This window comes from Rhinatrema bivittatum, chromosome 4, assembly GCF_901001135.1.
Source record: "Rhinatrema bivittatum chromosome 4, aRhiBiv1.1, whole genome shotgun sequence".
NCBI classification, from domain to species: domain Eukaryota; kingdom Metazoa; phylum Chordata; class Amphibia; order Gymnophiona; family Rhinatrematidae; genus Rhinatrema; species Rhinatrema bivittatum.
The window spans coordinates 243,201,965-243,274,053 of record NC_042618.1 but is presented as its reverse complement, the minus strand read 5'-3'; the positions used below and the strand labels follow the sequence as shown (position 1 = coordinate 243,274,053).

At 44.7% G+C, this 72,089-nt stretch overlaps 1 long non-coding RNA gene across 1 annotated transcript; it reads left to right on the top strand.

Annotated features, from left to right (window-relative positions):
- Positions 1-29,945: 29,945 nt before the first annotated feature.
- On the top strand, positions 29,946-62,980 carry LOC115090624. The gene is made up of 2 exons (XR_003856432.1): positions 29,946-29,998; positions 62,451-62,980. It is a non-coding gene; the product is annotated as an uncharacterized LOC115090624 (long non-coding RNA).
- The last annotated feature ends 9,109 nt before the right edge of the window (positions 62,981-72,089 follow it).

The window sequence follows — 72,089 nt, the reverse complement described above, 5'->3', positions numbered from 1 at the left end:
AGACAGACATAGATAGTTCTTTTATTAGACAGGTTAGTAGAACCACCAGAGGTGGCAGTAGTGAGCTGATATGCCTGGCAGGGCTGAAGTCCCTCAGATACTGGAACTGCGATCCTAGGGTTGCTGAGCTGTAAAGAGACTGTAGATAGTGAATAGACAGGGTCTGCTGTTATACATAGCCAGTACTTAGATGATAACTCACATAAGGTCTTGAGAAGCTCAGTAGCTGGAAAGGGTTAGGCCCTCGAGGAGCGAGTATCTGGTTCCAGGGAAAGCGCTGAGAGAGCGATGGTAACTCACAATTGTCTGTATCTGTAATAGCTTCCAGGCAGTAGAGAATCTTCAGAGTGTTCAAAAACATGGGCCCTCGAGGAGCGAGTATCGGTTCCTATCTTCAGTCTGAAATAGAGAAAAGAGAGCGAGGCCCCCGAGGAGCGGGTACCTCTGGTAAGTCCGAGGAGGCAGAGTAGCTTGGACGAATTTGTATCCTTGTCCGAGTCCGAATTGTAGTCCTTGCTAACTCAATCTGTTAGCGAAAGTAAAGACCTTTTATGTTGGAAGTGGATGACGTCAATACAGGGGGACGCCCCTGAGGTTCGCGCCCTTGCTGGTACATACTTCAGAGCATTCGCCCTACGTCATCAAGAACATGGCGGATCCGCAGCGTCAAGCTGGCCCAGAGACACCGGGGAGAAGCAGTAAGGAGACACCATGGCAGTAAGTCATCCATCACGCCCAGAGGGAGTTGCCACAGAGGTAGAGAGGATGGAGCGAGGGCGAAGAGCAGGCACAAACGCAAAACATGCGCCGTGCCTATTTTCAAAGGCCCGGCCACAAGCGTAAAGCCCCAGAACGCGTGTAAGTCCCGGAGCTTCGGGAATGGGGTGGGGAGGAGTCAAGGTAGTCCGAGGGGCAGGGCGTGACTAGAGGCTCCTGGCACAGCGGCCATTTGCCGTTGTGCCAGGGGATTGTGTGCTGGCAGGGCGCCGGGCGCGCAACCTGCGCCTGCCCCAAGGCAAGCGCAAAACGTAAGATAAAGTTTTGGAGGAGGGCTAGGTTAGGGCTAGGGGAAGGGAGGTTAGTGTAGGGGGTTGGGAAGTTCCCTCTCAGTCTGGGGAACTGAGGAAGACTGCGGGCATCAGCACACACAGAATGCACAAGTGTGCATCCCCTTGAGCGCGCTGACCCCCAATTTTATAACATATGCGCACCTGCACGCGCATGTTATAAAGTCTGGCGTCCATGTATGCGCGCGTGCTTCTTTGAAAATCTACCCCATATTGTTTTTGTCTGTTATTTATTTGATGGGATTATCTTTCTCTCTTATCAGGGTATAGCGGAGGATCTAATCATGTTCTGATTGTGCTAAAATACAGAACATCCTAGGGAATTCACAACCTCTCAGCATGGTATGTCATTTACAGTATATCATTCAGGCTGATACAGTACAGTGCGCCCGGGTTTGGCTGCACGTTTTCGATGCGCTAGCTTTACCCCTTATACAGTAAGGGGTAATAGCTCGTCGAAAACGTGCGGCCAACCCCCCTGAAACTAATAGCGCCCGCAACATGCAAATGCATGTTGATGGCCCTATTAGTTATTCCCGCGCGATCCAGAAAGCAAAATGTGCAGCAAAGCCAAAGGCTGGCGTTTTCTGCTGGTGCCGGGGAAGTGTACAGAAAAGCAAAAAAAAACTGCTTTTCTGTACATCCTCTGACTTAATATCATAGTGATATTAAGTCGGAGGCCCCAAAAATTTAAAAAAAAATTTAAAAAAAAAAAATTTAAATCGGCCCGTGGGTTGGAAGACGGACGCTCAATTATGTCGGCGTCCGTTTTCCGAACCCATGGCTGTCAGCGGGTTTGAGAACCGACACCGGCAAAATTGAGCATTGGCTGTCAAACCCGCTGACAGCCGCCTCTCCTGTCAAAAGGAGGCGCTAGGGACACGCTAGTGTCCCTAGCGCCTCTTTTTACCTTGGGCCCTAATTTGCATAGGCCACCCTCTTGAATTGCGCGCCCAGGAGAGTGGCCTGTGCACACGCCGGGAGAGCGGGCGCTCGCTGGCTCTCCCGTGCGTTTTTCTGTATCGGCCTGATTTTGTGTTCTTGTTCCAAAATTTATGTTGGAAAAACAAAAACAACTTTTCAAACACTTTTCTCTGAACATTGTAGTTGTCTTAAGCATAATTGTTCAGAACCACCAATAGAGTTGCACCGCATTGATTTTAAACACTCTGTTAAATGATTGTGTTTTGGGGCAATTGATCATGTCAAAACTAATTTCTGAGACAGGAATCGAGAAAGATGGTTGAAATGCCTAGAAGCAAAAATTGATTTTTGATTCCAGTCTTTGGAACCATGGGTTTAAATCTAACAATTGAGTGGGGTATTTTTATTATGAAGGAATACACATTAAGAGGGTTACACGCGTACCTGCTCCTGCACGTGCCGAGCCTATTTTGCATAGTACGGCGACGCGCGCAAGCCCCGGGATGTGCATATGTCCCCGGGCTCGAAAAAAGGGGCGGGGAGTGGGCGGGGTGGGGGCGGGACCGAGGCCTCCTGTACAGTGGCCATGCCAGGGGATCGCACGCCGGCACGCGCAACCTACGCCTGTCCAGAGGCAGGCACAACTTATGGAACAAAGGTTAGTGCTGGGGGTTTAGGTAGTGCTGGGGGGCGGGTTAGGTAGGGGAAGGAAGGGGAAGATGGGGGATTTCGGAGCGGCCTCAGAGGGAATGGGGAAAGTCATCAGGGCTCCCCTAAGGCTCGGCGTGCACAAGTGTGCACCCCCTTGCGCTCGCCGACCACAGATTTTATAACATGCGCGTGCGGGTGTACATTTTTGCGCGCTGGGTTGCGCACACAAATGTACACCCGCATGTACCTCTTAAAATCCAGCCCATTGTATTTACTTATTAGCTCTTCTTTTTTATGGTGAGTCTATCAGTTTAAACCCACAAAGGTTGTTTTGATTGGTTTATGGGGGGTTTTTTATTAATACACAGTGGGAGAAGCTCTTGGATTGTTTTTTTGTAATAATTTTTTAAGTGGCTGAGCCAGTTTGGTATAACTTTTAAGCACTGCACTTTGCCATATTTTCTTTTTCTCTTTAAATACATGGTAGGTATTCTGTCACAGTAAGAAGATGTACAGCTGACTTAACAGAAATCTGTAAGTTTTCATTTTTATTTCAAAAACAAAAATTTTCAGAAGGTTTTTTAGACTGATGATAATTACCAGTTTAAAACTTTGTGGTGGAATCCACTGCTGTCATCTGGTTTTCAGAAATCTTATTCTCCTTTTACAGCACTAGCTTTCTCCTATATCTAGTGATTTATTAAACCAGTGGGGATTTGTTCTTTGCTTTGATTTTCAGTTTCACTTCATTGACTCTTTTTTTTTTATGTGGACTTTGAGCGCTAATAATAATTTAAAAACTTGGTGTCTTGGAATGAGAATTTTGCACATGAATGTAATTTTGCATGAAGTGCTCATCCATTATCGCAATTGATCTGAAAATAAAATCTTTACTGTTGTGATAATTCATTCCCAATATGACCTTTGAGCTTGTCGTTTGAGTTTAACCATCAAAGTACATCTTTAAAAGTCTGAGATACTGTAGATATAAAGCGATGAAAAACTGAGTTGCATGCTTCCGCCTTAAATCATTGAATAGAAAAAAAACCAACCCAATTCTGGGGCTCAAAATTCATTTGCTTCATGAATTGCATAGGGCTCAGAACACTAAAAAATGGGCTCTATAGCCGTCTGTGGGCAGGCTCTGGGTGGCTGTAGAAAGTTTACAGATAAAGTTTACAGTTTCATGTATAGAAATGGCACTGCCTTTGGGTACTTGCCAATGGCCTACAGATTGTTTGCCCTTTTTAAACAGCACATCTCTTGATCAAGGATGTAATAATGTCCTGCAAATGTTTTGAAGAAAAAAATATTGCAGACAATTTTATGTAAGTAAAAGCTTGTTCAAGAAGGACTGCGGGGCTTTTCCCTAATTCTTATATTTAACCAGTATATTTAGCAATGTTTATGCACAAAGGGGTAGATTTTATAATTTTGCGCGTACTTTTGTTCGCGCACCAGGCGCGAACAAAAGTACGCTGTATTTTATAAGATACGTGCGTAGCCGCGCGTATCTTATAAAATCCGCTCGCGCCGAGCCTAGCGCGCGCTGCTTGTTCTCTCCGAGGCCGCTCCGATTTCGGAGCGGCCTCAGAGGGAACTTTCCTTCGCCCTCCCCCCACCTTCCCCTCCCTTCTCCTACCTAACCCACTCCCCTCCCCCGGCCCTATCTAAACCCCCCCTTACCTTTGTTGCACGATTTACGCCTGCTAAAAGCAGACGTAAATCTGCACGTGCCAGTGGGCTGCTGGCGCGCCATCACCCAATCCGGGGGCTGGTCCAGAGGCTTCGACCACGCCCCCGGGCCGGCGCCACGCCCCCGGGCCCGCTCCCGCAATGCCGCACCACGCCCCCGAAACGCCGCGTCATTTAGGACATGCCCCTTTTACAAAGCCCCGGGACTTACGCACGTCCAGGGGCTCTGCGCACGCCGGGGGCCTATGCAAAATAGGCGCGCTGGCGCGCAGGGCATTTAAAATCCTGCCCAAATGTTACATGCACGAAATTCTTTGCAACATTTTATTCCTCTTCAAAATATTGCAGGATATTAAAACCTTGGGCAGGAGGTAGCCCAGTACAAAACTATGCAAGCAAACTGACGTGCAGTTTTCTGATCTTATCCCAGTCCTTATGATTGTTTTGCTAGTATACTGGAATTGTTTCACACTAAACGCCCATAACATAAGTTAGTTATGTATGGTGATTTATATGAAAGAAATCTGAAATTAATCCACTAGCTGATTAAATGGCCCCCATATAGAATCTTATGTGGACTGAATATTTATTTTGAATGCCTGATATGGGCAGCAAAATAGACCTTTTAGATGGTACCTGAAGCTCAAGTGGGCTGAATGTGGCCCATAAGCAAAATGTGACAAAAAAGGGTGCTACCCAGGCATTGTGGGGAGAGGGGAGAAGTGTGGGTCTTATTTGACTGTAGATTCAGGTTTCCAACTTATGTCTTCATTAATAAAGCTACGACCCTTGTTATCCAAAATGCAAGTGTTATATCATTCTTTCTTTCTCGTGTATCTGGCTGAATGCAATGAGGATAAGCGTCGGAGTGCCCCTGCTGCCCATGTTGATCTTGTCTGTAGTTTGGATCCGTGCAATGTTAAGGATGGATAAGAAAAATCCAGTGTATATTTTTGGGTCCAAACAGAATGGAATGCAATTTGCCTTTTTGCTCATGTCACCTTATCTACTCAGTAAAAGATGCATTACACTTGCAGCTTAAAGTGTAGAGAGAAAAATATCACAATAGCATGTCTGTGGGGATAGACTGACTGATATCATTGGTTTATTACAGATCATCTCACATATTGTCAAAATGATAGTACTTTGTGAGTTTTTGGATAATAATATATTATATATCAAATACCTACAAATTGGAAAGCGTGTTGCTTTTATAGCATACAAATGTGGCTCCTGTCTTGCTCTGCATTGAAGAAACAACAGTCCGTGTCAATAGCAGTTCTCTACTAAATTCGTTGAAAGGCTTTCCAAAACATTTGGAGAGAGAGAAAGAGTTTACGTGAAACTACCACAAGGCAGGAAATATGTTACTTTATTAAGACAGTTGATATATTCTAGACCAATTTTATTTGGGATGTTAAAACCCCAAAATAAACTTTGCTGCCCAGTAATTGAAAAAAAGCAAATAACAGATGGACAGGTACTGACTGGCGAGTACGAATGAATTGAGCCTGGGCCCAGTGCTGCTGGGAGAAATGCACAATTTAACAAATTGTTCTATTTTTAGCATCATAACCGCCTTTCGTATGCTTTCAATCAGGAGAACAACCTCTTACACATGAGGCAGCCAGTTAGTTGTGGTCTTTTCATTTGCTTTCTCCGGTTTTGGTTTCCAAATTAAAATCAAATATGAAATGATAATCTAAAAAGAAAAAAATAAACTGAGAAGGAAAAGCAAAATAAGCACATGAAACTGCTAGCAGGAGTGAGGGGTGTGGGGGTAGAGGGAGGTTCCATAAAGCTTTATGAATGTGAATGGTGAACTGAACTTATCAGAATGTGTTTATTTTGGTAACTGTATCAATCGTACAATAATTATTATAAATTAATAGTGTTTTGAGGGGGGGAGGTATGTGGAAGGTAATGCTTTTGCTTCATTTTAAGTCATTAAAACCAAAGTTTGGGGGATTTTTTTTTAGAAGTGTGATATCTTTTGAATAGCATTAACCAACTATTTTTTTGTTATTATTATGGTCAGCACTGTTAATCTGAAGCTGTGCATTCCACTAGTGATAGATAAGTGCACAGGGTAGCAGTAAAAGGAACCCTGCTATCTCCTATAAAGTTTTTGCTACTTCCTGAAATATAAGCTGATAAAATATTTTCTATAAATAGATTTTGAGCTACTAATTCCTTTCCAAATCTCTATATCTGATTATACAAGTCTCCTAAAAGTAGAGTTCTATTTTAAAGCAAAAAAAAAAAAAGAAAAAAATAGAAACTCTTTCTGGCCGGACTGGTGGTGCAGTGACCATGCCATGTGCTGCCATGCACGGGGACCTGGGTGTGATTCCTGGGTCAGGGTCTAGCTGCCCAGGTTGACTGAGGCGGAGAATGCTATGGAGACAGTGTTCACAGCTCCCGTCGGTGAGGGAGTCATGGCAAAACCTAGCGGTCAGATTTAGGGTCCATGATTACAGGGTTACAGAAGAAGCCCTGGTGCATGGTCCCCCGGCTGAGGACTGTTACCGTAATGACCCTTAGCAAAGTTGGAATGGGGATATAAACATAGGAAAGAAAATACCCAGGTAGTTGTGAATGAAGGCACAAGCCCCGGGTTTGAACTGAGCAAGAAGCCCCCAAGGGAGCAGGAGGAAACTGCAGGGCCCTAAAAAAAACAAAAACCCACAACTTTTCTACTTCACAGCTGTTAGCTCCAGGCAGAGGAGGTGTGCAGGATACAACAGAAAAGCTGCATAATACTTATGCTTTCCATGATTTGAGTTTGAAAAACTAAAAGTGATGATAAAACTGAAAATGGTGACATCTGCAGAGTGTAGCCATGCTGTAGAATTTCTCGGTGCATTGGATGTATTTAGACAGCGCCATACTCAGAAAAACGTTGCAAACTTGAATGCCTGTGACAGAAAGCTTATGCCTCCTCGCTTACTTTCTTAGCACTATTTTTCAGTAGAGCAGCAAATTTGACTTTCTCCTTCTTCATTTTCAGATGAGGGCATGCACCAACTTTGCCCCCTTCTCCTGCTAATGGCCATAAGAATACATGGCTAAGTTTTAGGAGCTTATTTATTACTAGCAAATTATTTTTCATTTACTCTGAATTTCTCTCACCAGAAAGGCCACACTGGAGTTAGTTTATCATCTGGAGTTGTTTGAAGCTTTTTTTTTTTCCTGTGCACCTGTGATGAATACAGTAGGAACAACTTCTGCAGTATGAAGTTATCTGCAGGGCAACAGAATCCTGCTGCGGTGAAGACGCACCTGTTGTGATTTTTTTCTTTGGACTAAATTATAGTTTTTTTGTTTTTTTTTTTACACCAACATAGGAGTCTCTTTTCTTTCTAACTCCTCTCGGTCTTTAACTGTTTGTATTTTTTAAAAGCAATTCAGCCTTATGAGAGCATGTGTGTCTGGGAGGGAATCACTCTGTGTGACATGTCATGTGTCATATATTTTTGGGCAATGGTTATGTAAATTTAAAAATGACAAATTAAGCATACTGTCCAGCCTTTCTCAACTAGGGTTGCTGGGGTTTCCATGAGAGATCACGATTGAAAAAAAAGAAACTTTTTTTTTTTTAAATTTTATTTTTATTGAATTTCCATTAACTTATAGGGTCATTTATCAAAATGCTATAAGGCGTTTTCGCATGTGAAAAGTGCTGTTAATGTATGGTGCGATGCAAATCTGAAAAAGAGGAGGAGTTAGGGGTGGGCTTACTGTTTTGTGAAGCCCTATTGCATGGCTTTAATGCTGATTTTAGCAATGTCTTTTTCAGTAGTGTTAAGCTGTGTGATAGTTTTATTGCTGGAGGCACCTGGAGCATCAGCCAAGCTAGCCAGGCCCTGGATGGGGGGGGGGGGGGGGGGAGGAGGGAGGGAGAGAGAGAGAGAGAGAGAGATTAGCCATAATGCCCCAACACTAGATAGGTATTTATATCTCTATGGGAGACTCACCTAGTAACTCAAGGTGAGGTTTAGGTATTAGTGTAAGGGTTAGGGGCCACTTTGACATTCAAAGTGAGACGTACAAACAGAACAGTGCTATCTTGTGAAGATTTGATGACCTTCGGAGTGAGGAAACTCACCCAAAGATGAGATTTGTGCAATGTTCTCTCAACCTAGCTTGATGGACTCTCTACCTGGGTAACATCAAGCTAGGCAGGGATCAGGGGTTTGAGCCCTGCCTTATATACAGGGCCTGTGTGATGTCATCGGAGCACACCTCCTGGAGGCTTCCCGTGTTGGGCCCTTTAAATATGCTGATGATGGCCGCGTGTGCGCCTAGGGGTGGGGCTGAGTCGGCTGAAGACACAGAGCCCTGACGGGAACTCCGCTGTGAGGCCTGCAATTACGAGAGAGGCCGCGGTGAGAGACGGGGATGCCGGGAGTTCGCGGCAGCAGCCAAGCCCGTGCTGGTGGAGGGTAAAGCCAGGTGAGCATGCCCGGTCGTGGCACCCACGCAGCTGGGACGCACAACAACTTCTTGACACATAGTTAAGAACGCCTTCCTTCTTTGCTGGGTAGATCTAGTAATGTCCGCGTAAATACATAGCTTATGACCATAATATTGATTTTCTCTATTTCGTAGAAATAATCTCAAAATAAGATCTTAATCAGAAGGTAAAAAAAAAAGCTCACAAATAAAGTACCATGATATGCAACCTGGTCATCACCAGAAGTTTCCAAAAAAGTAGAAAGATCAGGAGTAGCAGTAGCCTAGGCTTGGTTGCCCAAAGCCATATCATCTTTTTTCTCAACTGAGGTGTAGTAGATCTTGGAGATAGGTGGCAAGGCTTCCAATGAAGGTTTTAAAACATCTTGCAGATATTTTTTAAACTGAACCCATGGGGATATAAATTAACATGGGGAAAATTCAAAACTCTCAGATTCAAATATCTAAGAGCATGTTCCAAGTTCTCCAACTTTTTAGCTTTTACAATCTCTCCTTGTAATAAGTCTCTTTGAACAGAATGCAGCTGTATTAATTTTTGATCCAATTCTGCTATCTTAGAAGAATGAGAGGAAACTAAAGGGTCTAAAGTATGAATTCGATGGTGTCTATCAGATGATTTTTCTGAAGACACTAAAGCATTTCATATAGAGTCAAGTGTGATCACTGGAGGCTTAACCAGTTCTGATTTATAGATGATGCTTACCAAGCTTTCCTGGCTGGGAGCTGTCATTTCTTCATGGAACGCAGCCGGTTTCTCATTTCCCAAAGGAGTGAAAGCCAGAGTTTGATGACCATGATAACCTGCTTCTACTGCCGAGCTCTGTTGACTAGATGGCAGTGGCAGAGTACCTGCATCTCCAAATTTCTCTGTATTCACATCACAAGCAATGGGGGCTGCCCTAGCAGTCACTGACTGATCTCATGCCAACTCCGGCTGTTGCGACGGTGTCCCAGATTCCAGAGTCAGGACATGAGAGGGAGGGGAGGGAGTTACCAGAGCCTCCAGAGTTTTTTTCCGGTACCTGCAGCAGATCCAACTCCCGGAATATGCCTTCCCTTGGGGTAAAGAAGCCTTCGATTCGCTGCTGCACGGTCCATGTAAGGAGGAGGCCGAGGAGCTCTCCCTTATCCTCCCTTTCCACTTGGTATGCGGCATTTTGAAGAACAGAAGCAATACATTTTAGTCAGCGAACGGAACTTGACACAATGCGTCCTTCCCCCTAAGACGCCATCTTGGTCTCATCTATACATTGTTTTTTGAACTTCGTGTGCCATCCTGTCATTCACAGGAAAGCAGTGAACACGGTTTTTTTTAAAGTTGTCAAGTTTATATCTGTGAGCAAGCTTTTTCTTATTTAACAAGCATCAAGAGGAAGGAGAGAAATCATCTCATTTCAGTTGAAGATGAAAACTATGTATGAATGAATTAAATTTCATTCTTTTATTTTTAGTTTCAAAAAATAACACTTTTATGCCCATTCAGGCCTGTAAAAGAGATCAAGAGTTTAAAAAATTTATAGAGGAAGAAACTAAACAAAAAGAGTAGGCTAATAAGTTGGCTAAAATAAACAGATCCACAGAAAAATATTCTCTACTCAAAAGAGCATTGACAATTATTATTGGACTGTTATATCTACAACTTACTAATCATGCTAACGTTATATGAGCTATAGATATAAAACTTTTTATGCAGGGATTCCCTGCAACCTGAAAATTATTTCAAGGGTTCCTCCATGGTAAGAAGGTTGAGAAAAGCTGAGTCACTGTATCAGTTAAGCATTGTATGTTAGCAGTTTCTACCTTTCCTAGACACATTGTGCATTCTCATTAACCATGTGCACACTCAGGCCGATGCAGGTAGCTGAACGTTAAAATACTGTGCTCTTGATTTTAGTGCACGGTTTTAATGTTCAGGATAAAATATTATTTAACTCCAAATGCAGTAAGCTAATACTATGCAAATGCATTGGGAGTTAAAAAAATTGCACCTAAACTTTAAAATATGTGCCCCCACCCCAATAAATACATACTTAAAGTGACTTCACAGTCAATCTGAACCTTGTGGCATATGCAGCACCATCCGAGATCAGCACCCCTGCTGGACCAATTGCAGGGCATTCTGTCATTGGCCTGTGCTGAAGGAGACATCTGAGTACGTGGTGTGCCAGCCTTGCAGCCATGCAGTTGTTGCCAGGACAGTAGTGACACAGGACCCCCTTCTGGAGCCCCCTGACTCCTCCCTGCCTACCCAATAGACTGGGTAAGTAGCAGTGGCCTCCCTGCTGGATACATGGGCATCTAGTTACTGGCACTACCCATTCGCTCTGAGGGAGTGCTGTCCAAAAATCTACTTTTTGGGATCTGCTAGATACTTGTGATCCCAACTGGCCACTGTCAATTATGGGAGAACTCTTCCCAAGGGAGGAGGGCAGCCCGGTTGTTCTGGTTATCATTTATGTAGGCCCTCAGGAAGCTTTTCAGGGTCTGATTAGTCCACTCTGACTGGCCGTTGGCTTGGGGATGGTAGGCAGTGATGTAGTCCAACATGATATTAAATTTCTGGCAAAAGGGGCACCAGGATTTGGCTGTAAAACTGGGCACCCTGATCTGAAAAATTATGCTTGGGCAAGCCGTGCAGTCGAAAAATATGATGCGTAAACAGCCGGACCAGTTCAGGTGCTGATGGAAGGCTAGGAAGGGGAACAAAGTGGGACACCTTTGAGAATCAGTCGACAACAACCCAGATAGTGCTACAGCCATTAGAGAGGGGAAGGTCCACCATGAAATCAATGGACACATGGGTTCAAGGTTCCGTGAGGCCGGCAATGGCTGTAACAGTCCCCGGGGTCGTCCCACCAATGATTTTTGCTGGGTGCAGGTAGGACAAGAATCCACATATGCCCTGATGTCTCTCTACATCGGAAACCACCAGTAATATTGCTGAAGCAGCACGAGAGTCTGAGCCCATCCAGGGTGACCTGCGACATGGGAATTGTAGAACCACTTCAAAACTATCTCAGAGTTGATGTAGAACGACTGTCTTCTCTGGAGGGATGGTCACTGAGGAGACCAAGAAGATATGGGCCGGACTGATAATGTTCCTGGGAGATCAGGTGTGTCCACTGCCTCAAAAGATCGGGAGAGGCCAGCTGCCTGAGAGTTCTTAGATGCAGGTCGGTACCTCACTTCAAAATCAAAGCGCACAAAGAGCAGGGACCATAGGGCTTGGCGTGCATTCAGTCATTGTGCCTGTTGAAAATGTTCCAATTTTTTGTGGTCGGTGTATATCATAATACAGTGTTGCACACCTTCCAACCCTTATCACCACTCCTCAAGTGCCAGTTCGATGGCCAATAACTCCCTGTCTCCGATTCCATAATTCTGCTCTGTGGAGGAGAACTTTTGTGAAAAGAAGGAATAAGGGTGAAGAACCCCCATACTGGAGTGCTGGCTCAGCATGGCCCCTATACCTAAGGAGGAGGCGTCGACTTCCAAGGTAAAGGGACGTGTGGAGTACAGATGATGGAGGCATAGTTCCGGGAGGAAAGATTTCTTAAGCTCTAGAAAGGCAGTTCCCATCTCTGGAGGCCAAACCTTGGTTATTGGTCCCTTTCTGGGTGAGCGATGTGAGTGGGGCCACAATCCAGGAATAGTTGGGAATTAAATGCCGGTAGTAGTTTGCAAAGCCCAAAATCCTCTGCAGGGCACGGAGGCCAGACGGTTGCACCCAGTCCTGGATATACTTGACCTTATCTGGATCCATATGGAAGCCCCTGCTGGAAACAACATAGCCTAAAATGGGTAGGCTTTCCCTCTTGAAGAGGTACTTCTCCAGCTTCGCATATAATTTATTTGTCCATAGCCTGTGGAGGATGTGGCGAACGTCCTGATGGTGGGCTGTGAGGTTCTGTGAGAAGATGAGAATACCATCGAGGTACACGAAAACACATGTATACAGAAGGTCTCTAAAGATCTCATTCATCATTTTTTGGAATTCCGTGGGGGCATTACGCAGACCAAAGGGCATCACCAGGTATTCATAGTGGCCGTCCTGGTACTGAATGCTGATTTCCACTTGTCGCCATGCTTGATCCAAATTAGATTATAGGCCCCACGGAGGTAAAGTTTTGTAAACACCCTTGCCCCCTGGAGGTGGTTGAAGAGCTCAGAAATGAGTGGCAGTGGGTAACGGTCTTTCTTTGTTATGGCATTTGGCCCCCAGTAATCTATACAGAGGCATAAAGATCAGTCTTTTTTTGATATAAAGAAAAGCCCCGCCCCGGCGGAGGCCATGGAGGGCCTAATGAAACCCCAGTCAAGGTTCTCCTTGATGTACTCAGTCATGGCTGCGGTTTCCAGGATCGACAAGGGGTGTACCCTTCCTTGTGGTGGTTCAGTGCCAGGTAGAAGATTGATGGCACAATCAAATGTGTGGTGGGCAGGTAGCGTCTCTGCCTTCCCCTTGGAAAACACATCAGCATATTCAGCAAACTGAGGGTACAGTCCTAATATAGTCATTGCCAGGGGCAGTGTCGGTGGAGGCTGAAGTGGCCCCAGTTGAACTGAGGAGAATGAAGCTGCAGCCAGGGCAGCCCCAACATAATGGGATGTACTGCCTTGTTAAAGATGTGGAATACGATACTCTCCATGTGCAAGATGCCCATGCAAAGGCACAGGGGGGCCATGGTTGTGGTAATCCAACCAGGAAGTGGCTCTCTGTATATGGAAGAAATAACTAGTGGTTTCTTTCAGGGAACCACTGGAAGCCATAGATGATCCACATTATAAAGTTCCCACCGGTGCCTGAGTCAACCAGTGCTAAGGTGGGGAACTCATAACCATCTACTGAAATAGACATTTGCTAGTTTCCCGGCTTCTGGGGGCAGAATGCTAGCTGATGCCCAACTCTGGCACAGTAGTAACAGAGCCCCTGGTTGTGGCCGTGGAGCCTCTCTTCCAGAGTGAGGTGTCCCTGTCCTAGTTGCATAAGTTCCTCAACCCATGCAGCGGTGGGAGCCATTGCCGGTCCTGCTGAGAGGGCGCACGAAAAGGACGGGTCCAGCATCACTTGCCTACAAGGAGGGCTTAGCTCCCAGGCCCGTTGTTGGAGGCAGCAGTCGATTCTCCCGGCCAAGTCGATGTCTAGGGTCTCAGGGAGCTCCCAAGCAGCTAGCTCGTCCTTTACCCGGGCCGACAGCCCTTCCAGAAAGATACTCTGAAGGTTGTCCTCCCTCCAATTCAGCTTGGTGGTCATGGTCTGGAATTCAAAGGTATAGTCCATTAAGGGCAGATTGCCCTGCGGAAATATAGAAGATCATCTGAACCCACAGTGGCCAGCTGGCCGGGTTAATCAAAAACAAGCTTAAAGGCCATAACGAATTGTTGCAAGTCCTGCAGTATCATATCCCCATGCTCCCACAAGGGAGAGGGAGAGGCCCAGGCCAAGGCCTTCCCATCCAGGAGGAAGAGAATGAAGGTGGTCTTGACAGTAATGCTGGAAAATTGTGCTGGCTGAAGTGAAAAATGCATAAAGCACTGATTCAGAAATCCACAGCACTGTTTCAGATCTCCCGCATACCGAGGAGGAACCGGGAGATGGACTTGGGGGTGCCATCGCTGGAACCAATGGGAACTGCAGGAGGCAGAAGAACTGTGGAGACTGCAGTGGCATCAAGGTGGGTGATGAGCCACTCTATGGAGCCCGCCAAGAGCTCAAGGAACTATTGCTGCTGCTGGATTTTCTGTGCCACCAGGTCGATGGCCTCGGCAATCTGTTGCGGAAGTGGACCCTTGGACTGAGATGAGGTTGGCGCTCACAGGGAGGAGCCCTGCAGGTCCTCACCATTGGCAGGTAGAGCTAGCTAGAACAGAGGCCCAACAGGAACTTAAGAACATAAGAACATGCCATACTGGGTCAGACCAAGGGTCCATCAAGCCCAGCATCCTGTTTCCAACAGTGGCCAATCCAGGCCATAAGAACCTGGCAAGAACCCAAAAACTAAGTCTATTCCACGCTACTGTTGCTAGTAATAGCAGTGGCTATTTTCTAAGTCAACTTAATTAATAGAAGGTAATGGACTTCTCCTCCAAGAACTTATCCAATCCTTTATTAAACACAGCTACACTAACTACACTAACCACATCCTAACCAGTACCAGCCTTCATTCCCCTTAGGTTGAGCCCTCTGGTGCCGGGGCTGGCTGGACTTAGGCGCAGGCCTCTGTGAAGAGATGAATCCGTTGCAGGAGAGATAGTTAGCCAGTGGGAAGAGAACAAAATCAGTTTAAGCAGAGGTCAGGGCAGGCAGCAGACAGAAGAGATGAGAGCAGGCCGAGGTCAGGGGCAGGCGGAAGTACAACGTGGTCGAGAAGAGGACCTGAAGTCAAGCCAGGAATCCAAATGAAGATGAAGCTGGGGAGCCAGGCGGAGGTCAAGCCAAAGAATCAATCTGGGGAGAAGGCGGCAAGGTAGAAGAGCAGGAAGACACCGAAGACAGACAAGGGACCACAAGACGAGAACACAGAACTCTGAAGAAGCAGGAACATGAAGACAAGGCACTGGAACAGGATCAGGAACCAGGAACGACTTGGCAAACAGCTACTCTGAGAAGTTCAACTTTTTGCTGAGGCATCTGAGGCAGGGCAGTGCAGGCCTTATATAGGAAGAAGCCTGTGATGTCATCCTGGAGCACTGCGGAGGATTTCCCGCTGCAGGCCCTTTAAAAGTGCCCGAGACGCATGCGTGCCTAGGAATGCCCCACTCAGCTGAGCGGTGTTCCTAGCATGGCGTGTTGGGCCTGCGCAGCAGCCAGTTGCATCTTTGACTGGGGCTCTGCCACGTTGTCAGCCCCCCTGCGATCTGGGGCTGGAGGTGTTAGCGGCTGGTCGCGGGATGGACTCACGCCCGGCCAAACACAATAAAATCAATACTGCAAATATAACACCAGGCCCTAAAACACCAATACGCCTCCTATTAGGAAAATAAAACAAGCCAGGTTTCTATAGATCCATACACAGAAACTACAAGCTAGTTGAATACCTCACTTTAGTCATACTTGCAGAACACAGAACTTCACCAAATCCAAAGACACCATAAACTATAAATAGAAACATGTAGGAAAAAACTGAACTGGAAACCACAAGAAGCCAAACTCTTTAGGCAGTGCAACAATGGAAAACCAGAAACATCACCATTTGTGATTAAACAAAGTCAAGAAATATAAATTATCAATAGATTAACAGCATACTAATAAAAATAATAAATATTTCATAACAGCTGTTGAATCGAATATCTAGTAATTTAAAAGTTATACAGATTTTCCAATTACCAATAAATTATTTAAAAACAACAGACACATCAGACAACACCTAATAAATAAAATTAATAAAGATAAAAAAAAATAAAAATCCCCTGCTGTCCATACCTGGGATCTTTTGAATTCTAGATGCCCTCAGATTGTTGTGAATTAGCAGGTGGAGAGGAGAGGGGTGGTTGCCCATACACTTTATCCTCTCTCCCTCATATGTACTCACATGTTTGCTCTTTCATACATACACACAGACAGATATGCTTTCTCTCTCATACATGCACACATACACACAGACATGCTATCTCATACATGCACACACTTACCTTCTGTCTCACACATGCACGAACACACACACACACACACAAAACATGGTCTCTCACTCACTGCCCCTCCCCCGGAAGCACAAGGCCAACGTCAACAGCCTCATCCTTCACCCTTTCATCCTGAAAGCGTTCCAGTTCATTAGACTATTAGATATTGAATGAATTTCAGTGAGTACAGAAGCTCCATTTTTAGGTTGCAGAGACTAATTATGAGAAATTAAATGCAAACAAATCACACTTTAATTGTCATGGCTCTATCACATTAAACACGTTCAAGGTGAATTTTCAAAACATTATGGGGTAGATTTAAATGGATGCATGTATTTTATAACGTGTGCCTGGCTACGCATGTGTTATAAAATACGAGCGGCGCACACACATTTGCATTGGATTTTGTAATTCGTGTGCGCATGTGCTTGTGGCGCGCGCAAGGGGGGAAGCAGTTACGACCTTCCCTACCCCCCTACCTCACCTTCCGTACCTCACCTTCCCTACCCTTCCCCTCTCCTCCCCGCCCTCTAAACCCTTTCTCCTACCTTTTGAGTTTTTTATTTTGTTGCTTACTGCTCCAGCGGAGTAGTAGCAACTTGCGCATGCCTTCCGTCCCTTTCCTGGTACAGTGGTAAATGGCCGCAGTACCGGCCGCCTCCAGCCCCGCCCATCCCTGCTCCCCCCCCCCCCCCAGACTTCCCCTTTAACTGGGCCCGGCATTTCAGAGCGTAACGGGGGTTATGCGCGTGGCCAGGCCTCTTTGAAGATGCGCGCAGCGCGTGCAAGGCCCGGCCACGCGTTTAACCCCCGGTTTTTGTGTGCACGGGGGATTTAAAATTTGCTCGTATGTGCATACAAATTAGCATATACACTCATACATAGCATTTATTTGTGTATATGCTATTTTATAAACTCAGAAGAACATACATAGAGTTTGTGTATAAATATGCATGTTCAAAACAGGGGCAGTCTAGGGGTGTTCTAGGGCTGGGCCACCACTTACTCGTTTAAATTGATATGTATCTCCCAGTAGGCACAGAAGTGCCGGGTCTTTAAAAAGGGGCCTGTCTCTGAGCTGCACCCTGGCCTGACTGAAAGGTCCAGACAATGTACAGCTGCCCATTCATAAAGGTGCAGACCCCCCCAAGGGGAACAATATGATTTTGCCTCCTTGCCTGCTCTCTTCACTTGGTACCTCCCCCTTCATCTACACCCAGCTATTCAATGACCAGGGCGATGCAAAGGGGCTCCAGCAGCTGCTTCTCTGCAATGCAGCTCCTGATGCTGCACACAGAGAACTCTTCACCCTAGACCTCAAAATTTACCTTTGCCCCAGTGGTGTCTTCTAGAGTTAGGGATGGTACAGAGAGCAGACTGGGCAGACCACCACTCAGCAAGCCCACCCGTCTTCTCTCCTCATAGTTTACCTCCATATCAGTGATGACTTCTGGATTCTGATATGACACTGGGCAGAATACCACACAGCTAGCCTTCCATCTTTCCCTCTGTAAACAGGGATGGCACAAAATGGTCAGCTAGACAGAAAACCCCCCAGTCTTCCTTATTCAAGATTCACCTCTGCTTTCATGATGCCTTCGCTCAACCTTAAGATCACCTCTTGGTCCTTTCCAATCTTAAGATCTTTGATCACAAGAAAACCTCCCAAATCCTAGAGCCCGGGTACCTCACCATTGGGTTCCAGCCACTTTCTCTGGACAGACTACAGGAACAGAACCTCGATCCAAATGGGCTCATGGGTTTTGTCAAGCACATATTCCCTAAAAGACACCCCCCATTGGTGGTGTCTGGGTACACTACACTCTCCTAGTCTCTCTGACCTCATCATGTAATGTCTATGAAGACACTGATATAGCTAGTAAGGGACACTTCGGTGATACCCTTCCACCAATAAGGCATATAGTCATTGTGCTTAATCCATATAGAATTAAATAAGCATAAACCCTCTAACAAAATTAATGAGGAACCATGTTAAAGCACTGCACAATGATTAGAAAAATAGATATAACTGTTATTGTTGCCATTTCAAGTGTTTGCCGCAGTAAAACTGTGTAAGTGACAGACAGGTCATTCATTCAGTTGTTATACACAGAAGTTGAATTTGAGGGAGAATAATTTAGCAGATTTCACATTTTGATCAACAGCAAGATTAGTTTTGAAGAGAATGGCTATACAAAGGCAGCTCTATGGGAATAGTTTCAAAGAGGCCTTTTTGGTTTATTTTCTTTGTACTTTTTGAACATAACTTCCTGTATATGTGACACCAAATGTCTTGGCAAAAGCTTTCACAAATATACCCCATGAGACTAGACTAACTTTGAAATAGTAAATTCAATCCTTGTTCCGGATATCAGTAGCCAGATTGTACAAAAACAAAAGTACAAAATAGCTTGTTAACATTGATAACCTAATAAGGATAACATGCAACTTTGAGTTTTTAGATCTCACACTCAGAATTCTTTGCTTTGTAATGATTTTATTATCAATTTAAAGCATCAAGCATAATGTTAAGCCAACCACGTCACTTGAATGCACATTCCAACATTACTGTTTTCTAAAAAAAAAAGTAGCATGAGAGACACTGTAATAGTCTGGTATCATGCTGGGCTAAGAACAGTTTTTGGGATGAAGACATACTTAGTTTAATTTTGCGGTAATGAGTGGCCCTGCATATTTCCTAAAATAAAAACCCTCTGTAGCATTAGTAGTAATCATGTTCTCTCTTAAGGTCTCACTTTATAAACCCAACTACTTTTAGAAACTAGTTGAAAGCAAGCAAGCCTTAAAATAGAATGAAAAGTGTTAAACCAGAAACAAAAAAAGTGCTCATCTTGCAAACACCAATTAAATGCCAAGGTTTAACACCGCCTGGTTTGAGATTGATTTCTTCCTCCTATCTAGTTCTTTAACAGTTGTAATAGTAATTCCTCTTCTGACTTTTCATCCTTTAGCATTGGATTTCCTCAAGGGGTCTGTCCTGGGCCTCTTGTTCTTGTCTGCTTACCGTAACAGCTTAGCAAATTCATCTCCTGCCATGAGTTCTTCAAAGCTGCCTGGTCTAGCTCCAGGAGGTAGACTGTTTGCCAGTCCTGCTTTAGAACGTATATCCCAGTGCAGTGTGGTATTTGTAGACCCAGATTCTACCCATTGGAAATCAATGCTGCATGTCCCATAGTGCATCAGAAGGAGGGTGTCAGAAATCCAGGATTGGCATACAATCTCCCTCTTGAAACTGGGTAACTTGGCAGCCCTGATTCTTTGTAGATGATACACATAACTCTTTTTTTCCTTCCTTATTTCTTTCTGCTTTCTCTCATTTGGCATCCTGTCTCTCTTCTATGTCATCTTAGATATTAGGGATGTGAATCGTTTTCCATATCGTCTTAACGATAGAAATCATGTGGCAGGGCAAGAAAATCGTGTTAGGCACGATTTTTTAGTTAAAAAATCGTTTAAAATCGTTTTTTCCGATTAGTGCGCACTAACTCGAGTTAGTGCGCACTAACGGGAGTTAGTGCGCACTAACTGAAAATGATACAATTTGACACTTTTCAGGTCAGTTAAGGTCAGTTTAGGAATGAATATGTATTCCTATTGGCTGCCCTCTTATTTATTCATGTTACCAAGTTTCCCACTGACAGTATATGGGGGATGGGAAATGGAAACAGTTGGTAGCTTGACAAAACAAGTAATGTGATCAGTCAATGTGACTAGAACTTGTGCCCTAACCCTGATACCAGGGGTATTGTGATCTTCCTGCACACAGTGCCCTATCCCTATTAATACCAGGAGTGTTGTGATCTTCCTGCACACAGTGCCCTAACCCTGGCACCAGGGGTGTTGTGATCTTCCTGCACACAGTGCCCTATCCCTATTAATACCAGGAGTGTTGTGATCTTCCTGCACAGTGCCCTAACCCTGGCACCAGGGGTGTTGTGATCTTCCTGCACACAGTGCCCTATCCCTATTCATACCAGGAGTGTTGTGATCTTCCTGCACACAGTGCCCTAACCCTGACACCAGGGGTGTTGTGATCTTCCTGCACACAGTGCCCTAACCCTGGCACCAGGGGTGTTGTGATCTTCCTGCACACAGTGCCCTATCCCTATTCATACCAGGAGTGTTGTGATCTTCCTGCACACAGTGCCCTAACCCTGACACCAGGGGTGTTGTGATCTTCCTGCACACAGTGCCCTATCCCTATTAATACCAGGAGTGTTGTGATCTTCTTGCACACAGTGCCCTAACCCTGGCACCAGGGGTGTTGTGATCTTCATGTACACAGTGCCCTATCCCTATTAATTTAAATCAACCAAAAGAGTCCTCACCCATTCACAGAAAATAATTTCAAAAATGCAATTTATTCATGAAAACACATAAAATAGATCCTATCTAGACAATGATTCCTAAACTAACACATTCATCCATCCATACCACAAACATATCACAGTTCCCATCAACCCCTTTTATAAAAACAACAAATATATCGTATAAAAATCCCAGCACCAATGTGTAACACTGATTGTTAATATAATGTCACATATAACTTACAATCTTTTATTCTTTTAATTTAAATAGCATTTCATAATATCTCACAATGAATGCTGCAGTAAAACCACTGTGTGTGTTGAAACCAGATATTCTCACGTTTCCGTATTACACACTATACTTTTCTCAGCAAACCGGTGACAACGTCCATTGGACCTGCCCGACAAGAAGTCCTTGTTTCGCCCGCTTCATCCGGGCTTCATCAGGGATATTTTCGTCACTGTCATCTCAAATGATCTGTATTAAATACATATATTCATAACAATAACAATCCACCCTTCTTACCCCTAAAATCTACTTACTCTCCCAAAAAATATATAGAAAGGATCTACCTGTGCAAAAACGCTTTTAAATTCTCTACTGGTTAAGATAGGCAACATCCGTTGCCGATTTCAGAACTTTATATATCTTCCAAATCTTCAAATATATCAGAAAACCATTTCTCAATCCAACACGCTTCCGCTAATTCCAGGGACCAACCCTGTAACCAAAACATAGCGGAAGACATAAATATAATGCCAGCAGCTCGGGCAATCTCTGACTACGATATTAGAATCTCCTCCATACTCACATTTCCTCCGGAACTGATGCCATCACGTCTAAACGGCATGAGGTAAAGCCATACGCCTAAACCTAGGCTTATATAGTGTCACTCATTAAATCCTTAACTGGTCTTGAAATTTACTCATAGGCTTAATCATTAACTCCTGTCAAAACACTCTCCATATCCACTCTAGTGACAATCATTAATCCTCACAAAAAGGCTGGCCATTCAATTGGTAATCCCTGATACCAGGGGTGTTGTGATCTTCCTGCATGCAGTGCCCTATCCCTATTAATACCAGGAGTGTTGTGATCTTCCTGCACACAGTGCCCTATCCCTAATACCAGGGGTGTTGTGATCTTCCTGCACACAGTGCCCTATTCCTGATACCGGGGGTGTTGTGATCTTCCTGCACACAGTGCCCTATTCCTGATACCGGGGGTGTTGTGATCTTCTTGCACACATCCCGGTATCAGGGATAGGGCACTGCATGCAGGAAGATCACAACACTCCTGGTATTAATAGGGATAGGGCACTGCATGCAGGAAGATCACAACACCCCTGGTATCAGGGATAGGGCACTGTGTGCAGGAAGATCACAATACCCCGGAGGAGTGCGGGTCAGGCAGCTCCCCCCTGTCTGTGAAGCCAGCCTCTCACTAGTAATGCAGGGAGGGAGCTGTCTCAGACTTCACCATCCTCCCCCCCCCCCTCACCCACACACCATTCACTAGCTGGGACATGGGGGAAGTCAGGAGGGAGGGTCAGGCAGCTCCCCCCTGTCTGTGAAGCCAGCCTCTCACTAGTAATGCAGGGAGGGAGCTGTCTCAGACTTCACCATCCTCCCCCCCCCCCCCCTCACCCACACACCATTCACTAGCTGGGACATGGGGGAAGTCAGGAGTGAGGGTCATGCAGCTCCCCCCTGTCTGTGAAGCCAGCCTCTCACTAGTAATGCAGGGAGGGAGCTGTCTCAGACTTCACCATCCACCCCCCCCCCCTCACCCACACACCATTCACTAGCTGGGACATGGGGGAAGTCAGGAGTGAGGGTCATGCAGCTCCCCCTGTCTGTGAAGCCAGCCTCTCACTAGTAATGCAGGGAGGGAGCTGTCTCAGACTTCACCATCCTCCCCCCCCCCCCTCACCCACACACCATTCACTAGCTGGGACATGGGGGAAGTCAGGAGTTAGGGTCATGCAGCTCCCCCCTGTCTGTGAAGCCAGCCTCTCACTAGTAATGCAGGGAGGGAGCTGTCTCAGACTTCACCATCCTCCCCCCCCCCCCCCTCACCCACACACCATTCACTAGCTGGGACATGGGGGAAGTCAGGAGTGAGGGTCAGGCAGCTCCCCCCTGTCTGTGAAGCCAGCCTCTCACTAGTAATGCAGGGAGGGAGCTGTCTCAGACTTCACCATCCTCCCCCCCCCCCCTCACCCACACACCATTCACTAGCTGGGACATGGGGGAAGTCAGGAGTGAGGGTCAGGCAGCTCCCCCCTGTCTGTGAAGCCAGCCTCTCACTAGTAATGCAGGGAGGGAGCTGTCTCAGACTTCACCATCCTCCCCCCCCCCCCTCACCCACACACCATTCACTAGCTGGGACATGGGGGAAGTCAGGAGTGAGGGTCAGGCAGCTCCCCCCTGTCTGTGAAGCCAGACTCTCACTAGTAATGCAGGGAGGGAGCTGTCTCAGACTTCACCATCCTCCCCCCCCTCACCCACACACCATTCACTAGCTGGGACATGGGGGAAGTCAGGAGTGAGGGTTAGGCAGCTCCCCCCCTGTCTGTGAAGCCAGCCTCTCACTAGTAATGCAGGGAGGGAGCTGTCTCAGACTGGTATCAGGGATAGGGCACTGAGTGCAGGAAGATCACAACACCCCTGGTGCCAGGGTTAGGGCACTGTGTGCAGGAAGATCACAACACTCCTGGTATTAATAGGGTTAGGGCACTGTGTGCAGGAAGATCACAACACCCCTGGTGCCGGGTTAGGGCACTGTGTGCAGGAAGATCACAACACCCCTGGTGCCAGGGTTAGGGCACTGTGTGCAGGAAGATCACAACAGTCCTGGTATTAATAGGGTTAGGGCACTGTGTGCAGGAAGATCACAACACCCCTGGTGCCAGGGTTAGGGCACTGTGTGCAGGAAAATCACAACACCCCTGGTGCCAGGGTTAGGGCACTGTGTGCAGGAAGATCACAGCAGTCCTGGTATTAATAGGGTTAGGGCACTGTGTGCAGGAAGATCACAACACCCCTGGAGCCAGGGTTAGGGCACTGTGTGCAGGAAAATCACAACACCCCTGGTGCCAGGGTTAGGGCACTGTGTGCAGGAAGATCACAACACTCCTGGTATTAATAGGGTTAGGGCACTGTGTGCAGGAAGATCACAACACCCCTGGTGCCGGGTTAGGGCACTGTGTGCAGGAAAATCACAACACCCCTGGTGCCAGGGTTAGGGCACTGTGTGCAGGAAGATCACAACAGTCCTGGTATTAATAGGGTTAGGGCACTGTGTGCAGGAAGATCACAACACCCCTGGTGCCAGGGTTAGGGCACTGTGTGCAGGAAAATCACAACACCCCTGGTGCCAGGGTTAGGGCACTGTGTGCAGGAAGATCACAGCAGTCCTGGTATTAATAGGGTTAGGGCACTGTGTGCAGGAAGATCACAACACCCCTGGAGCCAGGGTTAGGGCACTGTGTGCAGGAAAATCACAACACCCCTGGTGCCAGGGTTAGGGCACTGTGTGTGCAGGAAGATCACAACACCCCTTGTGCCAGGGTTAGGGCACTGTGTGTGCAGGAAGATCACAACACCCCTGGTGCCAGGGTTAGGGCACTGTGTGCAGGAAAATCACAACACCCCTGGTGCCAGGGTTAGGGCACTGTGTGTGCAGGAAGATCACAACACTCCTGGTATTAATAGGAATAGGGCACTGTGTGCAGGAAAATCACAACACCCCTGGTGCCAGGGTTAGGGCACTGTGTGTGCAGGAAGATCCCAACACTCCTGGTATTAATAGGGATAGGGCACTGTGTGCAGGAAGATCACAACACCCCTGGTGCCAGGGTTAGGGCACTGTGTGCAGGAAAATCACAACACCCTTGGTGCCCGGGTTAGGGCACTGTGTGTGCAGGAAGATCACAACACCCCTGGTGCCAGGGTTAGGGCACTGTGTGTGCAGGAAGATCACAACACCCCTGGTGCCAGGGTTAGGGCACTGTGTGTGCAAGAAGATCACAACACTCCTGGTTTTAATAGGGATAGGGCACTGTAAGAGATGACTGTAGTAGATTGAATAAAGATCTGATGTTTCTGCTCTCCTCACACCAAACAAAAGCAACACACAAGCAGAGAAGCCCTTCTTACAAAGCTGAGCTAGTGAGTTAAGTAGGAGGAAAAGTAAACATACTGGTGCCAGTGTGGCTACTTAAAAAATACACTTACCAACAATCAATTACATATATTTGAACTGTGTACAGTTCCAGCCAGGACCACCTTTCTAACATGCACAGTGATTGGCAAATTCAACATGCACTAGCATTTCAGGTGCCTGCTAACAAAAATAATAAACAAACAAGTTCTAGTCACGTGAGTGCTGATCATCACATTACATTTTTTGTCAAGCTTCCAACTGTTTCCATTTCACATCCCCCCAACCATTACCTCAGTGTTAACCTTGGTAACATCAATAGATAAGAGCACAGCCAGCCAATAGGAATACATATTCATTCCTATGTGACCTTTACTGACCTGGGAAGTGTGAACACTTTGTTTCATTTTCTGTTGGTGTTCGTGAGTTTCCAGTTCCATTTCCCATCCCCCCAACCATCACCTCAGTGGTAACCTTGGTAACATCAATAGATAAGAGGGCAGCCAGCCAATAGGAACACATATTCATTCCTAACTGACCTTCAGTGACCTGGAAAGTGTTTATTTGTATCATTTTCAGTTAGTGCGCACTAACTCGAGTTAGTGCGCACTAACTGGGAGTTAGTGCGCACTAACACGATTTAACGATTTTTAACGATAAATCGTTAGAATTTCTATCGTATCGTGTTCTATAACGATTTAAGACGATATTAACATTATCGGACGATAATTTTAATCGTTGAAAAACGATTCACATCCCTATATCTTAGTGAAATATATCTGAAATGAAGTTATTAGTTTTCTCAGTAATTTCTCCCCTTGCTTCCCTTGACTTGTTTCAATTGATTCTGTTTCTCTTTCTCTTTTGACTTGGCAAGGCATCTTTAATTGACTCTGCTTTGTCCTTTTCTTCTTAATATTTTCAAACTTTTTCATTGCTTAGCTACAAATTATATCTTATGCAAAAGTCACACCTAATGCTTACCACTTATTTCTGCAAGATCTTTTCACCTCTAAGCTTGACTGTAGCAATCATTTGCTAGCTGGCTGCCCTCTGCTCTCTCCGGGTTCATCAAAATGCATCTGCTCTATCAACACTCTCTTCATTAACTTACAATAAATTATGCTATCAATTAAAGATCTTTGCTTTGCTTATAAAGTTATCTGCTCTGCTCTGTCTATCTGTTTGTTTGCCATCTCTGGATTTCCGGTTCTCATATCCAAATCTTCTCCGTATGCCTCATGTTTAGAAAGCTTCTCGTTTTCAGACCTTCTCCGTCCTAGCACTTTATCTATGGAGCAAGCTGCCTCTTGACACCCAGGAGTTCTCTTGGTTGATTATGTTCAGAGGCATCGATAGCCATACCCCACACAAGGCTCAGTCCTATATTAACTGTGCCCTATATCTCAAATAGCTGTTCTTTTTATGTTTTGTAGGGAGCAGGAAGGAAGGCGCTAGAAATGAGAGCAGAACAATTGCTTTCTTCTATTTATTGTCTGTTCCAAATTTACCCCCTCCTCCTCCTCCTGTCCCTGCAGGAGGGAAAGTGGGGTGAAGCTAAACAGGCATTGCAAGCAGCCTATGGAAAGAAACGGGAGCAGAGGGGCTGGACAAGGGAACGGAGCAAATTGTTTTCTGTTCTAAGTCTTGTGCTGTAGTCTCACTCCTCCTCTTCTGTCCCCTAATGTCAACAGACGGGGGTGGGGCTGGACCAGATACAGTCAAAGCCACAGCCAGTGATCCCAGGATTCGGGTGAGTGCAGAATGGGGGAGGAAGAAGGAGGCATCTTAGAGGACAGTCAGAGAGCTTCAACTGATAGATGGGGAGAGAGAGGGATGAATGCTGGTGGTGTGACAGGGAGTGATAAGAGAGGATAAATCTCGGGGAAGATGAGGGGGTTGAATGCTGGGGGAGCATGAGAAGGAGAGTTGAATGCAGTATCTCACCCCTCCCCCCCCATATCCCTGAAATCAGCAATGCAAACTTTGTCTAAGGTGATGAAAGAGAACCCCAGGATATGGGGGGTGCATAAGAATCATGTGGGAGACAAGAATATGAATGGAGAATGCAGAGGCAGGTCCAAAAGAGATGCTGGTAGTGGAGTGGAAGAAAGAACTGGAAGGGGAGGTTCTGTGTGAAAGAAAGCCAGATGTGGTGATGGGGTGAAAAAAGCCAGAGATGGGGTGGAAAATGGGGTAGAGGTGGTGATGGTAGGTGTGTGGGAGAAAGCCAGAGGTAGCGATGGAAATAAGCTAGCCAGAAATGTGATCTTGTGGCCTTGGTTAGGCCACTTCACCGTCTGTTGCCTCAGATACAAATTTAGGGGTGAAGTTTCAAAATATTGTGTGTGCAAAGAATAGCATACATGTGCAGAATTAGCCTCTATTCACTTAGGGGTAGATTTTCAGACCGCGCGAATAGGCGTACTTTTGCTGGCGCATCAGGCGCAAGCAAAAGTACGCGGGATTTTAGTAGATACGCGCGGAGCCGCGCAAATCCGGGATCGGCGCGCGCAAGGCTATGGATTCTGTATAGCTGGCGCACGCCGAGCCGCGCAGCCTACCCCCGTTCCCTCCGAGGCCGCTCCGAAATCGGAGCGGCCTCGGAGGGAACTTTCTTTTGCCCTCCCCTCACCTTCCCCTCCCTTCCCCTACCTAACCCACCTGCCCGGCCCTGTCTAAACCCCATCCTTACCTTTGTCGGGGGATTTACGCCTCCCTCTGGGAAGCGTAAATCCCCGCGCGCCAGCAGGCCGCTAGCGCGCCGGGACGCGACCTGGGGGCGGGTCCGGAGGGCGCGGCCATGCCCCCGGACCGCCCCGGGCCATAACCACGCCCCCGGACCCGCCCCTAAACGCTCCCGACACGCCCCCGACACGCCCCCCTCCGAAAACCCCGGGACTTACGCGAGTCCCGGGGCTCTGTGCTCGCCGGTAGGCCTATGTAAAATAGGCTCACCGGCGCGCAGGGCCCTGCTCACCTAAATCCGCCCGGATTTGGGCGGATTTAGGCGAGCAGGGCTCTTAAAATCCGCCCCATATTTTCTATTTTATAAACATTGAAAATGTACACAGATTCTCACTTTCACGTGCACACATATGCATGCAAAGAAGGGACAATCTAGGAGCGTTCCAGGGCGGGGCCAACGCTTACATGTGTAAGTTGCTATTTTAAAATATACATAGATTTGCCAGCTTACTCTTGTAATTGTACACCTGCTGATTATCTGGCGTAAGTGATACTAAATGTGTTTATTGTGCAGCACTGACTGGGTGGGAGGACAGGGTGAACTGGGGGGAGTTCATGCTAAAGAACCAGGAGGGTCTCGATGACCTGGAGAAGCACTGGGCAGACCGGTGGACTAATTGATGAAACCTGAAATTTCCTTGATGTATGCACATTTTAAAATAAACTGACTTATATGCTTAAGTCCCGATTTATGTGAGTTAAGTCCTACTTAATTTTCTTGCAAAAAATATATTTTTAAAATAGGTAGGAAAAATATGTTCTTTCAATGCGTTGCAGGAATTCATGCATCAGCCTGCATACACATGCATGTTGTGGTGTAGAGATGTTCGTATTTTATAAGACACGCATATATCATACGCATGGTTTATAAAATACTAGTGGAGCTCTGCCTGTGCCTAAATGCATACATATATGCTGCCGCATGTATTTATTTGAAAGTTATCTTCTAAGATTGTAAGCCCTCTGGGAATAGGGACATACCCAAATTGAATCCACTTTGAAGTACAGGAAGGGCAAACTATAACTTACATAAAGAAATAAATGGGGGGTGGAGAGGTATGAGAGAGCCTGAGGTGTGAAGGAAGTGAATTCAAAACAGTTAAAGAAGAAATAGTTTGATGTAGAGAAGCTGCTACAGTCCAAAATAATCCAGTATCCAGCTTAACCAAGCAAGGAATCTCAGGGGGTTTGCACCTATGGGTAGGACTAGAGGATGCCACCATTTCACTCATCCCCAGCACCAAAGCCTCCTCCTGACTCAACATTTCTCGAGACCGTCCCCTCTGTTTCTGTTTAAAGACTCTCATCTCTCCACTGCAGCTCCCATGGTATTCAACTTTCACGGGGTCCAGGGATATCGCGTTCCTCCTATCTGACCGGCAGCTGCTGCAAAGATCCAAATCCCTGTGTAGAGCCCCCTTCAGGTTACACGAGTACCCAGCTGCCAAGGGAGAGGGGACTGCGCAAGAAGATCCCTGCATATATCCATGTGTGTAGAAGAGGACTGGGTGGGGGTTGTGGGTTATTATATAGCAACTGGAAGAAGATGAGTCCCGGGCCCACTGAGTCCACTGCCTCTTGCTTCACCTTCTATATGCGTAGGATCAGGGTAGAGCAGGAAGAACTCACTACCCTGATAGCTTTCTATGCTCTTTACATTCCGTAACAATGGAAAAGGAGGGGACATATAAAGCACAGGTAAAGGAAAATAAACAGTGTAAATAGCACTGAAGAACAATCACCAATATAATAATGTGCAGGTAGATACTGAATAAAGTTGCACAAAAAAAAAATCAGTTTCTAATCTCCAAAACTTGCGCTTAACTACTGGGTGTCCAGAAAAAAATAACAACTGTGCAGCACCGCAGGTAGTCTGTGACTGCTCATGCATAAACTTAGGAATTAAAACAGCAATGGTTAACCAATCTCCTTTTTCTATAACTATAAATCTGAGTACTCAGGAGTCCTAAAAAACACTCCAAAAATCCCCAGTCCTCTTTAGTGTGCACATAAAACATTGGGGCCCTGAATGTTTGTGAAAAGGCAGATGTTAAGGAATGATGAATGCAGTGGTGGCTGGCAATGGATTTCTTCTCTAGGGAAGAAACTGCAGTCCTTTAAGTGCTCAGACAGAAAGGGCAGGCTAAAGTCCCTTTAACAGCACTTTGAACACCCAGACCAGTTCCCTGCCAGCCTGGTACAGCCAGAAATATTTATGAGGCTGCTCAACCAGAGAGTCTAAACTTGACTTTAGCTGAACCTCTATTGCAATAAAGATACAAGGAAAAATATCTCCTCTTCTCTGGAATAACTCTGAGAAACAGGTATGGTTACTTAGCTCTGTCCAACTGGATGAAAATGCAGCCATCCAGCTCCTGATTGTGGGTTCCCTGCAGATCTCCTTCCTCAGGTCACACAGCCTTCATTTGGCTGTGTTTGTGTCTCTAACCCTGCAGCCTGACTCTATTCCAGGAAACAGCCGATTTGTCTGTCTGTCTTTCCCTTCCTTCAGCAGCTTCTAAACACTGTCTCCATTCTCTCTTCTTTGCTCCCATCATTCTCTGGACACAGGAACAAGCCTGTTGCTCTCCCCTTTCCAACCCCTCTGTGATGCCAGCACAACAGAACAAACAAAACCAACTTCCCCCAGGTTTCAAACTCTGAAGCTTCCTGATTGGCCAACAGCTCTCTCTCTTCCTGGGCAATTAACTTGCTCTTGATTGGCTCCAGAAGTCAGACAACCTTCAGCCTATGCTGAGCTGGTGTTTAACCACGTAGCTGCTGGTTCTGAGGAGTACAAGTTGCTACCAGTGAAAAGTCTTTAACATCACATAGTCATTCCCTTTGTTTTTAATTACTTTTTCCTTTTTGCAGCAGATTGTAAGTATAGCGGGACCCTACAGTCATGCTACCAGTAAGTCCTGGGTTCTCCTGTGTCAAACCAGTGCAGGATAGTTGTAAGAGAGTGGTACCATTCAAATACAGCCCCTCCCTTTGTGGGTCCGGAATGGTCGCCCCCCTGAAAGCCTTTATAGCAGCTCTGTACAGAGTGCTTGAGAGGCATTCCCTTTTGGTTTGCATAAAGTTAAGAGGAAGTTGTATTTTCAGGCCCAGTAAGAGGCCTGCTTGGTGGTCCTGATCAGGTTCGGGAGGGGTTTTCCTTTCCAGTCCACTTACTGGAGCACTGAGAGGAGAGGATCACTTTGCTGGTGGCTGAAAGGAATCAGTAAGTTTTTGCTTGGGAAATGTTCTTTTTTAAAAGTATTGGGGCAAAGTTAACTATTTGGGAATATTATTTAGTGTGTTTATGCTTTTAATAGTCAGTAAGGCAGCGAATAAACAGAAGTTAGGCTGTTTGTATTTTTAAATAGTCAGTCAGTAAGGCAGCTAATAAGCAGAAGTTAGAGTGTTTGTATACTAAAAACAAACAAAAAAATAGTAGCCAGAAGCTAGAAATAAGCTAGGAGCAGTGTATACCTAAGTAAAAAGGTTGAAAAGTTCAGTTCAGTTACTCACCTTGGAAAGGTATTAAGGTAGTGTAATTTGGTTTGATTAGGTACCAACATTTGTTAATCAAGAGAGCAGTGAGTCACTCTGGCTGACTAACTGAAGTTAGACTGTTTGTAGTGTTAGGTCGGCCGTCATAGTTAGTGATTCGATTATTAGGAATGTAGACAGCTGGGTGGCTGGTTGCCATGAGGTTCGCCTGGTAACATGCCTATCTGGTGCGAAGGTGGCGGACCTCACACGTCACCTAGGTAGGATTTTAGACAGTGCTGGGGAGGAGCCGGCTGTCATGGTACATGTGGGCATCAACGACATAGGAAAATGTGGGAGGGAGGTTCTGGAAGCCAAATTTAGGCTCTTAGGTAGAAAGCTTAAATCCAGAATCTCCAGGGTAGCATTCTCTGAAATGCTCCCTGTTCCACGCACAGGTCCCCAGAGGCAAGCAGAGCTCCAGAGTCTCAATGCATGGATAAGACGATGGTGCAAGGAAGAGGTATTCAGTTTTGTAAGGAACTGGGGAACCTTTTGGGGAAGGGGGAGTCTCATCCGAAGGGATGGGCTTCACCTTAACCAGGGTGGAACCAGACTGCTGGCACTAACCTTTAAAAAGAGCAGCTTTTAAACTAGAACAAAGGGGAAAGCCGACAGTCGCTCAGCAGAGCATGGTTCAGAGGGAGGTATCTTCAAAGGATACTAATGACGCAATAGAATTAGGGCATCCCGACAGTGAGGTTCCAATAATAAGAAAAGTAGTCCAAGTGCCTGTAACTAAAAACTCACCTGAGCTAAAAAAATTCTAACTTATCCCTATCAATTAAAAAGCAGAATGAAAATACAAACAAAAAACAAACTTTGAAATGTTTGTATGCTAATGCCAGACGTCTAAGCAGTAAGATGGGAGAATTAGAATGTTTAGCAGTGAATGATGACATAGACTTAATTGGCATCTCAGAGACATGGTGGAAGGAGGACAACCAATGGGACAGTGCTATACTGGGGTACAAATTATATCGCAATGACAGAGAGGAGCAGCTGGGAGGTGGTGTAGCGATTTATGTCCGGGAATGCATAGAGTCCAACAGGATAAACATCCTGCATGAAACTAAATGCACAATCAAATCTTTATGGGTAGAAATCCCTTGTATGTTGGGGAAGACTATAGTGATAGGAGTATACTACCGTCCATTTGGTCAACACAGTCAACATGGATTTACCCAAGGGAAGTCTTGCCTAGCAAATCTGCTTCATTTTTTTGAAGGGGTTAATAAACATGTGGATAAAGGTGAACCAGTAGATGTAGTGTATTTGGATTTTCAGAAGGCATTTGACAAAGTCCCTCATGAGAGGCTTCTAAAAGGTCATGGGATAGGAGGCGATGTCCTTTCCTGAATTACAAACTGGTTAAAATACAGGAAACAGAGAGTAGGATTAAATGATCAATTTTCTCAGTGGAACAGGGTAAACGTGCCTCAGGGATCTGTACTTGGACCGATGCTTTTCAATATATATATAAATGATCTGGAAAGGAATACGACGAGTGAGGTTATCAAATTTGCGGATGATACAAAATTATTCAGAGTAGTTAAATTACAAGCAGATTGCAAGACTGGAAGATTGGGCATCCAAATGGCAGATGAAATTTAATGTGGACAAGTGCAAGGTGTTCTATATAGGGAAAAATAACCCTTGCTGTGGTTACACGATGTTAGGTTCCATATTAGGAGCTACCACCCAGGACAAAGATCTAGGCATCATAGTGTATAATACTTTAAAATCATCAGCTCAGTGTGCTGCAGCAGTCAAAAAAGCAAACAGAATGTTAGGAATTATTAGGAAGGGAATGGTTAATAAAACAGAAAATGTCATAATGCCTCTATATCGCTCCATGGTGAGACCGCACCTTGAATACTGTGTACAATTCTGGTCGCCGCATCTCAAAAAAGATATAGTTGGGATAGAGAAGATACAGAAAAGGGCAACCAAAATGATAAAGGGGATGGAACAGCTCCCCTATGAGGAAAGGCTGAAGAGGTTAGGGCTGTTCAGCTTGGAGAACAGATGGCTGAGGGGAGATATGATAGAGGTCTTTAAGATCATGAGAGGTCTTGAACGAGTAGATGTGAATCGGTTATTTACACTTTCGAATAATAGAAAGACTAGGGGGCATTCCATGAAGTTAACAAGTAGCACATTTAAGACTAATCGGAGAAAATTCTTTTTCACTCAACGCACAATAAAGCTCTGGAATTTGTTGCCAGAGGATGTGGTTAGTGCAGTTAGTGTAGCTGGGTTCAAAAAAGGTTTGGATAAGTTCTTGGAGGAGAAGTCCATTAACGGCTATTAATCAAATTTACTTAGGTGTTACAAACTGGCTAAAAGACAGGAAACAGAGTAGGATTAAATGGACAATTTTCTCAGTAGAAGGGAGTGGGCAGTGGAGTGCCTCAGGGATCTGTATTGGGACCCGTACTTTTCAATATATTTATAAATGATGTGGAAAGTAATACGATGAGTGAGGTAATCAAATTTGCAGATGATACAAAATTGTTCAGAGTAGTTAAATCACAAGCAGATTGTGATAAATTGCAGGATGACCTTGTGAGACTGGAAAATTGGGCATCAAAATGGCAGATGAAATTTAATGTGGATAATTGCAAACTGATGCACAGAGGGAAAAAGAACCCATGCCATAGTTAAACAATGTTAGGTTCCATATTAGGAGCTACCACCCAAGAAAGAGATCTAGGCATCATAGTGGAAATCATTGGTTCAGTGTGCTGCGGCAGTCAAAAAAGCAAACAGAATGTTGGGAATTATTAGAAAGGGAATGGTGAATAAAACGGAAAATGTCATAATGCCTCTGTACCGTACCTTGAATACTGTGTACAATTCTGGTCGCCGCATAGTTGCGATGAAGAAGGTACAGAGAAGGGTGATCAAAATGATAAAGGGTATGGAACAGCTCCCCTATGAGGAAAGACTAAAGAGGTTAGGACTTTTCAGCTTGGAGGCGAGATGGCTGAGGGGGATATGATAGAGGTTTTTAAAATCATGAGAGGTCTAAAACGGATAAATGTGAATCAGTGATTTACTCTTTCGGATAATAGACTAGGGGGCACTCCATGAAGTTAGCATGTGGCACATTTAAAACTAATCGGAGAAAGTTCTTTTTCACTCAACGCACAATTAAACTCTGGAATTTGTTGCCAGGGGATGTGGTTCGTGCAGTTAGTGTAGCTGTGTTTAAAAAAGGATTGGAGAAGTTCTTGGAGGAGAAGTCCATTACCTGCTATTAGGTTCACTTAGAGAATAGCCACTGCCATTAGCAATGGTAACATGGAATAGACTTAGTTTTTGGGTATTTGCCAGGTTCTTATGGCCTGGATTGGCCACTGTTGGAAACAGGATGCTGGGCTTGATGGACCCTTGGTCTGACCCAGTATGGCATGTTCTTATGTACTGGCTGGTACATTTTTTAATTTCATATTTTAAGTGGTAAGAACATTGCGAGAGCCTGTACACCTCCTGGGCCCAGGGAACGGGGAACCCTCTGTCCCTGGGCTATGCATGGTTAGGGAACACGTGTCCTCCATGAGACAGAGGATGCCAATGACCTGCAGCAAGGATACAGTTTAGATTTAGTTTCAAGATCCAGGAGGAAGTTCTGGCTGCCCTTCCTTCCTGACAGAAGCACAGAAATGCTTCTATTGTATTCCCTGTTGGGATGCCCCCATGAGGGATTAAAACAGAAGAGATAAAAGAACTGTATCAGGGACAAAGAAGTCCAAAAATCACCTAACTGAGTAAAGGCAAAGCCTAACATCATTGAAGACATTCATCTGGTGCTTTCAAAAACCCTAGGGAGAGAGTGTTTATTTCTCTGTACAGAGACAGTAACTTCGTGTTTTTTGGCCAGCTGGGAGGGGTGTTTTTCCCATCCAAAGGACTCCCTGCCCACCTGGGGATTATATTTTTTCCAAGCCCTGGAGGGTAGATGTTCCCCTGGCTCTGGCGTAAGGCATTCCTGCACAGATTGAGGGAGAAGATTGTAAAAAGGAAAGATTCTGTTATGTTGTGGATAGTGTGTTGTGCCATCTTCCATACATTTTCAGCAGTAAAGATTTTAACTGGACACTAACATGGTGGTTCCAGTGACTTTAACTGGCACATCCAGCACACACTGGGACACATACAAGTACACACTATGAACAGTTATATGTTTGGACACAACGAGTGCAATTCTCACTAGAAAGACGTTATGTAACTATGATTTTCTTATGATTTATCTTAATGTGCTATTGTTTATGGAGCCATCATAACACCTGCGGGCATACCAGCATATTTTATCTTAAGGTCTTGCCACTTCAGGTCATGTTTAATCATTGGCCCAAGTCCTTTATTCTTTCGCGTGTTTTTTCTAATATTTTTTTCAAGTTTTTTTATAAAATCCTGTATCGGGGTAATCCCTTCCTTGGTGTGACTCAAGGTATCAAGGAAATTTTTAAAGTTCAGTCCGACGCGCGTTTCACATCGCTGCTTCAGGGACTGAAACGAGTACACTCCGCTTTTGTATTTAACAGGTGTAGTTGCCCCGTTACTAGTGTTACTTGCTTTCAGTTATTTGCTTTTACTTTCCGACCTTGCCGCCATCTGAGACACCGGTAAGAGGAAACGGCGGCAAGGTCGGAAAGTAAAAGCAAATAACTGAAAGCAAGTAACACTAGTAACGGGGCAACTACACCTGTTAAATACAAAAGCGGAGTGTACTCGTTTCAGTCCCTGAAGCAGCGATGTGAAACGCGCGTCGGACTGGACTTTAAAAATTTCCTTGATACCTTGAGTCACACCAAGGAAGGGATTACACCGATACAGGATTTTATAAAAAACTTGAAAAAAATATTAGAAAAAACACGCGAAAGAATAAAGGACTTGGGCCAATGATTAAACATGACCTGAAGTGGCAAGACCTTAAGCTAAAATATGCTGGTATGCCCGCAGGTGTTATGATGGCTCCATAAACAATAGCACATTAAGATAAATCATAAGAAAATCATAGTTACATGATGTCTTTCTAGTGACACATACAAGCACCCCATCTCCCAGGGACAAGGACATGAAGGGTCACCCTTAGCACTCATGGCCTTGGGAGTAATCCCCCCCCCCCCCCCCCCCCCACACACACACTTGACAAAGGATCCAGGCCCTGAAAGTAAAAGCCAGCCTGGAAAGGTTCCATCCCCAAAGAGTATTACAAATACTTTTATGGCCCTGTCAGGTAGCAATCTGCACCCAGGGATGGGGTTACATAAGTGTCTACCTTAGTTAGACAAATGTAAGGTACAGTGTATTAGTTCAGTAGTAATCATTTTCCTTGCACTGCACAGTCCCCACACAAATGCAAGCTCATGGAGAGAGAGGCCTGGAGTATAGTACCCTGCCACACTTGTTTACTCCTCGTTGGGAAGGGGTGATATAGAGGTCCAGGCCGAGAAAGATGTCCGCCCCAGTTCGGGAACACAACCCCTCTGCCTTCTAAATTGTTCTAGACCTCATCTGTAAGATGGGGTTATATGAAGCCAGTGATCACCATCTGGCAAACAATGGGTAAAAGTTTGAGGACATGGGGATACCTCCCCAGCTATTTCCCTTGGGCTTCTTAACCATAGGAAAGAATAAAAATGGAAATGTCCAAAAAGAACATCAGTTTTCAGACCTCTTGCTTCAGCCTTTCTCCACCTAAAAAGTGAGAGTCATTTTTACAAATAAGTCTATGACCCAGTTCCTATTATGAGAGCAAAGCATTAGGGACTTTTCCAAGATTTTCTCTTCAGGAGATTTTAAGACTAGAGTTAAATCCAGAACCATCTCAGTAATAATTTCAATCAAAGCTGACCCATGAGTTAAGGATATAGGCTTCAGAGTAGATAAAACAAATGCTTTAGAAACTGAGGTAATAGATTCTTTTGTGACTTAGTTTCCTTAAGGTAATGCTTGACAAGCTCCAGGGCTGAAATATTTAGAACCGGTAAAAAAAACAAAACCCCCCAGATAAGATGAAGATTCTTTGCTTTTGATGTATTTTCTAAATATGTCCAGTTTTCGGATGGAGGGATGATTGTTCTTACCCATCAGCAATTGATAGCTTGTCAGGCAGACAATTGAATGTCTATCTCTAAAATCTTGGCAGAATATTTCCCCCAAGTTAATGCTTGACTGGAATATCTATAGTCCATAGTTGCATAGCAACAATTACATTTTAAATTCTAGTGTTTACTACCAATTCTAATTTACAGATGGCCTTCCCCCAGTATAATAGAGGTTGTCGTACCCAAAACACCTTGCCATTTTCCTTCCCCCAATAGCAGACATCCTTTTGTCTACAGCCTTAGTAGTAGTTCTTCTCATGGCAGATACAGATAAATAAGAGCTGTTGTCATGATGAGGCATTACATCTATATCTTCGCTATATCATTTCTTATTGTTATTATATTTCCTTGATTTTCATGTTATAGTTCTGTTATGTGATGCACCTCACTTATGGGCCGATTCAGTAAAAGTCATGGGAGAGCCGGCGAGCGCCCGCTTTCCCGACGCGCGCACAGGCCACTCTCCTGTGCGTGCGATTCAGGAGGGAACAACATGCAAATGAGGGCCCGAGGTAAAAGGAGGCGCTAGGGACACTAGCGCGTCCCTAGCGCCTCCTTTTTGACAGTAGCGGCGGCTGTCAGTGGGTTTGACAGCCGATGCTCAATTTTACCGGCATCGGTTCTCAAACCCGCTGACAGCCATGAGTTCGGAAAACGGACGCCGGCAAAACTGAGTGTCTGTCTTCCAACCCGTGGGCTGCTGGCAAATTTTTAATTTTTTTTTATTTTTGGGGCCTCCGACTTATTATCACTATGATATTAAGTCGGAGGGTGTACAGAAAAGCAGTTTTTTCTGCTTTTCTGTACACTTTCCCGGTGCCGGCTGAAATTAACGCTATTGCGCGGGAATGACTAATAGGCCCATCAACATGCATTTGCATGTTGAGGGCGCTATTAGTTTCGGGGGGGGGGGGGGGGGTTGGCCACAAGTTTTCCACGCGTTATTACCCCTTACTGTATAAGGGGTAAAAATAGCGCCTCGAAAACACAGCCAAACGAGGGCTATCAGTGCGCTCAGCCTGAGCGCACTTTACTACATCGGCCCGTCAGAGCCTTTCTGGACTGGTAGCATAGTAAACACATAAAGGTAGATTTTCAAATGTACGCCCGCTACCCGGCGTGCATACATGTACGCCCGATTTTATAACATGCACAGGCGCACACATGTTATAAAATTGGGGGTCGGCGTGCGCAAGGGGGTACACACTAGTGCACCTTGTGCGCACTGACACCCGTGGGCTTCCCCCGTTCCATCCCCCTAAACTAACCTTCCCACCTCTTCCCCTAACCTTCCTTCCCCAGCCCTACTCTAACCCCCCCAAATTTTTATTATAACTTTTGCGCCTGCCTGGAGGCAGGTGCAGGTTGCGAATACTGGCAGCCTGCCAGCACGCGATCCTCCGACACAGCAGCAAATGGCTGCTGGAGGCCTCTGGCCTCGCCCCCAGACCGCCCCTATAGTAAAGCCCCGGGACTTAGATGCGTCTCAGGGCTTTACTTGCGTCGCTGGGCCTTTATAAAATAGGCCCGGCGCATGTACCGTATTTCCACGACAATAACCCGCCCACGTATATAACCCGCCCACACACATAACCCGCAGGTTTTCAAGATTTATGAAAAAAAGTTTTAATATACCCCGCCTCCTCATATAACCCGCAATTCAAAAAAAAAATAAAATTTTAAATACCTGTCGGAGGGCCGCGTGGGTCCAGGCGGGCGGCGGGAGCCGGGTGGTCGCGTGTTAAATCTAGGCCGCGGGCGGGTGGGCGCTTGTTCCAGGCGGCGGCGGCGGGGGCGGGTGGACGCGCGTTAGTTCGAGACGGCCGGCGGGTGGTCGCGTGTTAAATCTAGGCCGGGTCGCACAGGCGCGCATTCATTCACTGCCGGTGGGGGCAGCCCCCACCGGCAGTGAATGAATGCGCGCCGAAAGCAGCTTGTTCCAGGCGGCGGTGGCGGGTGGACGCGCGTTAGTTCGAGGCGGGTGGTCGCGTGTTAAATCTAGGCCGGGTCGCTCAAGGCAATCTAGGCCGGGTCGCTCAAGGCAGTCACATGCCGTGACGTCACGGCATGTGACTGCCTTGAGCATCGAATCGCAGGGGTCGCATTCATTCATCCAGGCGGAGGAGCCGGCTGCTTTCGCCGCTACTGCCTTGAGCGCCGAAAGCAGCCGGCAGCGGCAGCTGAAAGCAGCCGGCTCCTCCGCCTGGATGAATGAATTCATTCACTGCCGGTGGGGGCTGCCCCAGCCCCCACCGGCAGTGAATGAATGCGACCCCTGCGATTCGATGCTCAAGGCAGTCACATGCCGTGACGTCACGGCATGTGACTGCCTTGAGCGACCCGGCCTAGATTGCCTTGAGCGACCCGGCCTAGATTTAACACGCGACCACCCGCCTCGAACTAACGCGCGTCCACCCGCCACCGCCGCCTGGAACAAGCTGCTTTCGGCGCGCATTCATTCACTGCCGGTGGGGGCTGCCCCCACCGGCAGTGAATGAATGCGCGCCTGTGCGACCCGGCCTAGATTTAACACGCGACCACCCGCCGGCCGTCTCGAACTAACGCGCGTCCACCCGCCCCCGCCGCCGCCGCCTGGAACAAGCGCCCACCCGCCTGCGGCCTAGATTTAACACGCGACCAATCAGGAAGCGGCCGGGCGCAGGGATAGGACGGACTCCTCTCAGCTGCAGCCTATTCAGAGTCGGGAAACTTTATTGGTTGTAAAATTTTTTCTGGATAACCCGCCCACGTTTATACCCCGCGGGGGGCATGCGGGGTAGGTAAAAACGCACATTACCCGCGGGTTATATGCGTGGAAATACGGTAAATCCTTTGAAAATCCAGCCCATAGAGAGCAATTTTAAAGGATTTCCATGAGTAAAAAGCCAATAATAGTACAAGTATAGTTCCATAAGACATGTAATTTTACCCGCATTGGAGAAGAGGTGATCCCGGTTGGAGTTAGGTCTGGTGAGAAAACAACATGCATAGGTTTGGATTTTCAAAACTATGTTTGATGTTTAATGTATCTTGATGTGCATGGTTTAGGTCAGAAAAAGTATCTGCAAAAAAGAAGGTATAAGTCTCTGCGGATACTTTTTCCTTATGCAATTTTCAAAGTAAAAATAACCATACTTTATAATTGAAACCGGTGAAAAATACATGGGTGAAATGTATATGTGGACTTTGCACAAATGTGAGCAGTTTGAAAATTGTCACATAAAGTCAATATAAGAAACACATAGATCCTTTCAGAGCATAATAAAGCAAAATCAAACTCCAAATCTAAAATTATTTATTCCATTACAGCCAACAAAATAGTTCATGACAACCCATAGCCGCATGCCTAGCTAGTACTTGAAATAAGAGGTGGCTATTTAAAACCCATCCTTACCAAGTATAAATAAAGCCAGATGTAGCCAGCTTTTTAGTCGTCGTACTGAAAACAGGGGTATACAGTTGTCCTGGAGCCACAAACTGTCTCTCCTCACAGTCCAGAGTCCCAAGGCATACCCAGGGGAAATACAGTCTGTCTGTTTCTTTTCTCTCTCAGATATACTTACAGCTGGGATGTTCTTGCTTTAGGGGCATTTTTTATTCTCATAAAAGACACTGGTCACACTGGTGTGGTGTTCCAACAAAAATTTACTGCAAGCAAAAATATCCTCAATCCAGTTAGCAACCAACATTTTCCATCTGATCTTCTCAAAACAAAATTCTAAAAATACTGCTTGTCTCACAGCTAAGTTAGTATCCCTTCAAGTGGCAGGCACTAGGAAACAAACCCAACACTCCTGAGAATTGGAGAGTGGGATCTCCTCTCTCTTTCTCTGATACTTCTCAAGGACTTCTGGGTTAGAGAGACCCACAACAGCAAGAACCAAAATCCTTTCTCCTTTTCGCGAGCAGGAACTGGTGACAAAAAATTCCTCCCGATTAAACATAAACAAAACTCTTCTCTAAAAATACTCCTGTCTTCTCCTCTGGCAAGACACTACTGTCCCTCTTTGTATTGCAGGCAGGAAATTACAGCACCTTATCCTTACCTCCTCCTAGCCGCTTATACCTATGGGCAAAAGGGGCACTTGCCCAAGTCCCAATATAATAAGGGGCCCACAAGTAAAAGCGGCCCCGAATGCAAGATCTGCCACCAGCGCCATCCTGAGCAGCGACAGTAGCAGTAACAGCTTTCATCTGGCACAGTGACAGATTTCGAAGGCACCCCATAACCTCAGTAAACAACACAACACTAAGGGGCGGATTTTAAAAGCCCTGCTCGCGTAAATCCGCCTGGATTTACGGGAGCAGGGGCCTTGCGCGCCGGTGCGCCTATGTTCCATAGGCGTACCGGCGCGCGCAGAGCCCCGGGACTCGCGAAAGTCCCGGGGTTTTTCGAGGGGGGAGTGTCGGGGGCGTACCGGCGCGCGCAGAGCCCCGGGACTCGCGTAAGTCCCGGGGTTTTTCGAGGGGGGCGTGTCGGGGGCGTGTCGGGGCGTGTCGGATCGGTGCGGCGTTTTGGGGGCAGGATGTGGCGTTTCGGGGGCGGGCCCGGGGGCGTGGTTTCAGCCCGGGGCGGTCCGGGGACGTGGCCGCGCCCTCCGGAACCGCCCCCAGGTCGCGTCTCGGCGCGCTAGCGGCCCGCTGGCGAGCGGGGATTTACTCAGTGGCATAGCCACGGGTGGGCCTGGGTGGGCAGGTGCCCACCCAACTTAGACCCAGGCCCACCCAACTGGCACCGGAACTGCAAGGCTGTCGCGGGATCCCATCCCCGCGACAGCGAACAAGAGAACCCACGCCTCGCGCGCCATCACGGCACACATGGGGAAGCGCTGTAGTGGCCGTATGGCCAACCGGTCTTCCTGTTTGGGGGGGGGAGCGGAAGCGCCGCGCGCAGCTTCCGCTTCCTCCCCCCAATGCAGGAAGATCAGCTGCCTCTCCTGCTGCCACCCGTTCTCCTGCTATCTTCGGACCAAACGGCCTGCCGAACTTCCTGTTTGGGGGAGCGGAAGCACCGCGCACAGCTTCCGCTTTCTCCCCCAAAGCAGGAAGATCAGCTGCCTCTCCTGCTGCCACCGGCCTCTCCTGCTATCTTCGGGCGTCGGGCCGTACTGCCCGCCGATCTTCCTGCTTGGGGGGGGGGAGGGAGGAAGCGGATGTTGTGCGCTTCCGCTCCCCCCCCCCCGACAGGAAGTTCGGCGGGCAGTACGGCCCGACGCCCGAAGATAGCAGGAGGCCGGTGGCAGCAGGAGAGGCAGCTGATCTTCCTGCTCTGGGGGAGAAAGCGGAAGCTGTGCACGTGCTTGAATGTGTATGTGTGGATGAGAATGGGAGTGTGTGTGGGTGAAAACTGGAGCCTGGGTGTGTATGTGGGTGAGAATGGAAGCTTGAATATGTGGGTGAATGGGAGCTCGAATGTGTGTATGTGTGGTTGAGAATGGGAGCCTGGGTTTGTGGGTGGGTGAGAATGGGAGCTTGAATGTGTGTATATATGGGTGAGAATGAGAGCCTGGGTTTGTGTGGGTGGGTGAGAATGGAAGCTTGAATATGTGGATAAGAATGGGTACTTGAATGTGTGTATGTGTGGGTGAGAATAGTACCTTAAATGTGTATATGTATGGATGAGAATGGGAGCTTGAATATGTGTGGGTGAGAATGGGAGCATGGGTTTGTGGGTGAGAATGGGAGTCTGGGTTTATGTGTGTGGGTGAGAATGGGTGCCTGGATGTGCGTCTGTGTGTGCATAAGAATATAAGCCTGGGGAGGGGTGAGAAAGTGAGAACTTGAATGTGAGCTTGTGGTGGGGGGGGGGGAGAGCATATGAGAGTGACAGCTTGAGTGTGTGAGAGGGAGTCTGTGAGAGAAAGCGTGTATGTGTGTGTGTGTGTGTGTGGAAGGGAAGAAGACAGTAATAGAAGAAAGACACTGAAAAGGAATTAGGAAATGAGCTATAAGGGAAAAAATGGGAAAAAGAGACCAGGACCAACTGATTAGAAAAATACAAAGATCAGACAACAAAGGTAAAAATATATATCTATATTTTGAGATGTTAGCAATTTAAATATAAGCAACACAACCGCTCTCTCAAAATTTATGGACAGGTAGGAGCCGTGTATAAAATCATAATAATAAGAAGGCTAAAGTACCACAAATCACCGTGAATTATGTTTGTATCATTAAGTAAACCTCATACTTAGGCATAGATGTGAATGCTATGCTGCATAATTTGGCATTATTTATCAGTAAAAAAACAACTAGTAGACCTGCATGCCTACAGTCCACCCATGTTAACCTTGTGCCCACCCAAAAAATCAATTCTGGCTACGCTACTGGATTTACTTCTCCCTCCAGGAGGCGTAAATCCCCCGACAAAGGTAGGGGGGGTCTAGATAGGGCCGGGGGGGGGGGGGGTAGATAGAGGAAGGGAGGGGAAGGTGAGGGGAGGGCGAAAGCGAATTCCCTCCGAGGCCGCTTCGATTTCGGAGCGGCCTTGGAGGGAACGGCGGCAGGCTGCGCGGCTCGGCGCGCGCCGGCTACATGACATCGGCAGCCTTGCGCGCGCCGATCCTGGATTTTAGCTGATACGCGCGTATCTACTAAAATCAAGCGTACTTTTGTTTGCGCCTGGTGCGCCAACAAAAGTACGCGAAGGCGCACTTTCTTAAAATCTACCCCTAAGAGGATAACTTTCAAACAAATGCATGTAGCAGCATATATGTGCACATATGGCCATGAATGCGTATACGCTAGTATTTTGTAACCTACACTTATGATATGCGGGCGTTTTATATAAATCACCTATCTCTACCCCACAACATGTACACGTATGTAAGCTTACAAGCAAATACATACAACGTATTGAAATCACGTTATAAATGCATTGAACACGCGTACCTTGTCTACCGATTTTAGAAATACATGCGCATACATTTTACACATGAAAGCAAAGCAGTATTTACTCACGTAAGTTGGACAATTATAAAACATGTGAGCATAAATGAAAGTAACCACTTAGACCACCAGTTTGCCCAGTTCTTCTTCAGATCATCGAGACCTTCCTGGTTCTTCAGTCTGAGCACTTCCCAGTTCACCCAGACCTCCCACCCAGCCACATAATTAGCAGGTGTAAAATAACACAAGAAAGTTGGCAAATGTATGTGCATAGCTTTCTTTTAAAATAGAAACGTACGTGCATAATTGTTGGCCCCACCCTAGAATGCCCTAGACTGTCCCTTTTTTACGTATGTATATTTGCATGCAAAAGTTAAAATATGCATGTATTTTTGAATTTTATAAAATACGGAATACGTGAGTAGAGGCTACTTACAGGCGTATAGTTTTGAAAATTCACCCCAACTTGCTAGCTCCATTTCCAGCTGATGCAATTCATTTTTCCCATGGCGCAGGGAACCTTTACTGTAATACATCCAGGACCCTAGTGCAGGCGCAGCCAAAGAGTGGCAAGCAGCTGCTGATTGGTAGTTTGTTTTTTATTCCTGCATCACTGTGGGAACTCAGAGCTGCTGAGACCATGTGAGAGCGGCACTGATTCTCTTGTTTCTCTTTTCCTCTCTCAATTCAGCCTCTGTCAGTCACTGACCCTCTTCCGTTATCTTCCTCATTGGGCCCTCTGGCCTGCTGTTTTCTTTCCTTCAAGTTGGGCCTCGATCCTAGGCAGCTGCTGAACTTTCTGTCCTTGTGGAGCACAGTTCTCTTCCTCTGTTGTGGCTCTTCCTGCACGACAATTCTTGGCTATGGTGCATGCATGCTGCCGCTTCTTCACTGTCTTGCTTGCTCAGTAAAATATCACATGGCTGGACAGTGCCATGCAGCCATAAGCTTTCCAAGAAGGCAAGTAAATCTGTTGCATCACATGCTGCCTGGCCTGCTGATGCCTCACTCTCTCCATGCTGGCCCAGCCATGTCTGAGGCCCGTGCAGGTGGTGCCACCGGCATTACCCTCAAAAATTAAAATTGCTGTCTGCTGCATTATGCATGTGACTCACTTCAGCAAAATAAAGGTGTATGCCTCATGCTGTTAGCTGCTGCTGCATAGTGCCTGCCTCGCAAGACCCTGCCAAGGATAGCGTGCATGAGAAGGAGCATGTATGTGTGTATGTATGTGAGAGGGAAGAAATATATGTATGTGTGTGAGAGAGACCGTGTGTGTATGTGTTTGAAAGAGATGGAGAGCAGGAGCATGTATGTGTTTGAGAGAGAGAATGAAAAAAAGGAGAAAGTTTGTACCTTCCCACAGCAATTTCAGGGTGACAGGTATGGAGAGTGAGGGATTTATTTTATCCTCATTTGTTTTAATTACTGGGTGTTATTTGATGTTTGTGCTGTTTTGAAATATTTTTTTGATGATTTGGAAAGTTTTAAGAATGTTTAATTATTGGATGTGTAGAAATGTCAATGGATCTCCACCAGAAAGAATGTTCAAACTATTAATGGGAGGGAACAGAGTAATGGCATATAAATGTTGATAAACAGATAGGTAGTGTGATTTGTAGCTCCCCCATGTGGGAAATGAAAAATGGTGTGCCCCATGTTAAATAAACCTGAGATATTATTTTATTGTGTGGAATCTTGAGGTGGGACAGCATGACCATGGCTGCCCCTTGGTTTTGTTTATTTTTTAGGAGGAAGACCTCTGGGGTTTTGAGGGTTGAGACCTGGGTTTAGAAAGGAGGCAGAAAGCCTTTACTCATTTTAAGGACCATGTTTTGGAAACTTTCTTTTCTTGAGAGGGGAGTTTTTCCAACCTCCTTATCTCATATTTTTGGTTTTCCCAGTATATGTAGGTTTTATTTTTGCTTGTACTGAGTGTCCTGTCACCCGGGGACTTAGATTTTGTTTAATGTTCAGAGGATGGGTACTTTTTTCTGAGAGAAGACCAAAGGATCATCAGCATCCACAGGAGGGGATGATATAGGAATCATCCTATAGGGAGGAGTGAATTAGGGAAGAAGGAGACTTTGTGGACCCTCAGTGAGGTTCAATTCAATTCAATTTATTTAATTTAATATACCGCTAATTCACTCCTCCCTATAGGATGATTCCTATATCATCCCCTCCTGTGGATGCTGATGATCCTTTGGTCTTCTCTCAGAAAAAAGTACCCATCCTCTGAACATTAAACAAAATCTAAGTCCCCGGGTGACAGGACACTCAGTACAAGCAAAAATAAAACCTACATATACTGGGAAAACCAAAAATATGAGATAAGGAGGTTGGAAAAACTCCCCTCTCAAGAAAAGAAAGTTTCCAAAACATGGTCCTTAAAATGAGTAAAGGCTTTCTGCCTCCTTTCTAAACCCAGGTCTCAACCCTCAAAACCCCAGAGGTCTTCCTCCTAAAAAATAAACAAAACCAAGGGGCAGCCATGGTCATGCTGTCCCACCTCAAGATTCCACACAATAAAATAATATCTCAGGTTTATTTAACATGGGGCACACCATTTTTCATTTCCCACATGGGGGAGCTACAAATCACACTACCTATCTGTTTATCAACATTTATATGCCATTACTCTGTTCCCTCCCATTAATAGTTTGAACATTCTTTCTGGTGGAGATCCATTGACATTTCTACACATCCAATAATTACGCGAGCAGGGCCCCGGCAAGCAGGGCCCTGCTCGCGTAAATCCGCCCGGATTTACACGAGCAGGGCCCTGCGAGCCGGTGCGCCTATTTTACATAGGCCTACCGGCGCGCGCAGAGCCCCGGGACTCGCGTAAGTCCCGGGGTTTTCCGATGGGGGCGTGTCGGGGGCGGGCCCGATCCGCGTGGCGTTTTTGGGGTGGGACGTAGCGTTTTGGGGGCGGGTCCAGGGGCGTGGTTACGGTCGCGCCCTCTGGACCCGCCCCCAGGTTGCGTCCCGGCGCGCTAGTGGCCCGCTGGCGCGCGGGGATTTACGTCTCCCTCCGGGAGGCGTAAATCCCCCGACAAAGGTAAGGGGGGGTTTAGACAGGGCCATGGGGGTGGGTTAGGTAGGGGAAGGGAGGGGAAGGTGAGGGGAGGGAACGGAGGTAGGCTGCGCGGCTCGGCGCGCGCCGGCTATACGGAATCGGTAGCCTTGCGCGCGCCGATCCAGGATTTTAGCGGATACGCGCGGCTACGCGCGTATCTACTAAAATCCAGCGAACTTTGTTTGCGCCTGATGCGCCAACAAAAGTACGCCAAATCGCGCTGTTTGAAAATGTACCCGATGGTGTTTTCAACAGGCATTTAAGGTTGATCCCTAAGACACTGGTCGAGAGTTATTTGAGTTCTATTTTATATGAGTGTTATTTTTACTATTTATTTTTACTGATTCTTTTAGTAATGAACGTAGTTATCTTTTAGTCTTATTTATTTTTATTAAGATGGTTTATGTAATTTTATTCTAATTATTATATTTTTATGTTTTTATTTCTTAGTTATTATGTACATCGTAGTGATAGAAACTCATTTCTGTACAATGGTATAGAAAAACTGTACAAATAAATAAATACAGTAATTCGGCCTAATAAACATAATAAAGTAACACAATATAAACCATTAAATAGCATAAAAAGCAAATAAAACAATCTCGAACTCAAAGATAAAAACACAAATGATGAACCAATTGCAAAAACAAATCTTAACATTTAATATAAAATCTTAATCTGCACTTGATGTTCAAATGTCATAGCGCTCTCTCCAGAAAGATTACTATAAATAAAAAGCATGGGAAATAACACATGATTTAACTGCTTTCCATAATTTCAGAAAGTTGAATTCTGCCTGGATATCAAGAGTGAGTTCCACTCACTTGGTATGAAAAAAAAGATTTCCTAGTAGGATTGAATCTTATAACTAGGGGAGGGGGAAGGCATAAGAGACCCATTTCGGAAGAGTAAGACTGTGAGAAAGAGAATATAGAATGAGAAGTTTTGAAAGATAAAGAGGAATTCCAGAATAGAATAGAAATCACAAAATGTTCCGTTGTGATGGCCCTACTGAACGACGGTATACAAAAATCAATAAAAATAAATAAACATATCATTAACCTAATTTGATAGGAGAAATGTAACCAGTGTAACTCTTGGAAAATTAGGGAGTCATGGTAAAATTCCTTTAAACCATAAATAATCTTGGCAGCTGTATTCTGTAATATTTGTAATCTCTTTAGTTGGTATTGTGGAAGGCCCGAGAGAATTACAATAGTCAAACTTCGAAGTGACAAAGGTTTGGATCAACAGGTTTGGATTTAGTGAAGGAAGAAGAAAGACTTTTGCACAAAACTGGACACATAGAGTTGCATGAATAGTTTTTATATCTAAATGTACCCCCAGTGTAGTGGCATTATCCTTCAAGGGGATAGCGACTTCTGACATAGAGGTTGCAACAGATAGGATAGATTCAATGTGACCGACCCATAAAGCCTCTGATTTAGAGGGATTGACTTTAAGCCTGTGGGAGGAAAGCCACTCATCTACTCTGTTTAAACATTCATTGAATGAAGAGAGAGAAAATGAGCTTTGGTTTCATAAAAGTGATGATTTCAATATCGTCCGCATAAAATGATGGTTTGAAACCACAGTAGCGAAAGATATTGAAAAGTAGAAAAGATAGTATTGAATGCTGTGGGACCTCAGAAGAAAAGTGTCTCACAGAAGAGAGTTAATGATTCCATTCTGCCACAAAAAAGCATTCCTTCAAGAAGAAATGGAATCAACCTCCTCGAGTTACAGGAGAATCAAATTATGGTCAATGATATCAAAGGCTGTACTCATGTCCAAAAGGGCAATGAGCAAGTCCTTGCCACCATTGACCTGGACTGATGTCATTCATTAAAAGAAGGATAGAAGACTCCATGCTATGTCCTTTGTGGAGTCTAGACTGACAGGGATGTAGCACATTAGTTTTGAACACAAAGTCATTAAGTTGGTCAAAGACATAGGGGTAGATTTTCAAAGGGTTACACGCGTAATCCTTTAAAAACCCTCCTGCGCGTGCCGAGCCTATTTTGCATAGGCTCAGCGGCGCACGCAAGCTGAAAAAGGGGCAGGAAGGGGGTGGGGCGTGGGTGTGGTGCAGGTCCGGGGGCGGGACCGAGGCCTCCGGCATAGTGGCCAGAGGCAGGTGATAATACTTGAAATAAGGTAGGGGAGATTTAGGTAGGGATGGGGGGTGAGTTAGATAGGTGAAGGGAGGGGAAGGTGGGGGGAAGTAGAAGAAAAGTTCTCTCCGAGGCCTTGGAGGGAACGGGGAAAGCCATCGGGGCTCCCTTAGGGCTCGGCGCGTGCAAGGTGCACAAGTGTGTACCCCCTTGCGCGCGCAGACCCCGGATTTTATAACATGCGTACGGTAGCGCGTGCATGTTATAAAATCGGGTGTACATTTGTGCGCACCGGGTAGCGCGCACAAATGTACCCCATGCGCGCTTCTTTTAAAATCTACCCCATACTTTTCAATGATCTTTGAAAGCATTGGAAAGCACTGGAAGATTAGAGACAGGTCTGTAATTGGTCAAAGCTGAGTCTGGTGAGGATTTTTTAAAAAGAGGTCAGACTCTTAAAACTTTAAATTGATGTGATAATATCCCATTTGTTAAGGAGGAGTTTACAATTGTAGAAATTGGTTTTGCTAAACTCAGCGAAGTGTTCTTCAAAACCTTTAAAGGTATAGGGTCCAACAGAGAAGTTGTGAAGTTTAGAGCAAGCCAAAGCAGATTGATACCAGCTGCTGTGGTTAAGTTGAATGAGGAAAGAGAGATTCCTGAAATTGTATAGTTGTTTGGGAACTAGCACACTCTGAACCAAATTCCCTCTGGATGTTGTTAACTTTATCTAAAAAGTGATCAGCAAAATTATTAGCAGTAATAGTTACATTGTCTAATGATAATAGGGCAGATTGGTTAGAAAATTGAACAACCATTTTAAAGAGCTGACAAGGATGACGTTCTGCAAACCTAATCTGATTGGAAATGTACCTCATTTTTTTTAACAGTTTATTTATGAGATTTTATTACATATACATGCAATGTAAAATCCAAGTAAAGATTCAAGGAAATAAAAAACAGTAGGTACATATTCAAAGATATCACAAGTCCCCATAAAAGAAATGTATACAACACATGTCTGACTAGATGTCCCAGTGGTACGATCTGACCCAATAGCACTTAACTATTCTGTGCTTTATCTGACAAAAAAGTTTCCAAATGGAGGGAGTCGACAAACATGAACTTATTCTTCTGATACACAAGCTTACACCTACAAGGTAACATCAGAAAGAAGGAACTGCCAATGCCAAGAACACGAGGTTTAAGCTTCCTTCTCTCCTGAGTCTTCATTGAGATGTCTGGGAAAATTGAATTTTCTGTCCACAAAACTGATTATTTTTAAACTTATTGCTGAAAAACAGAATCTTTAAAGAGTCAACTACAAATGTAACAATAAGCGTACCCCTAGTTGTAATAATATCTTGCAAGGTCTACAAAAACAAGGAAATATCTGAACTGTCATTTAGAGCTAAGACATCTAATGATCCTTCAACAGGATTTAGAATTTTCTTAGAGTTTGACATATAATAGCAGTTGGAATCAAGAAATATTTATCCAAGGAAAATTGTAGAATTTTTACAACATATTTTTAAATAGCTAGAGACCAGATAACAATCTGGTCTTGGGAAAGTTCCAAGAACATAGATTTTTAGACCACTGTTTTCCACAATCTCCATCTTATAATGAAGGATTAAATTATCTTTGATTGTAGCTGTAGCACTTGCTTGTAAATTAGAAATAGCAGCAGCATGGGATGTAGTAGAAGGCTCAATATTCCTAACTCTCTGGCCTAGTTCAGCAAATTTTGAAGATGATTCAGAGGAAAATTGACAAAATTGTGATACTGACTGAGCCAAAGATGCTTCCATTCAAGAGACAACCCTCCAAATATCTCATAAGGAGACCTCTGGAGGTTCTAATAAAGGTTCTGAAAGAGCAAGTAAAGGATTAATTTGTGTTAAGGAAACAGGTTGAAGAAATTCAACCCCCTGTTCTCTTGTGTATCCAATGAGAACAGAAGCAAAGGGAGAAGAGTCGTCACTCCTGTTTGTAGGAGCTTCCTGGGGAGGATCCTGTTGGAATTACCTTGTGCTTGGGTAGTAGGGGCTCTGAGACCCTCCAGGGCTAACCAAACTATCTCTGGGGCTCATCTGCCCAATTCCTAACAATGGGATAAGTTAGGAGGTGGTCAGCAATTAGGACTCAGCAAAGGGTCCAAAGAATCAACTGAAGCATTAGAAGAGGTATTTAAGCAAACGAAATGAAAGTCAATTTGACCACTCATTGGAGTTGATGTCACCGGGAAAAAGGAAATCCTTTCTTTTCCTGCCCATAATGTCTCAGCAAAAACAGAGAGAAAATGGTGCATGGCACACTGGCAGAGGCACACCACCACACAGCTGACTTTATGGGCTCCTTTGGCATTGGATGGTGACATGAGCACTGTGCCTCTCTGCTGGCTCCCTGACTCTCATTTGGCTGAAATGAGACAAGCCATGGATGACCAACCAGGCAGGGGTTCCCCAAGGATCACCACCGCACAGATACTTTATGGGCTCCTTTAGCACTGAATGGTTATGTCATCACCATGCCTCTCTGCTGGCTCCCCGACTCTCACACCACCAAAATTAGGCAAGCCAAAGATGACTAGTTGGCCAGAGATTTCCCAGAGATGTACCTTATTTTAGCAATCGGAATTTCAACTTGATGTCTGTTAGCTTCAATCCATTTTGCCTTAAGATCCGAGGGTTTATGCATATGCCATAAGCATTCGAATGGCATACTTGCCTTTTTAAAGTTCTCAACCCATTGTGATACCATGAATGTGAAAAGGATTTATTTATTTATTTATTTATTTATAACTTTTTTTATACCGAAGTTCAGGTAACAGAATTACTTATCACTCCGGTTTACATTATAACAAGTAGAAAACAATGACAACATATGTCTTACAATGAACAAGGGAGTGAACAACTTGGATAATATAACATAACATAACTAGGAACAGTAGCAGTATGCACTATTAGAGCGAAACTAGCGCATGGGGAGGGAGGTTTGCTAATGGGGGGGAGGGGGAAGGAAGGTTGTTCGTGGAGGGGGGGAGGAGGGAGAAATTTCTTATTGATGAGTAAAAACATGAGCATAGGTTCTGGACGTCAACAGTATGAAAACAGTCTATGGGAGCTGTGGAAGACTAAGTAAGTTAAGGGAATGCTTGACCAAATAGCCATGTCTTGAGTCTTTTTTTGAACGTGTTGGGGCAATGTATCAGCCTTAGCTCCAGAGGAAGCAGATTCCACTGTTTGGGGCCTGCTGTGGATAGAGCTCTTTTACTTAAAGATGTTTTCATGGGAGGTGCATGTAGAGTTCCTCTTTGTGCTAATCTTAGCGGTCAGGAAGAGGTGTGAAGCTGAAGAGGGATTCTGAGGTCCAGTGGAGTGTTGTTGAATATGGCTTTGTGGGTGATTGATAGAAGTTTAAACAGGATTCGAGATTTGACTGGGAGCCAGTGGAGCTTCTTTAGAATTGGTATTATATGATCTCTTTTGTTGGATTTAGTGAGACACCTTGCTGTAGAGTTCTGTAACAGTTGAAGAGGCTTTAGGGTGTAGACTGGGAGACCGTGAAGCAGTGAATTACAGTAGTCCATTTTCGAGAAGATGATGGATTGTAACACTGACCTGAAATCGTGAAAATGAAGGAGGGGTCGAAGCCTTTTTAGAACTTGGAGTTTGTAGTAGCACTCTTTAACCGTAGTGTTGATGAAATCAGAAAAGCTCAGATGGTTATCCATGACCACCCCAAGGTTTCTGACCCGTGGGGAGAGAATTGGGAGCGGCGTAAGGTGAGAGCTATTCAATGGAAGGTGAGAGCTTTTCAATGGAAGGGTGCCATCTTGAGTGATCAGGAGGAATTCTGTCTTGTCAGTGTTGAGTATCAGGTTAAGGTTAGACAGGAGTTTGTTAATGGAGAGGAGGCAGGAGTTCCAAAAAAGTACGGTCTTTTGAAGTGATTCGGTGATAGGAATAAGGATTTGGATGTCATCTGCATATAAGTAATGGGATTGAGACATCATTATTGATAGGAGGGGCAACCTTGTGTATATCTGAAGGATTTCGTTCATGTCTTAACTTGGTTGTCCAAAGAAAGGGAGTCAAAGGAGTCTGGGAATTGTTATGTTCTGGTATGGTTGTGGACCCTTGATTGTAGTGAGAGCTGACTCCACCCACAGGGAGGAGCCCTGTGGGGACTCACCACGATAGGCATGGCCTCACCTGAGATGGACACAGTTTAGTAATGAGACTTTTTTAGACTGGAACGTAGGTGAAGTACCCACTGAGTGGGAAGAAAGACAGAGTCCAGAGTAGTAAGGTGGCTCAGTGATGATATCCCCGGTAGTGGCCCATGGAGTGGGGTACACCAGAGAACTCCAGATGACCACTTCTCAGTGGTAGAGCCGGTAGTGGTCCGCAGCATGGGGTACACCAAGAATCAGCACTGATGTTGGTAAGAGAATTGCAGGAGGTCAGCAGAGCAGAATAGATGAGGGTACTCACTCCAAAGTGTAGAAGCAGGTATGCTGAGGCGAGCACGGATTCCATCAGCAAGATAGTAGCAAACGAGTAGCGTACTCACAAGGCTGAACAAGGCTGGGTCCCAATATGAGTAGATGGATTCTCCAGGCAGGAAGGCCCTCCGAGGAGTGGATAGCCAGAACATGACAAGGCCCCCGAGGAGCAGATACCTAAAGCGTTCAAGACCCGGAGTGCAGGATCGAGTTCAGAGTAGCGAATAGAGAAGTGTCTCCAAGTGGAGTGGAATTCAGCAGGAAGGAAGCCCTTGCTAACTCGTAGGAAGCAAAGTCCGAATAGCTTAAATACACTGGCGGGTGACGTCATGCGGAGGGGATGCCCCCGAGGTTCCCGCCATGATATGTTTAAGAGAGGGCCTGACGCGCGTGCCCTAGGAAATCCTCGATTCAATAGGGCGGACAGGATCGCCCTCTCTGTCCCGGGGATGCCGGGGAAGGCAGCGTTTGCAGGTGGGGACTGCCATTCTTCCAAGAATCGCTGATGCAGGGAAAAAGTAGGTGAGCATCAGAGGTCGCAGCCATCTGAGACCGACGGGCGCAACAGGAATAAATTAAGTTCAGATGTAAATAGCTCCAAATTGATCTGTTTCAGACACTGGAACACTATGATTTCTTCATTATGAGGAAGTTCTGGGAAATTCTGGTTGAGGAGAAAAATAATCAATGATTAGCAGTCCATAGAAAAGTTAGAAGAGATAAAGAAACCTCAATGAGTAAATTATTCACAGCATTGAATTAAGTATGGTCAGCCTCATAGGTTGGACCAGAGATCCATTGTGTTAGATCTAATTCAGAGGTTAAAGATAAAAAAAATTCCTATCAGAGGGACAAATCAGGTTATCCACATGAATATTGAAGTCGCCCAAGTTTTATATAAAAAGTTTTATATAAAAAGTCACCGTGTCTAGTAGAAAATCCATTCATCTCAAAGGAAATAACAAGGGACTAGGAGTAAGACAGGTGTGATGATTATTAATATGAACAATGATTAAGAACTACAGGAGAAGTAGAAAAACTGGAATTATGCATTAAGCAATATCTAAAATGGAGTAGAGACAATACTTATCAATCATTTGGGAGGCAAGTTCACCAGCTGCCCTAAGCCATAAGAAGGGGAAGAATGACAAATACAAATGGAATTGACATTGTTGCTCAAACTAAAGTAATGGGCACAAATTTATGAAGATCTGAGAATGTAACAACATATTGTGGATAATGAGATGTGTAAAATGTCATCAATTTCACCATTTGTCAGTAAAAATTATGTTGGAAACCATTTCAGCTCTCAGCATGATTATTGCTACTCTTTACATTTAAGTGATCATCAGTGCTGTTTACATGACCTTTACAGTGGAATCTTAGAAAATGCAGTGCACAAGGCTTAGATTATTCTTCCCTTCACTCATGGAATCTTGGACATTCGGTGAATTAACAACATGGGAAGATTTAAACCCTAAGAGACTGTGTTTGAGGTGTGATTCCTGGGACCTTATTCGGGTTTATCACCCTGTGGTTACAGATGTTATTCTATTCATCAGCCTTTTTGAAATATTTATTCTTTTTATTAATATGGTTTTACTAATATAATTGATATTGTATATTTCTTGATTGTATTGTTTTATGAGGAATAATGATGTTTTTCCATTGTTAGATTGCATACTGTGAAAGATTCTGGCATGTTGCTGTTGTAACCCCTTTTTTCATGGTTTTTCACTCTTTCAAGGGGCTGTCTTCACTGGATCCCCTTTCACTTGTCCCCAAGGCGTGGGTTCTTTCTGTGGGAGTGAAGGCAGTTCTTCTTGGCTCAGGCAGTGGTGTGCTTTTCCCTTAAATGTGTGGGTTTGCTGTCTCTCTTTCTCGATAGCTGTGATATGGTGCTGTCAGGATAAACAGGCAGGACATTACACTGGATGTTCAAAATAAATGTATTGATTCTTTTAAATGTTCAAATCAATGTGCAATCAGAAGACAGCGGTGTATATTTACAAGGGGGTAACGTACAATGGTCTCACTTCTTCTGAGTATATGTCCTATCCCTCAGGTTCTTGGGATGGAGCTTATCACTTCTTCTCTCAGTGCATAAACTGGCCCAATGGATCAGGGAAATCCTATAGGTGATGGGGGTCCCCTTAGTCCCAGAAAAATCCTACCTGAGTTCAAATGGTCAGTCTCCTGCACCCAACCTGTGTCCTGGTCCCTTAGGGTGGAGATCCTGTTGAGGGTCTCCTGATCTTCCTCCTTCTTCCTGAACTTCCAATAGATGTGACTTCTCTGAAGGAAAAGTCTGATGTCTGCAAATAAGAACCAGGCTCCTGCAACTCTGGCTCCTGCTGTGAGGAGGGGTGGAAAAAACCTCCTCACTACAAAAATGGAAAACTTCACACAATCCAAAAAAATCTCATGCTGGGTAATGCTGTCACTGATCTTTCTTCCTCTAGGGAGTATAAGGATAGTTCACAAGTCTTCAGCCCCTGGCTTCTGGAGTTGGGACTAGTCTCTTACAGAAGGGTCCAGGGTTTTCCCTGGTACAACATAACTTCTACAGGGTAAAAACACTTCAAAGTCTCCCTTCCAAAATTGAAGCAGACCTTCTCAGACAGTATGTGCACTGATAACTGATCTCCTCTAAACATAAAAAAAACTCTGTCAGGTTAGTAGGCCCAACTCAGCAGGGGAAACTCAAAACCAGCTCCTCACTCTTCAATAGTCAGCTCAAAATGACCACACCACTTCTACTCCTAACCCCTCTCCCCAAATAGACTGACACCACCAATCACATCCAGCTAAATTGTAAATTCTATGGGCAGGGATAAAGGGCCATCTAGTGGCTGACCAAGGGGTATCCTCACAGTTTTCAGTTTGTTTTTTGTCTGCACATTTCTATTTACTTTATGGTCTCTTTATGCTGTATTTGGTGAGGGTCTGTCTGTATTCTGCATGTGTGACTGAGGTGAGGTATTCTGCTAAGCATATAGTTTCTATATAGGGATCTATATAATTAATCATTCAGGCATGTAAAGCATTGCTTTAAAATACATTTTGTAATAGCATAACATTTCTCTGTTCTTTACATGGGGATGGGATCAATCTGGGAAAAACACAAGGGGGCCAATATGCAAACATTTGCCCAGGACGCCATAAGTGGTTAAAGTGACCCTTCCTCCAGACAGGGTAGAAAATCTTTCTGAGGCAAGACCAGGTGCCATACAAAAACAAAAACTCTTCATAAAACAGACTCTCTCAAAAACTCTTCTTCCACTTCCAGAAAAGCTTCCTGAGAGACTGAGGGGGGATAATGGTCAGAAATATGCCTCTTCCCCTGGTATTAGGCTGTGTGGCCTAAAATGGGGAATCACTCCAATTACGTTCCTGCTTTTTCAAACTACAACAAAAACTGTCACAAATGCCACATTCCTCTTAATGCTCTGCCTGCTTTTCTGCAAGCTGCTGACCACCAATCCAGGCAATCTCACAGGAGGTGCCTGCAAGGGATAGTCTAACTACTAGTTCTTCTCTAAGATTCTAGCCTAGGGCTTAAGCTAGGGATGAATTGGATAGTGGAGACTCAGAGGGTCCCTACACAGATAAGACAAAACCTAATTTGGTGCAAAGAGACAGATTCTAACAATTTTTGAAAGAGCTGAATTGTATGACTCCCATCTGGCCTCCCTGGGGAGCAAGTTCCAAAGGGAGAGAGGGAACTGCAGATAAGACCTGATGGTCTCTACAATGTAGATAAGTTTAAGAATTTGCTATACCACCTTTCTACAAATCAAAATAGTGTACAACTGATCAACATTTACAATAAACATGGCAACAAATGATAAAAATGTAACTCAACACACAATAAAAACAAGTGTCTCCTGGTTTAGATCTAAGCTCCCTACCAGGGAGGTGCCTAATTCAAATGGTTCTTCAAATAACCTGGACTGTTTGTCTTCAAAATGCTAAACAAAAGGCAGGGGATGGGGGTGGGGTGGGGTGGAAAGAGGTATTGGATTCAGATGACAACCAACATGGTCTGGGAACTGATACACAGACATAAGGGAAAAAGCACAGGACTGCTTCTTCGGCAAAGTCCATAAGCAAGGCACGTCAAGCAGCACTGTCTGAATTTTTCAAGAAGTCTCATCACCCAGTAAAAGAGAAACATGGGGGTTTCCTGCACAGCATGGCAGATAAGAAGCTTGCTGGGCAGGCTGGATGCACCGTTTTGGAACTTTTCTGCCCTCATTACTATGCTACTTATGTTAAATACAATCCTGGAAGTTGCTGGCAGCCAATATCTCTCATGCAGCAGAGGAGATATTTTCTTCCTTCTGGATTTTCCAAAAATCATCCTGGCTGTGGAGTTAAGTTTAAACTCTGGTAATCTCATTGTTACTATTCTTTTTTTTTTTTAATTTTTTTACTCATCTTCCCAAAGTGGTAGAGAACAAGAGAGGAAGAATCTCAACTATGCAGACTGGATGGGCCCATTGGTCTTAATCTGCCATCATGTAATATACTACTATATTTTTTGAAAGCTAGCCAAAATATTACTTAAAATTAAGTTTATTGTGTCAGTTTTAAAAAAGGGAAAACTGATTTAAATTACACTATAAAAAAGACATTTCTAATGGTTGCAAAGAAAGTAAAATATTTTTCTATCTGAAAATTTTAACACAAATTGCTTTGGATTATTTTTTAAATTTTATTATGATTTCTTTTTATATCTATTCTTAGGAGACTGGAAATCCAGCTTGTCACGTAAGGTTGCCAGTTGAATGGTTCATAGTAGAAGGATAGATGACTCCATTGCTGGAGGGTCACCAACAGGTCAATTTTTCAGGATATCTGCAAGTTTATTTGCATAAAATGGAGGCAGTACATGCAAATATGTCTCACGTGTATTCATTGTAGATAACCTGAAAACTAGACCTGTTTGTGACTACGCCAGGACCAGAGTTGCCTACCCAGGTATAGTACAAACTGGATTTCCTAAATTAATTTCTGCTTATTAATCATTCTTATAGTCAGATGTGGCATACAGGGTGAGATGTAGTGCATAGTCCTGGTTTCACATCACTTGCTATTCCTTGTGGGGGTTTTTTCACCTAGTGATATCTAAATTCAAGAGCAGCTTATATGCATACAGTCATCTACTCCAGACAGTTCACAGCAGACCTGTCACTCTCTCTACCTTTTCATTAGGTTTCCCCAGCTTGCTAAGTTCTGTATTGTGTGACAGGCAGCATTCTCTGACTCTAGTTCAGAGGCGTGAGGATTGAGCTGACTGGCATCCTCTTCTCCCTCCCTTTTTTTCCTCTGTGTGACCCTGACTCTGAGAAGGCATTTAGGTTTGAGGTCATGAAGCTCTGGCCCTCCCTCTTCCATAGATCTCCATCCCAAGGGTGGTTCTTGCTTCAGCCATGAGATATTTTCTTTATGTTCTTTATCTATCTCTCCTCGGAAACAATATTATGGCACACTCAGTTGTACTAGTTATTTTCCCTATGTTGGACATAAACCCATTCACATCAGATCATATAAAATAAGAAAGCTGAATAAACTTGAAGACTTAAAAACATATGATTGTTTCATAATTGATGATTTGCAGAAATGCAAAGAAATAGCCACATTGTAATAATTTCTTCATTATAATTGTGTGATGAGGCAACACTAGGGGCCTATACATTACAATTCATAACTTTTTTAAATGTTGCACTAAAAATGTGCTTGCTAAAACATCACAATGAGTGATTCACTAGATTTGTTAGTGCATTTGCTGAAAAAGCACCCTAGCAATGTGAGAACATTATTAGCATGTGTGCTATCAAAACTGTAGCTTCTATGCATTACTATCATCTGTACAATAATATGAAGCTGCAACAAAAATGGGGCCAGATTTTTAAACCTACGCGCAGGCATAAATATTTGTGCGCAACCCAGCGCGCACAAATCTACGCCCGATTTTATAACATGCACGTGTAGCCGCGTGTATGTTATAAAATTTGGGGTTGGCACGTGCAAGGGGGTGCACACGTGCACCTTGAGCGCGTCAAGCCCTAGGGGAGCCCCGATGGCTTTCCCTGTTCCATCCGAGGCCGCTCTGAAATCAAAGCGGCCTCGGAGGGAACTTTCCTTCCACTCCCCCCTGACCTTTGTTGATGAAGTTGCGCCTGCCTCTGGGCAGGTGTAGGTTGCGCGCGCCGGCACGACCGCGTCCCGGGGCTTGTGCGCATCGCTGGGCCTATGCAAAATAGGCTTGACACGCGGAGGAGCGGATTTTCGAGGTTACGCGCATAATATACGCGCATAACCCTTTGAAAATCCACCCCATGGTGTGTACATGCTAAACTGAGCATGCTCAGTCCTCTTTTCATTGTAGCTGATCCCCCTTTCTACAAATCTGTATAAAAGTAAGAAAGTTGTCAGCGCTAAGAGCGGAAGCAGGATACATTTGGACCCCAGGAGAGGAGGTGAAGGAAGGGAACAGACTTCCAGGAGAGAAATCAGGGCTCTTCCAAAGGTTTAACTGTTTAATCTCATTCCAATTATTGTAACTTTTAAGTTCCCCTATATCTTTTTATACCACTTGATTGCTTTCTGTATTTGTTGATTATGTCCCTCTCCCTGGCTGGCCCCGATTGTTATTTATTTTTTAACTTTTTATTTATTGATATTTCCAAATACATACAAGTGAAAACTTGCAAGAAATGAACATGAGACAAAGTTTACAGCCATTAGAAATTAATAAAATACAAATAAAGTAAAAAATAAAGAACGGAAAAAAATATAATATGAGAATAAATTAAAGTCTCATAGAAAGTAATAAGAAATAAGGAGACATAAGAAGGAGGAAGAAAAGGAGCGATACAATAAATGCTTCAATAATAAAAATGAAATAGAAAAAAGAGGCGGGATTGAGTACATACACTACATCCAACGGAATTCTATATAGTTAAGCAGAATCAGCTTGGTGTGTGCATCAAGATAGAGATGTAACTGATCAGGATCAAGATAAATATTTACAAGGAAATCTAAGAATACATTTTGTACCTAGTGTTACAGTTTCAGAATGCATATTAAGACATTTTTTACGATGTTCTTGGATAGTACAAGTAATGTCTAGATAAATCCAGACTCGTTGACCATAAAAAGAAGACAATCTGTGGCTGAAAAAAGCTCTGAGAATAAAGTATCTGTCTTGAGAGAAAATAAAATAAATAAATAAAGTCCCACATTGAGAAATAGAAACTGCTGTAGATGTTTCCAATAATTGAGTCAAGTCAGGATCCATATCTTGGAGTTGGCCAGATATATTAACTTGTGAAGACTTCATCATATAAAGTTTAGCAATAGTAGGTGAAGCTTCCACAGATATTTTAAGAATTTCTAATGTATATTTTTTAAACATATCAATAGGTGAAATTATATTAGACTGAGGAAAGTTCAGAATTCAAAAATTTAAATAACAAAGAATTTTTAAAATTTTCCATCTTCCTTAATTGAGAGATATGAGACTTTATCAAAGTCTCTTGATCTTGTTGAATAGAAGACACTTGTTTCCCCAAATCTTCAATTTTTTTTTGTACGAGAGCCCAACAATAACTTGGATACGAGGGGAAAAAGTAGAGGTAACATCAATTAATGTAGAAATAGAATTTTGAAGAACCATTAGTTCAGACCAAACTGAGTCAAAGTAATCACAGAGGGTTGTGGCAAAGAGGGACGAAGTTAAAAATAATCCAGACCTTGACCGATCTGCATAATCTGAACCTCTCATGGATTTCCCCTGTTCATCTCCGATGTAGAAGTCAGGATCCGAGGCCTGACCACAGGCTGCTCTTCGCCTGAGGTTGCTTAAGAACGTTCCCGCCGGAACAAACCGTGGCTTCGTCTGAGGGCTTCTCCCCAGAAACCGGCGATCAAGAAATTGCGATCCACACGGCAGTGAGGATCCCCCAGGATAGCCCTCTGAAGAGGGAGAGGCAGGGTCTACGGAGCACCTGGGCTGAAAGTGTCATCGAGATCCAGCATGGAGGCCGCTCGCTATGTGGCTCGACCCGCCAAGGACCCTACCAGTAAAACCTCAGGTGCTGGGATAAAGAACCCCTCAATCAACGGTTGAAGGGAATTGGACCTGGTGATGACTGGGATCATCTCCCTGATCCTAGCCTTCCGCTTAGTATGAGACATTTTGAGAAGAATAGATGAGGAAATGTGGAGCTCAAAAATCCGTGCCTCTCACTAGTCAGCCATCTTGAATCGATTCTGTTGCTCCTATTGTTATTTTTTAGTCTCTTTTCACCTTGTATGCTTGAAATGCCTACCCCTCTAAGACTCTTAGCAGAGTCCCTCCTCCCTGTTTCACTGTTTGCACTCTCTTTAACTGGGCTGTCTACCTTTGTTAATAATACTTGACATTTGCCTCCTTGTGTTTTTGCCCTGGCCTGTGCTGCTTCTGTCTCTGTGATAATGTTCTCATACTGCGTTATGTAATCTGCCTTGTACTTTATCTAGGAAATGGTGGAATATCAAATGAATATGAATAAATACCAGAATAAAAGCATGCACCTTTGATATCTTCCAAGGAAGAGAATGACTGGAGTCAGAAGATGCTTTACCCAGCCCCTTCATGTCCATCCCATTGATTCTATGAAAGGAAATCTGCCAGCTCTAAGCATCCAACCATCCCTCTCTACCAGCACCTGTAGTGTTGGAGTAGCAATAGTATGATGACATCTGTTTATTTGGATGTCTCAGAATGCCTGCAGTCACATTTAAACAGAGTAAGCACAGTAATGGCCTTCACGTATACCAGCAAAGCAAGTTCAAGCAACCAACACCACCAACGTGCGATCTATCTCCCGAAGCTACTCCTACTCTTATGCGGCATCCACTTCTTCAACTCACGCTGGATCACCTGTCTCAGAGAGTCACAGACCAGCCTTTTACATGATGCAGTATACAGCAATGTTTGAAAAACAGTTGTCATCCATGAACCTTTGGTTTAAAATACATTCTCTTATCTAAATAAAAGTTAAATTTTTTTTAATGTGCTCATGTGAGTTGGTGTTTCTCCTCTCTGACCTCTCTCTCTCCAAACCTCTCTTGGGTTTCTCATCTGTCTTCTCTTTCATACCTCGTACAACATCTCCTGCTTAACAGCCCCATCTCTTCCATCAGTAATCCACCCCCCCCCCCCCCCACCTAATGCCTCTTATTAGCAGAGCCCTTAAGCTAACATCCTAGGTAGGTATTACATTTTAGGCTTTTGCATACATAAACTAAATAGCATATACTGTGATATTTTAAAAGTTATTTGTTTAATTTCCACACACTGAAAAGGAGCATTTTTATGCAAACATGTTTATCCATATAAAAACCTTTGAAATATATCCTTAAAAAGTTTATGACTTTACCCCATGAGGTATTGATAGCAAATTTCAACAGCCATTAGAACCATCCTGTAAATGATTATTTACCCAGGTAAAAAGGCTGTCTAAAATTGTCTATCCCACATGCAGGTAAAAGTACTTGTGGGAATAAATGGCATGTGTACTTCTGCCCTGGGAAAAGTAGGTAAGATCAGGAGTGGGACTAGGTTTGGTGAGACAGCGTGTATAGTTTTGGAATATCAAAGGGAAAGATTAGTCAAAAATGACAAAAACAGAGAAATGGGGTTATGTTTTTTGTTTTTTTTTTACAGTAGAATACATTTTCCTGTTTTCTTTTGTTTGGTCCCTTTTTCAAATAGTTATTTAATGTTATATTTTATAATTTCCATTTTTTTGTATCATCTTGCTGCACCAGTCCAGACGTGTTGGTTATCACCACCTACTATCAGATGGAGACAGAGAACTCACACCTTTTTAAGTGACATTATCATTTGTTACATAGGCTGGCGCAGCACCGACAATAACCAGTATTTCTGTCTTTAGTAGGTGGTGACCCATGCAGAACTGGTGTAGATGGATTTTTTGCCTCCCTAGTCTTGAGCCCTGGTCCCTGGTGGAGTTTACTCTCAGGGTAATAGCTTGTGCAATGTTTTCTCCTGGTGAAGCAAGATCTCGGCTCCTGGGGCAACAGTTTTTATGATTGTTCCCCTAGTGGAGCAGGCAGTGGCTCGTGGTTTCCAGATTCCCTTTGGGGCCTTGTTGAGTAGTGCCTGGTAAGTGGCTCTTGAGTTCCTTTTGGGCCTGGTTGATCAGTGCCTGGTTAGTGGTTTTAGGGTTCTCTGCTGCTCCTGGCTTTATAAACCCTCTACCATAGCTGGCCCTGGTTGAACAGGGGCTGGCAGATAGCTCAGGACTTGTTGTGGCTTCCAGGTTTTCACTGAAACCTGGTTGAGATTTTAGAAATCCAATAGGAATGAGAATCCCCTTCTACCTGAGGCTTGTGGGAGTGGGTCCTTCCCCACATGGTGCGATGCTAATTTAGAAAAGGAGTTGGGGCGGGATTTCTGTCCAAGTGGGCTGGCTTCGCAATTTGTGTTATGAGCTTTTCGCATGCGAAAAGCTCATAATGCAGCTTGGAAAATAACCCCCTTAGCTGGCTAAGTCATCCAGCTAATTCTAAATATTAGAGTTAGCCCATTAACTTACTGGCTAACTGAACTCCTCTAGTTACGCCCCTGAATTTAGCCATATAAAGGCTGAATATTACATTATTTGTCTAAATGGCTTTTGAATATGGACCTCAAAGTGTTTGCATTTTGGTGAGGAGGTTTCATTGTACCACTCCTCCTCACTGTGTGGCGGACATGTGAAAGCCCTGCTGGTATCCAGAAAAAGACCTTTTCTCTTACGAGGTCAACCACAGGAGTCCAGAAGAAAAGAGTTTCAAGATCGAAATGGAAAGCCCAACCGAATCTCCCCTCTGGGGAAAGCTGGGAACATTTGGGACTCTGTTGGACTGCAGGTACTATATTTTTGGGGAGCCCTGCAATAGGGTTTCCCTTACCAACTGGGACTCTTGCCCTGAAGACAAGTAAGGGGGTAAATTGCTCCTAGAGAGTAATGAAAGGATACCTGCCCAGAGTGAAGAAGAGAGAGTTTCCTTTGTATGACCTAGATTGAACGCAGATGTGAAGTAGAACCAGTAACACATTGATTGGACATTATTTTAATGTTACTACATCCAAGTAAAATTTCTTTTGAAAATCCACATCATGCCCTGTCTGTCTCTACAGCCTTAACACTATTTGAGAAGGCAGTAACACACCTCAGGAAGGATTCTAGTTCCCCACCTGGGCCTAAAAGGTTAAGCCTTTTCCCATAGCAATAATCAACACCTTGGGACTGGTCAGAATTGGGGAAGTGGACGAAGGAAGTTAGTCCCAAGAGAAATTCTTTTGTGTGTCCTCTGGAAGGGGTATCGTTAGCACCAGGCACATGGGGCCTGCACCCCAAGTCCAAATATCAGTGCCCAAAGTCTCAGCCATGCCTCCCACTGGTGCTAACGACACCCCTGCTTCCATGCTGCAGAAGCATCGGCTGGACACGCACAGGTAGAATAAGCAGCATCCACGTCGGCTAGGCCCTTGCAGGCAGAGGAGGAAGCCTCAATGTTGGCTGGGCTCGCACAGGCAGAAGAGGCAGCATCGGTGTCATTTTGTCTCTGTGAGGAAAGAAGGAGGCTGTTGTGTCGGCAGGGGCCAAGGAGGAGACTGTTGCATCAGTGAGAGCCTGAGGCTAAAGAAAGAATGCTGCTGTCTGTACCCTGCACTTCTAGGCAGAGAGAGACAGAGTGTGCATGTATGAAAATATGTGCTTTCAGAGACAGCATGTGTTTGTGAGAGAAGGCGAGCACGTGTGTGTGTGTGTATATAAATGTAAGAGAGAGAGTGTGTGTGTGTTTGCAAGACAGCATGTGTGAGCAACAGCATGTGTGTGTGGGTGTGAGAGAGTGTGTGTGATAAAGAGCATATGTGTTTATGTAAATTGTGTGTGAGAAACAAAGCGTGTGTGTGTGGTTGTGTGTGTGTGTGAGAGAGATAAAGCATGGGCAGCAGTGGGACCGCATCTTGCTCTAAATGTGAAACACAGACAGGAGCCCACAGCCACAGCAGAGAAAAAAAAAAACAGATTTTTGTTCTTTTTCTTTTTCTGGGGCCTGGCTGTTTGCGTATCTGAGATTTGAACTGCAGCAGGCTAAGAGGAGTAGCCCCACCTGGCAGGTAGAGTCCATTAAAGTGAGTTAGTGCCGAACAGGCTGAGGTTTCCTTTTCTTCCCCTGCCCTGCTGTGGAGAAATAAAGTGAAATTTTGTTTTTTTTTGAAGAATGGAGCGGGTGATTCAGGCTCTTGCTGAGGGACAAATGCAATTACAAGCCATTGTGTAGGCCCAGGGGGCTCAACAATAATGCCTCCTAAAGCATTTGAGTACTCTACAAGTGACCTTGGTTGCTCTGCAGGAAGCTGCAGCCAAACATGTTTCTTAACAGAAGCTTTTCAAGCTATTGCCGAATGGCGAACTCCAGCAGTTCCCATGTTACTGAAGATGGGTTTGGGGGAGGGGGGCAGGATCCAGAACATTTTCTGGTAAACTATGAATGGACTGCCCTATAAACAGAGTGGTGGAGTCCACTTGAACCACTTATCTGGGAAACATGAAGACAGGTAGTAGCCAGGCTGCTTTTCAGACAGCAAACCCTGATGAAAGGGCTAGCTATACGGATGTGAAGGCCACCACACTGGAGAGAGCAGGCTCCACCCTGCAGGCATATCAGCTATGATTCCAGAGCGGAATCCTCTGCCTTGGGGAAAGCCCTCAAAATCTTTTTCATTGACTCGAGGATGTTGAGTGGAAATAGATATAGCGGGATGGGAAATCAGGCCTCAAAATTGTCAACATCTTCCTCCTTGAACAATTTGTAGAAGGCCTACACCCAGCCATGTGGTGGTGAGTAAGCCAATATTCCAAGCTTACCCTAGAGTTTGCCGTAGAGATGGCAGCTGCCTTCTATAAAGCACAGTTAGCAGCACAGCATACAGGAGAAATGTCCCATGATGGTGTAACAGACCCTATGGTCACGTTACCACTAAGTCCTCGGTATTTTCTATAGAGATAGTGTAGTTAGAGAGAATAATTAGGAGAGGATCCATTCAGTACAGTCCCTCCCTTTGAGGGTGCTGGGATGGACAATCCGCTCTGAGAGGGTTTTTTTTTTTAAGAAGTTTCCTACACAGAGCTCTGGGAGAACAGTGCTGCTTGCTTTTGAAGTTATAGGAGGTGTGTAAGAGCTTTTCCTAAGTTTGATTTTGGGCCTGCTCAAAGGACATCAGCAAACCCTGCTGGAAATTTGTGAGTTGGGTCAGGGATCTGTCCTGCTCATGCACTCCATGGTAGGTAAGGACTGATCTCAGGTTGCTTTTTTGCGCTTTAAGAGACCTTTACTGATGGGAAGCCTCGTGAAACCCTGTGCCTCAACTGGGCTGAGGGCAGGGGGAACCCTGTGTCTGGGGCTGCCCAGATTAGGAAAGATCTGCCCCTCTCCACCCTCAATAAGGGCAGAGGAAGGTGATGACCCAAGGCCAGGACCTTTTGGTGATTATCTCATTTTTGGGAAGAATATTTTTATAAAAAGATATGGAAGTAAGTGTTTAGGTGCCCTTTTCCTATGCATCTGAAGAACGTTTGGAGCTGCTTGTTTCCAGATAGGACCCCTTCCATCACGGATTCGATAAAAGACTAAGAAAAGAGAGATAGAGAGAAACATATCAACTGTGAGTAAAGAGACAAATAAGAACATTGAGGACTCCTATCTGAAGAAAGAGAGAGAGAGGTTTGGACTCTGTGCAGAGACTGTGAGTTACATTTTTACTAGTTTGGAAGGAGTTTATCTACCCATCCAAAGCATACCCAAACCATCTGAGAACTCTACTTATCCTAAACCTGGAGGGTGGCTGTTTCCCTTGCCCTGGTAAAGGAAATGCTTGCAAAAATAGAGGGAAAGAGACTGTAAGAGAAAAGAAATAAATTTGGGGTCCTGAGGATTCAGTTTATTGTGCCATAGTTCATCAGAGTTTTCAACAGTAAAAACTTTAATTTTGGAATCTAACCCAGTGGCCCCAGTGTTTTATTTGACATCCATCGCACCCACAAATAAATAAAAGTACCCATCTCTCAGGGACAAGATTGAAGGTAAAAAGGGTCAGTCCTAGCACTCCGGACCTTGAAAGTAAATCCCCCCCCCCCCCCCCACCACCACCACCACCAATTCCAACCCTGGGGGAAAGAGGAAGATGTTAGAGCTAGCCAGGAGTGGCTCCAGCCCCAAAGAAACTGCTGAATATTTTTTGGCACCACTGGTGTGGAGTAAGCTCACCAGTAAGGATATAATGGATTCAAAGTGCCACACTGGGGAAGCTAAGAATCCAGAGAAGGGACAAGCAAGATGTCTGACCCACTAGGTGTGTTTTCAGTGTGGATAATGAGGCCACCCACCAAATATTGTTTATACAAAGGGAATGGTCTTTGGATGTCAACCTAGTGGCCTGGCCAGCACTGCAGCCTACAAATCACAGAGACAATGTCCCTGTCCCTACTGAGGAGGGACAGGGCCCGTAGTTAACTTCACAGGCATGCTCTTTGTGGGGAGAAAGTGCATATTGTCCAAGACTGTCCCTGGAGTGAAAATGAGTGGGAGCATAGATTAACGGAATCTCCCAGTTGTAACCTGATTGAAAGTTTAAAGCCTAGACTGAGCGATTTTGTGGTCCGACTAGAATTGGAGGGGTTCCCGACACAAGCCTTGGCGGACTCAGGGAATCTAAGGACTCTTGTCTGAAAAGACATAGCCAAAGGAATACCAATCAATAAGAAGAAAATAACCCTCACTTGTGAACATGGGACCCAGCAAGACTGAGCTGAACGGGGAGGGTATGTGAGGAAGCATGCAGAAAACTCCTCCAGAACACCTTAAAGGACCGGCCATGGCAATCCTCTTTAAGAACCAGCCTAGCAAGGGATTATGGTCCCAGGGTGGTGCCTTAACCAGGGGATAAGAAGTCAGGGCCCAGAAGGGTTGAAGAGGTCCCAAGGTGGAAACAGGAATCCAGCCTATATTGTAGAGAGTCCACAAACTCGCAAGGATGAGTTATGTTTAATGCTATCAGGACTACAAAGGTGAGCAGACTTCCTTTTGTGTTTTGCTTCTCTGTAAATAAAATTGTGTGTGAGGAACCAGTCGGAGTCTTAAGGTGTGGAGTTAGGGCATGTCAGGACAGGCCCGATAGTTACACGTGTAAATTTGTATTTTAAATCTAGTCGCTGCTGCGGGCTATTAGCCGTGTATATTTACTTCTGCTCTTGATGAAGTGTAAGTCTACATCAATCTCTGTTTAGGTCTAAAATGACTGGGTGAAGGATCTGAATCAACTGGGGGGAGCACAGAATGAAGAATTATAGGTGTCTGGATGACCTCAAGACATATTGGGCAAACTGGTGGACTGAATGGTAAAACTGGAAATATCCTTCATGAGAGCATGTTTTAAAATCAACTTACCTGCATGAGCTAAAATTGACAAAGCCCTAAAGAAGATATGCAAAGTATGTTTGCTCCAGTTACGGCTTAAATTTAGGAGTGCACATATTTGCAGTAGGCTTATTTTAAATCATACGTACGCAACAGTGCACATGATTTAAAATTTCAGCGTATGTCCATTCGCGCGCCCCCTTCTCTGATTGTAAGCCCTACTGTACCTGAATGTGATCCACTTTGAAGTGGCGAAATGTATCAGAAACCAGGATCTAGGTTCAGTTAATAACTTATCTGTAAGGAGGTAATAGTGATTTGGGGGTTGGGGAGGGGGGACAGGGAATTAATCACATAGCACGTACTGTAATCCTTTGTGTCTGATTGGATAAAGTTCTGTATTTATTGATTGCAGCTGGTATACTTACTTAGATCTTTCTCATATAACTTATTAGGCCTGAATTTCCCACAGCTCAAATTCTGTTCTAGTTTGCCTTCTCAATTAAAATTTTATATTTAACTTCTGTTATAACAATAGCTCCAGCTGTACTTGAAACTAATAAATGTCCCTTATTCAATAAACACTTCACATTTGCCTCTGCATTTACGAGAGCAGGAGGTATTTAAGTCTCACTGGAGCTACTATATTGTAGAGAGTCCACAAATTTTCCTGATCGCTGAGTACAATGGAATGGATTATTGTAACCAAACCATTTTATTGTATAAACCATGTTCACTGTTTGACTTCAAAATGAATAACAAACTGCCTGATTCACTAAGGTTTTTCTCCCATTCTGTGTCCCTGGGAAAATACCTTGATGGATCAGGCCCTCAGAGATGCAATATGCTGGTTATGTCCAAATCCTTATAAGATACAGTTAAATAATTCCTTAACTCTAAAGGATAAAGTACCTAATAAGCCATTCAGGGATAAGATGATAAAAAATACAGAGACATTTTGTCATAACTCCAATTTGCAAAAATATCCTTATAAAGATATGTTTATTTGTAATATAACATTTTTTTAAATCTTTAAAAATAACCCAATGCCCAAAGAATGCCCAAAAAATCTAATTTTAAAGCATTGGTTTCAAATATATGAAAATATTTCCACCATCTGTGATGAAATATTCATTTTGTGCTGTGACTGTTTTGCCATGTGTGGAATCCTATTTACAGAATTACAATCTATGGAATCTTTGGTTAATTCAGCTATTCACTTATCAAAGAAATGAAATGACGTAGAAACATAAAAATGACAGCATAAAAGGACCAAATGGTCCATCCAGCCTGCCCAGCAAGCTTGTGGTAGCATCAAAAGTAACAAGCTTATTGGTTAAGGGTAGTAACAGCCACATCAGCAAGTTACCCCCCTCTCCTCCTTGTTTTCCCAGACCATAAAATTTAGTGTCCTCGGTTGCTGTCTGAGTCCGATCCCCCCCGCGCCCCTTTTCTTCCCCCTACCATTAAAGCAAAGAGTAATATTGGACAGAGAGCAATATTGGAGTTGCATCAAGTGCAGGAAGGCCTATTGGTTAAGGGTAGCAACCGCCGCACAGCAAGTTACCCCCATGCACTTCCCTCTTCATTTCCAACCTTTAGTCCCTAGGGATCCACAATGTTTATCCCTCGCCCCTTTTAAATCTTTCTCTGTTTTTATCTTCACCACCTCTTTCAGAAGGGCATTCCAGGCATCAGTTCAACGTTCCATACTTCAGATGTCAAAGAGCAAAAACCAATGAAGAAGTCAGTGGGAGAATGGTAGATAGAATATAATGCTATGGGGGGAGGGGGGAGCAATCTTGAGACCTGATCTCTGAAATGAAGAGTATTTGAGACAATTGATTCACCCATTCCATCCCTAACATTTATGGTCATCACTGGTACAATTGTAGTGGATTATGAACATTTGCCATGAAATATTCCAATATGGAAAACATGGTTAGCTTGTCATTCTGTACTATCAATATGTCTACAATGTAAATGATCAAAACCATATACCATTTCTAGTTTTCCTGCAATCACATACACTATTTGGAAGACTGCTTATATACTGTATTTGTACAGCATGTAAGAAAATGTAATGTTCCTAAATAATTTTTAATAATATTTTTAAATAGAAAAAAATCTATGATACCCTCTTTAATGACAAGTAGCAAAGGTAAGGCCCAATATATTGTAGCAAAAATAAGGAGAAATGTAGTCTTGCCTATTAATTTCCTTTCCTTGAGTCATGTTACACCAATACTGACATGTGGGTATCACTGCCTACTAGAAGATGGAAATGGAGAACACACCGGTTAAGCCCCTCACCTCTGATCCAAAGTGACTCCAGCAGCATGTTGTTCAAAGGACCCGGATAGAATGTCTTCCAACTCTGTACTGCCTTTATAGGCCCCCTAACTGAGATTTCCTGTAGTGGTGACTTATGATGTCACATCCTCCAGGAGTATATAAGGAAGTCTCTTGCAACCAGTCAGTACTTCAACAACATGTCCTCTCGTGCCCTTGTGCTCAGTGTGTGTTCCTTTCCATATCTTGTTCTTGCCTTGTGCCTTGTTCTGTGTTCCTTGTCTTGATTTCTTGTGTTGTCCTACCTCCTCTGTGCTCTGTTCCTTGTCGGGTTCCTTGCCTATCTGCCCTTGTTCATGGTCCTGCTAGTTCCGTTCATTGCTTGTCCTG